The sequence below is a fragment of the Lontra canadensis genome, unplaced genomic scaffold (assembly GCF_010015895.1).
Source record: "Lontra canadensis isolate GAN:19392208 unplaced genomic scaffold, GSC_riverotter_1.0 scaffold29, whole genome shotgun sequence".
NCBI lineage: Eukaryota > Metazoa > Chordata > Mammalia > Carnivora > Mustelidae > Lontra > Lontra canadensis.
Window position 1 is genome coordinate 5,490,467 of NW_022631023.1, and position 69,147 is coordinate 5,559,613.

The window sequence follows — 69,147 nt, forward strand, 5'->3', positions numbered from 1 at the left end:
ACTCTCCACTACAGGAAAACAACAGCAAAATCTCCCAAGCACCCTCCCCAAAACATGAACTCATAAGCACACTCACAACCTTGCCACTTCGTAATGAGGCCAATAGCTCACTTTTCTAAACATTCATTTAACTGTTTTCTTGACTGACTCTACATTATTCAGCCTCTCTCCTAGTGGTGTCTTCTATATCTTAAGCTTTTAAGAAGGCAGAAATCACATCTTTATACTATGTAGTACCACATTCAGACAGACGTTAGTATTTTTATCTTGATGATGAAATAAAAAGTCAAGGGTATATTGGTGCTCCCCTAAAATATGGCCAACTGTAGCCATACAGTTGCGCTCCACCACAGTTAGCCATTGGTCTTGAAACCCAGAGTTTGCATTTTCCAGAGAACAGACCTAAATTTTGCATTTTGCACATTGCAAGTAATTGTACTTGCCCTTGTTTGCCCTGAAAAGATATATGAGTTTAAAGCATGTTGTTCTGGTTAAATTTTAAGTCTATTTGGTCCTATAGGTCTTTAAGAGAACCACTTGCATATCTGTGACAATGGAAGAATGCTCGTCAGTACCCCAATGGTTCTTCATTAATTTGTTTCCTTATAATTATCATGATCTAAGTGCAGCTGCAAATATTTCACACTTTCTTAGCAGTTTGCTGAAAAAGCAAGACTTAGACTGTTCAAGTCTTAATATCAGAAGCTTGAATCCTCCCTCTACCCTCTCCTGATCTTCCTTTGTTTGGTTGCAGGGTCAGATAGGAAAAGGAAGGGGGAGACAAAGCCACTGAGGCCAATGCTACTGGCACCCCAAGTCCCATCTCCCCAGCTCACTGTCACAGATGTGCTGAAGAGTTCCCAGTGTGCTCAGACTAACCCTGGACTCTTCAACATCCCACCTCAGGCAGCCCCTGAGCCTCCCCCATTTGTACTCCAGCATCTTGTCAGTAGTTGGGAGAAAGAGAGGAGGACAGTAATGTCCCCAGTCAGTGGGAATGAGCAGGTGAATAAACCTGCTGTCCTTCAGGTTTGCCTTTCTGGGGGCACCCATGCTTCTTCCAGGAGCAGCCCCAGCCCGAGCCCTCACTGTTACAGCTGCAAGTCCTGTTGGCTTATGCATATTAGAGATAACATCCATACCTGCTCTCTTCCTCCTCCCCACCTCACTTTCCTACTCCCTAACTCCTGCTTCCCGGAGTCACCTTCTTCAGAGTTGAACTAAAGCCTCCCCCAACCCCATCAATTTTGCTGTGTGTGTAAGTCAGGAAATTGAGCGAGGGGGTAACTGGATGGATGAGCCCATTTTAACATTAAGTGACAATCTGGAATCATCTGAAAATTTCCCTCAAAAAGTCCTGATCTATACATTGGCTGCAATATAAACAGTCTTTAAGGAAATGTAAAGCAGACAGACCTGAAAAGCAGAGATGACGTGTCTCTCTTTCAGATGATATAACTCATGTGAAAACCCAGGGCAGGTCCCCGGGGCACCACTGTGAGCAGCAGTCAGCTTTAGAATAGCACTTTGACAAAACCAATGACTCAAAATGTTCATACAGGCAATATCTTATTCTTTGCCTCCTAAGAAACCTTGAAAAATCAATAAATGTTCATTGACTGACTCCTTAGCTTCAATTGAAGACAGCAAAACAAAGGCTATGAAACAAAATTTGACCCTCCATCCACGGTGATACTCCCGTGGTCCCAGAGAACCCACATACCAGGGGGAACAAAATGTTTGGGTGATCAGAGAAGTCAGATCATCCAGTGATGGCCGATCTTTCCTTGACTATTCATTTTTAATTTTTACATGATCTCACTCCCAGTATTTGCTGACACACATGACAGAAGAGTGTTTCATCGAAGTTTTCCTGTGTCTTAAACTAACATAAATCATATTAAAGCAACATGTATTCAGATAATACTCTTGTGTATGAAGATACAAAAAATATATACTTTGGGAAAATGGCTATGATAAAATATCTATAAAGTTTATGCATGAATTTCTTTAACTCCAGGGGCTTTTCAGTTTGGGGGGTTTGGGACTTTATTGGGTTTGGTTTAGTTTTGGTCATTTGGTCATATGTATATTTCCCGGTACATGAAAGTGCTGATCTAAAAATAAATAAAGAAATGTTGGAATTAGTGTACTGCTTTGTTATTGATAAGCTTAAAGATACAAAATTCATGACTTTGAGTTGTGGGATATCAGTGCCTGGATCTGACATATATCTGCATAAATTATTTAAATGAGGAAATGCATTTGAATATCTTAAGGTTATAGAAGTCATTTAGAGGGGGTCACACAGAGAACTTTATGTAAATGGCCAGAAGAAAACGTAGATGACTTTACTGTGGGAAAGTAATGCATGTGTAACGTGTCAAAGAGGTTGTGGTAGTCTGATCTGTCTGTGTGCTCACATAGCCTTTCTTCTGTAGGCACACACTAGGAGTGAGGTGTGGGGAAGGGGCACTGGTGCCTCCTCCTCCTCTTACAGGGACACCAGTCTCATCAGATTAGGGACCCACTCTCATGATGTCATTTATCCTTTATTACCCCCCAAAGGCCCCACCTTTAAATACCATTATAATGGGAGCTGGGGCTCAATACATGAATTTGCAGGGGACACAATTCACCACATGAAGACAGTCATCCCCTTCCACACACTAATTTCTCTTTTTAGAATCTACCCTAACACACTATTCTGAACTATGGAAAATAGGTGCATAAATTTTTCCTTGAAAAAAAAAAAGGAACTAACCTAAAATGCACAACAGTAGGAAAGAACACAGGAATGACAAATCCACTGAAAGAAATATTATCTAGCCTTTAATCATGGCAACCATAGTGACTACAGCAATATGGAAACACTAATAATAGGATGACAAGTTATTTTTTTTTAAGTGTTGAGGCTTGAGTAAATTAGTTAGGATGGAACTGGGTTTGTGTTGTTTTAGTTATTAGTATCATTATGGATTGAGTTGTTTCCCCCCAAAGCCATATATGTTGAAGCCCTACCCCCAGTACTTCAGAATGTGACTGTCTTTGGCAATGGGGTCTTTACAGAAGTGATAAAGGCAATATAAGGTCATAAGGGGTGGACTCTAATCCAATCTGACTGGTGTCCTTATAAGAAGAGGAAGAGACCAAGAATGCATATGCATAGAGACACAACCATGTGAGGACACAGGGAGAAGGTGACTGACCACAACCCAACAAGGCTCTCTCCAGCCTCCCACCCTAGTCTTTCTGGAGAGTCCCTGATGGAAGTGCAAGGAACAGAGTCTGTGAGTGAGTGTGAACGCTTTTGTGTCTGCTGTTCCCAGGAACTCTCTGCTGGCATGCTACTCCACCCCAGCCTCAGAGCAATCACTTAAAATTTTAGCTGATTTCTTTGAAACACTTGTATAGTACAGGGGACTTCCTCCAATGTTCTGTCCCACTGCTAATGTCCTGCCTTTCCTAGGGGAAAGGCTCTGTCTCTTTGGATTTCAGGCTATTCTACTGCCCTGTGATCTTAGATCTCTGACTTCTATAGCTTCAGGAAAAGCCACAATTTTTTACTTTCTCCAGCATTTTCTCATTGAAGTCTGACTGACTGTTTTTTCCAGCTGTCTCTACCCTGAGCAAAATTAGAGTCCCTATCCAATGTTAAGCAGCCAGATTGCTGCATATAAATGCTGAATTCAGCACAAGAAGAAATGTATCCTGCAAACAGACAAATGTCAAGCATAGTACTAGAAAGCTCTCCGACGGGGCTCTGGTGTCACTGGTAATTCTCCATCACTCAAATATTTTCAAGGAATTACATGTAAATACATAGGTAGGGGGAACAATAGATTGAAAGAGAAGAAATCCATACCCAAACATGGTAACATGGAGGGTTCCTCTTCTTGCCCTTTGCCAAAGCTCCTCAGGAAGTCAAATGTGATGCTGTGGGGATGGGGGAGATGCAGTGATGCCATGAAGCTAGAAGGACATTGACAGGTAGTCTGAAGGCTCTTATCCTTTTGAATGTAACACCATTTTGAATAACAATGATTTTGTAGGGCACCTGGGTGGTTCAGTCAGTTAAGCATCTGCTTTCAGCTCAAGTCATGATTCCAGAGTCCTGGGATCCAGCCCTGCATCATGCTCCTGGGATCGAGCCCTGCATCATTCTCCCAGCTCAGTGGGGAGTCTGCTTCTCTCTCTCCTACTCTCTCAGCTTGTGCTCACTCTCTGTCAAATAAATAAAATCTTAAAAAAAAAACAACTATTTTGCAATGACTGTTCTACTATTCTGAAATTAAATTCATAGACAACATAACTTCCTTAGATGCCTAAGTTTCAAGATAAAAAAAAAAAAAAACCTCCAACATAATGCCCTGTATATGGTATAAAGGAGACTTAACAGGGAAGCTGTTGATAAGAGAGCAAAGGCAATGCTCCGTGGAACTCCATCCAGGACACAGGAAGCCATCCAGTCCCAGCCTCCACACTGAGAATCACCGGGAATGCCGCAGCTCTGATTCTGGCTCCATCCCTGTGTCTCCTGAGAGCAACTCAGAGACCACAGCTGGTGGTGCTGGTGGTGACACCACTTGACAAAAGGGCAAATCACCCTGGATAAAGCCCTTCCAAAACCAACTGCAATCTTTCCAAGCCACTGAATTCATGGAAAATTTGGTGCCCTCCATGCACAACAAACACATTTTATGTTTTTATTTACTGTGAAATATTTACAGTAAAACATAAGCTCATATAAACAGGTCTCTCACTATCCATCATTTGAGAGTTTTGCAGGCTTCCTCCAAGGAAACCTGCCCTCAACTGAAAGCCACTGGCACCTGTCAGTCATTAAGAACTTCAAGCACCCACCCATAGTCACACATTTTCCCAGTGCGATATGACTCACATGAGTCAGGTGACATCCCCAAGGTCACCTGGACAGCAAGCCCCATTGCTTCTCTACAGCTCTTTCCCCTGTATCATGCTGGTGGGGTCCTCCAGACCTCCAAGAGGGAAAATGCAACTCAACAAGGACCCCCTGACCAAAACACTCATGGTGATGACCTTAACGGTGTTGTCTTTTAACAGCAGGTGGGAGCTTGTGGCCCCTTCGTTTCTGGCACCAGGTGAGCCAATGAGTGGAAAGTGGCCACTAAAGGGCATTAGCCCATGGATCTTGACAGCCTAGAGGTGGCCGAAAACAATGTGAGCAATTGCCTGAAAACAAAATCAGTGTTCACATGCTCTCGGCATAAATCATTCATTGTACAAGTATGTACTGAGCACACCCCAAGCTACACATGGAACAAGGCATCCATGGAGATGCCCACCTTCACAGAATTGAAAGGGGAAGGAGGCATTCAGTAACTTGTCATACAAATAATCGTGTCTCTAGGTAGCACAATGTAGAAGTCTAAGGCGATATGTTAACATAGTCAAGGCATTAACCCAACAGGGAGTAGGTTTGTTACAGTTCCATCAGGGGAGCAGAAAGCACCCGGTGACATAAGGGGTAAGTAAGGGGTTCATTATAGCGACTCAGCCTCACACAATCATAGGAGATGCCAGGGAAATACAGGCCCAGAAGGGGGAGGTGAGAGGATCAGGGGAGTCTCTCACCAGGGACTGTGAAGGGAAGCCCATGAGAAGTCCACGGCGAGTTCCTGCCTCTACTTCCAGGATGGGCCTGTTGTCACTGCCATTAGCTAGACGAGCGGGACAGCAGGGATGCAAACTTGGACCTGGGAAGAAAAACTGGGACCCCTGGTTTTCTCCCAGCTCCCCTGACCCCCATGACATAGGCACCCTGCAGAAGGCAGCCCCCTGCCCCTTAGGGCCTGCACATACCCCTGCCCAGGACCCAGAGGAGCAGAAGGAGGTCAGGAGGTCCAGGGGGCTGAAGGGCCAACATGTGTTAGCTTCAAGGGCATCTGAGCATCATCCATAATCAGAAGAGCATGTAGTCACTGGGCCTTCATATTTACCTTCCACATCTTGGACACATTCCTCTGCTGCCAACTCCCACCCAGAAACATAGTGAGAAGAATAACAAGTGGACCCAGCACAAAGCCATGCAGATGGCTTCACCAAGGACAGGTGGAGGTAGACAAATAAAGAGGGAGGAAGTGAATATTCCAGGCATGTGCAAAGGCCCTGAGGTGGGCAGCACCATGGACCCCTGTGGAATCTCCTGCTCTAGAGTGTGACTTGGAGAGAGTGGCAAATGGCCAAGGAGAGTTGGAGTAGAGCCAGCTGGGCCTCAGGGCATGATAGGATTTTAGATTTTATCCTTAGAGTGCTAGAGATCCAGGGGAAGATGTCACCCAGCATGGAGAGAAGACAGAGAACCAGTTTTGGAATCAGAAAGACCTAGGAACAGAAGACAGGCATGTCACTCTGGGAACATATCATACGACTTCACTTTGCTCATTGGTACAATGGAGACAAAAGCACACCACAGGATTAAGTAAGGATTAAGTGAACTAACCCATGAAATTGCCCGTGTGCAGAAGACCACACTTTCTGCAAAGGGCCACACAGCCATTACTTCACACTCTGTGGGCCACACAGCCTCTGCTCCATGCCTCTGCCCCTGCAGCCTGCAAGGAGCCACAGACAATCTGTAAACACTGGCTGCATCCCAACAAAACTACTACAGACACTGAAATTTAGATTCCATATAATTTTCACACATAATGAAATATTATCCTTCTTTTGATTCTTTTCAACCATTTAAAAATTAAAAACCATTCTTAGTGTGTGGGCCATACAAATATAAGCAGCAGAGGGAATTTGACTCATGGGCTTTAGTCTGCCAGCTCCTGTAGTTCACACTGAACAATTACCTCTCGCCTGTCCTTGCTCCTTACACATACACATGCTTGCACACCACACATGCACATCACACAATGAACACCACACACAGGCATACACACACATACACAGAGACACAGGCACATGCATGTACACACATGCACATCACGCAATGAACACCACACACATGGGCACACACAGGCGTACACACATGCACATGCGTGCAAACACATACTACACAGAGACACAGGCACATGCATGCACACACATGCACATCACACAATGAACACGACACACATGCAAACACACACACAGATGCACACGTAAGCACATCACATAATGAATACCTTAATCATGCACACACACAGCCACACACCACATAACTCTAAAGATGCAGAAGGAACGGGCACTTTCTTCCATCCCCTGCTACTGCGAGGATACAACATTCAGGGTAACCACATTTCACCTAATCCCACACTATTTGCATTTTCTAAGGAAAAAACTAGACCAACTATAGTGTTTAAAATTAGTTTTTGATTTAGACAATAATTTGCTATTATTTGAACTACCTCAGACTTTATGAGCCATGAAATTGAGGCATAATATTACCAATTGTTCTCAAATTAAGTTATGCTGTAAAATAGCGTAGATTCTTAAGGTTTCCGAACAGAACAATCATCAGTATATTCTCCACCATATTTCCTCCACAGACTTTATTGGAATCCCTCATTATCTGCTCTGTCAGCCCAGTAGGATTACATGCTGGTCACGAATCTCTCAGTCCGAAGCCATTGGCAGGGCAGTAAGTCTCATAAATCTTCTCGTCAGTCTGTGGGTTCCAAATCGCTTTGTGTTGCAAGAAATAACATGCCTCTGCCAACAAAGGAGGGAAGGCAAATGGGTGGCTCGCAGTCCAAGACCCGGCCTGCCACCTCCAGCTCTGCATGTCACCCAGGTCCAGGGAGACATCAGAGCACCTGCTTCAGAAATGCTGGAGACTGTGTCTCACCCAAGGCCATAGCCCATGGCGTGATTTACAGGCTGAACTAGGTGAGAGTTAAATATTTACCATCTGCAGATGAGCACAGCTCCCTCCCCATGCAGCGGGGACCAGGGACATCTGCACACACTCAACCTGGGAGCAGTTTTGGTCCCAGCAGCTGGGCCGTGTCAGGTAAGGACGGGGCAGGGGTGTGTGTGTGTGTGTGTGTGTGTGTGTGTGTGTGTGTGTGTGTGTGAGAGAGAGAGAGAGAGAGAGAGAGCGCATCTCGACAAAGGCAAGTGCCAGAAGAGAATTTAGGGGCTCGCCATCCACACTTTGGTCTGCTGATGTGTCACCAAAGCCATAACCTACTCAAGTTCAGCGTAGCCAAATTCCTGTTTCCCCAATGGTGTCCTCTTTTGGTCAATGGATTCATCCCTAAGGAAAGGAAAGAGTGGAATGCTACTCAACCACACATCTTTCCCCATGAGCTTACAAACACATTCTCCATTCCTTGATTTCCGTTTCCCAAATGTTTCCAGATCCTCCAAGCTGAACACTTTCTGCCTGCCTGCTGTCCACATCCATTTTCTGCCCTTCTCTGCCCTGTATGGACAACATCAGAGGGCCCCACGGATCTCTGGTTCTGGTAGTGCTTGGCCAATGGGAGGCACGAGCAGGAGCGTGAGGAGAAGGGTCTAGGTACCTTCCTCCCCACTGCCAGGCATCCAGGACTTGGCAGTGTCCCTTCACCTAAGGGCCTCTCCATACCAGTCTAGCCTCCTCTCCCTGTCCCGTCAGCTCTGAGGATGATAACAGCTCCTCAGGCCTGCTCCACCCCCTGTCCTATTCTGCTGCCCTCCTAGCCCTTCTTTACTGTCCTCCCACATCCTTCTCATCTCTGCTGCAAGATCTCAGGTGCTCCATGGGAAGGACTGTCCTCCCTCTTCACTTGAGATGGAGCACTCTTCCCCAACGACATCGGGAGCACTCCCACAGCAAGGCTTGGTTGTTGACACAGTGTCTCCTATATGTTTGGCAGCACCCATTCATGCTTTTGGTCATCAAACTCCCAGGATCAGGCAAGACAACTTTAATGCCTCTAATGGTTTCCAAGGTCAGGGCCACATAGAACAAAGGAAACATTTCTATCTGAGGTCTCCAATTACCTTCCATGTGTTGATGTTACTACTTACGTCCTACTCCAAGTAAGCTGTGGAATGCCCCTGAGTTCAGGGGGCAGGCCTGGAATCTGACAGAGGAACCAAGCAAGGTCAAAGATGCCTGGAAGGATGGACAGGTGTGGTTCCCACGGTGAGGCTTTTATGACACACACCTGTGAGAGATACTGGTTTAAGGACACTTGCACCTCACAGCCACTCCTTAGCAGTAGTCCCGTCTGCCTTTCTGAGGAACACCCTTGGCCGTGACATTTTGCTATGACTGATCCCTCTCATTGCATCCCCCTGAGCCCGCTTCAGCTCTCTGCAATGCAGAAGGAAGAGATGAATTTACCAGACCAGCAAAATACCATTTTCAGTTGAGAGCTTCCTTGGGGGTTATAGGGTTCCTAAATAGAAACTGGCAAGTACACAGACATAAGACTGACAGAAAACACCGATTGACTGTGTGTGTAAAAAAGCCCATCCTTGACACATCAAGGTCATTTCCAAGTAGCTAACTCTAGGTCAACACGGTCCTGTAGAATTTTCTGCAGCAGCGAATTCTTCCATCTGCACTGCCCAGCTGGTGGCTGATAGCCATACGTGGCTCGTGGGATCCAGAAAATGGATCTTACATTTTATTTCCTTTCAAATAATTTAAATGCAAACAACCTCATGTGCAAAGGTATTGGACAACGCAGCTATGGATAGTTCTGTTCAAATAACTTGCCACATCTTGTGCGATAAAAACTGGCTGAGAAATCTTACTTCTGCAATAAACTACTGTAAGGAAGTCCTGAGTTGGAGACATTTCCATGAAATTCCTTTGGCCTTGTTCTGCAGAATTCAAAACTTAAAGTTCAATGACATTCTACATGCAACTCCTGCTGTCTCCTAGAATAACCACAGAAATACGATTCTTACAGCAGGCAGATGGCAAATATTCGTTACACTTCGATATACGGTCTTTCTCAATATTGACCTGTTTGATCTCAGTATTTACTGAATGCCTACAGAATGCTAGCTTCTGCAAAGGTTACAAAAGGCATAACTGACATGACATTTGCCTTGTTTCTGGATCAGGGAGCTGTGGTGGTTTAAGGAGAGCAAATCATGAAGTGAAGAGTATGGAGTTTGCTCATTGACCAGCTCTGCCCAAAGGGTCTCATGACACCCTTGTCTTTCTGCTTGACTTTACCCACTCAAGGATGGTGCTGGGAGACAGACCCATACTGGCACAGAGTAAAGAAGTTATGATAAGCGAGGGTCTTATGGTTAACCAGGTGAATTAGCAATGTTTTTGCTCATAAAAGTATCTTAGGAAAATAATACAGCAATAATCATGGGTTTTAAACATTTTGCATTTTAACTATGTTTATTCTTCCAATCCATGAGCATGGAATGGTCTTCCAACTTTTTGTGTCTTCTTCAATTTCTTTCATGAGTGTTCTTTAGTTCCTCGAGTACATATCCTTTTTGGTTAGGTTTATTCCCAGGTATCTTATGGTTCTTGGTGCTATAGTAAATGGAATCTGTTCTCTAATTCCCCTTTCTGTATTTTCATTGTTAATGTATAAGAAAGCAACTGATTTCTGTACATTGATTTTGTACCCTGCCACGTTGCTGAATTGCTGAATGAGTTCTAGTAGTTTGGGGGTGAAGTCTTTTGGGTTTTCCATGTAAAGTATCATTTCATCTTTGAAGAGAGAGAGTTTGATTTCTTCATTGCCAATTTGAATACCTTTTATTTCTCTTTGTTGTCTGATTGCTGTGGCTATGACTTTTAGTACCATGTTGAACAAGAGTGGTGAGAGTGGGCATCCTTGTCATGTTCCTGATCTCAAAGGGAAGGCTGTCAGCTTTTTCCCATTGAGGATGATATTTGCTGTGGGTTTTTCATAGATCGATTTAATGAAGTTTAGGAATGTTCCCTCTATCCCTAGACTTTGAAGTGTTTTAATCGGAATGGATGCTGGATTTTGTCAAATGCTTTTTCTACATCAATTGAGAGGACCAAGTGGTTCTTCTCTCTTCCCTTATTGATTTGTTCTATCACATTGATTGATTTGCAAATGTTGAACCACGCTTGCAACCCAGGGATAAATCCCACCTGGTCATGGTGGCTACTCTTTTTAATGTACTATTGGATCCTATTAGTTAGGATCTTGTTGAGAATCTTAGCATCCATATTTATCGGGGACATTGGTCTGAAATTCTCCTTTATGATGGGATCTTTGCCTGGTTTGGGGATCAGGGTAATGCTGGCTTCATAAAGAGTCTGGAAGTTTTCCTCCTGCTTCAATTTTTTGAAACAGCTTCAGAAGAATAGGTATTATTTCTTCTTTGAAAGTTTGGTAGAATTCCTCAGGGAATCTGTCAGGCCATGGGCTCTTGTTTTTTGTGAGGTTTTTGAAAACTGCTTCAATCTCATTACTAGATATCGGTCCATTCAGGTTGTCAATTTCTTCTGATTCAGTTTTGGATGTTTATAGTTTTCCAGGAAAGCATCCATTTCATCTAGGTTGCTTAACTTATTGGCATATAACTGTTCATAATAATTTCTGATGATTGTTTCTATTTCCTTGGTGTTAGTTGTAATCTCTCCCTTTTCATTCATAATGTTATTAATTTGGGTCTTCACTCTTTTCTTTTGGATTAGTGCCTAGAGCAATCTATACTTTCAATGCCATTCTGATCAAAATTCCACCAGCATTTTTCAAAGAGCTGGAACAAGCAATCCTAAAATTTGTATGGAATCAGAAGAGACCCCAAATTCCTAAGGAAATGTTAAAAAAGAAAAAACTGAGGGCATCACGTTACCTGATTTCAAGCTTTACTACAAAGCTGGATCACCAAGACAGCATGGTACTGGCATAAAAACAGATACATAGACCAGTGGAACAGAGTAGAGAGCCCAGATATGGACCCTCAACTCTATGGTCAAATAATCTTTGACAAAGCAGGAAAAAATATACAGTGGAAAAAAGACAGTCTCTTCAATAAATGGTGCTGGGAAAATTGGACACCTATGTGTAGAAGAATGAAATTCAACCATTATCTTACACCATATACAAAGATAAACTCAAAATGGATGAAATACCTCAATGTGAGGCAGGAATCCATCAGAATCCTAGAGGAGAACATAGGCAGTAATCTCTTCGATATCAGCCACAGCAACATCTTTCAAGATATGTTTCCAAAGGCGAAGGAAACAAAAGCAAAAATGAATTTTGGAGACTTCATCAAGATCAAAAACTTCTGCAGAGCAAAGGAAACAGTCAATAAAACAAAGAGGCAACCCACAGAATGAGAGAGGATATTCACAAATGACAATACAAAGGGCTGATATCCAGGATCTATAAAGAACTCCTCAAACTCGACACATACAAAACAGATAATTATGTCAAAAAAAAAAAAAATGGGCAGAAGACATGAACAGACACTTCTCCAATGAAGACATACAAATGGCTATCAGACACATGAAAAAATGATCATCATCACTAGTCATCAGGAAGATTAAAATAAAACCATTTTACACCAGTTAGAGTGACAAAAATTAACAAGACAGTAAACAACATGTATTGGAGAGAATGTGGAGAAAGGAGAACCTTCTTACGCTGTGGGTGGGAATGCAAGTTGGTGCAGCCACTTTGGAAAACAGTGTGAAGATTCCTTAAGAAATTAAAAATAGAGGGGTGCCTGGGTGGCTCAGTGGGTTAGGCCTCTGCCTTCGGCTCGGGTCATGATCTCAGGGTCCAGAGATCGAGTCCTGCATCGGGCTCTCTGCTCAGCGGGGAGCCTTCTTCCCTCTCTCTCTCTCTCTGCCTGCCTCTCTGCCTGCTTGTGATCTCTATCTGTCAAATAAATAAATAAAATAAAATAAAATAACAATCTGAGGGTTTTGGAGGGGCAGGGGTGGGGGGGCTTGGTGAGCCTGGTGGTGGGTATTGTGGAGGGCATATATTGCATTGAGCACTGGGTGTGGTGCATAAACAATGAATTCTGGAACACTGAAAAGAAATTTTAAAAATTAAATAAAAATTTAAAAAAAAAAAAACATTTTGCATTTTACCTCTACTTCAAAGGAAATGGGCAGCCAATTCCCTTCCGGTAGCAACACGGTCCTGGAAGAGATGACATTTTTTCAGGATCCTCTAAGCAGTGGTGATCCTCAAAATATTTGACAACCCATACAGCAAGAGAACCAGCCCCTCAGAACAGATAATGTATGAGCGCCAGTGAATCAGAACGGACACCTGACCCAGCCCAATGTGTGTGCCAGCAACCAGCCCTGGAATTAGTGGTTGATTCACACGAGGGGGCTCAGGGTAGAGGCAGAATGTGATTCAAGATCATAAAAATATTTTATTAATCATGGTGGTATGTAGGTCTGTCAACCACTGAGTGGATTCGCAAGCAGAGTGTTAAATGAGGAGAAACATCACCATGAGGAATTGACATCTTTTACTCTGAAGAATCACTAAGATCGTAACACATTTTAAGGAAACTTTGAGAAAGGTGACTTTTGAGGAAGAAGCAGACAGTGGTTTGAGGGACCTGGGGAGGTTGGGGTGCTAGGGCGCTCCCATTCTGCATGTCCCCACTCAAGCCCTATATGCGTTGTGAACAGTAACCAAGCTACACACTGACAGTTTGTGTACTTTTCTGGACTTACACTTCAAGAAGATATTTTTATTAAGCAAATGAAGTAAAATGTTGTAGGCAAGTATTTATTGACAGAAATAATCCTCAGAATAGTGTCAAGCGAGAAGAGAGAGCTATGAAATGGCCCAAATTCCACAAAATATTTATGTGTGTGTAACCACGTGAACATATGTGTGTGTAAGCAGATATATACTTACCTGGTAATACCTGCTTCTGAACAATAGAATTAGGGGTGATTTTAAAATCATTTCTTAACCCTGTATTTTTCATTTTTTAATAATAAACATGCATTGATTCTACAGGAAGAAATATGTCTATTATTTTACTGCAGAAGGAGCCTGAGAGCAGCTGGTGTTTGCACAACGGGGACAGTGCAGGGAAAGCTGGTGGGCTATGGGGGTCCCAGTGAGTCGTCCCATCTTTCCTCCCTGGGCTTAACATATGTTCGGCACTCAGCACACACTAGCGACTGTCATCGCTACTGCCTAATTCTAAGGCAGCACTAAAACCTTAACACATTTTAAAAGTCACATTCCATGTTAGCAGTACCAAGGTTGAGTATGTTGTTAATTACTGAGCAGTCGCTAATTACTAACCATCACAGAAATCTGTACCAACTGGCTCAGCTCTCTGCCAAATAACAGCCCTGCCTCTGGGGTGAACATGAAGAGACGGGTAGGCAGGAAATTCACTGACAACATTCACATGAAAAAAAAAATCTGGAAAAGGCAGCAATTTTATTCTTTATAGCAACATTCATATTAACTTCTGTGAGGCAAATGTACAATAATCAAAGACTAATATGAAAATGTGATTTTTTTTTAATAGACGTCTCCTAAATGTCATGATTCCTTAAGCCACCACCTGAATAGTTCAGAACTCAGAAAGGCAATAACATTCTTTGGTGTTTCCTCTTTTATTTATTAAAGAACATGTTACCCATTTCCAGCTTTTTCACAGCATTTGTGGCATGTAAGGTACGTCCCCCACAAATCATAATCCACATCTAACTCATCGGACGACATGAGAGCAGCCTGATAAGGAGCAGATAAAAGTGAATGCCTTCACGTAAATATCCAATAATGAGATATTTCATAGTATGCCCATTGGCTTTGAATTTAATCTTATTCTTAACCTATAAGTTCTGATTTTCCAGGAAATCTTAGATTTCTGATTGATCCTAATGCATATGCTCCTTTTTCACAGATAATATACATTAATGCCCCACGTGCTAAACACACATAAATATTGTCTTCATAGGACATAAGAGAACAAAAATATTTTTTAAAAGTCATGTAAGATGGAGGTTTATCCACCATTGATGGGATTAGCAAGAAGGAGTGTTGAGTGACAAGTAAATTAAGATGATGAATTTGCAGCTTTACTTAGAAACTTGGTGGAGTTCATGAAAATCTTGAAACATTTCAAAAGCCAAATTTTACCCTGGAAGGTGGGGAAATGGACTCTTTCTCCCCACATGAAGTGTCCATTCTGATCACTCCAGCCTCGCTCTGTCCCCGAAACGCTAGTGAAGTGGGAGCCCAGCTTCGGGACAGAGAGGAAGTCGAAACCATGTCGGCATGAGGCAGGTCATCATCCACGTGCAAAATGGAACTGGAGGGACATCTTGGCTAGACCAGAGTTGCATTCCTGACAGTCTTAGGACTGGCTGTGATGAAGAAAACCTGTGGACAACCTGCAGGTCCCGGTGACCAGTGGTCAGGTCCCTGGGGACAAAGGGAGGAGGGTGGGTTTTATCAGTAGAGAGAGACATAAAAGGCAAACTTGAGCCGATAGCTCCACTCATCAGATAAGAAGACGCATGAGGGCCCAGAGAGGAACCAAAGATGTTAACACACATCCTTCCTTTCTTGCATTATTTCGATAACCACACGCTCCAGAGGTGTCCAAGCTCAGGGCCTAACGAGTAATGCAGTTCAAAGAATCCAGAATTTGTTTGTATGAAGGCAAATGACAGGAAAGATGCACTCTTCCGGTTTGCTTTCTTTTTTTTTCTTTTTTTTTTTTTTTTTCAATCTTCCTAAGGAAATTCTAATCGGTACGAAAATATAAAATATTTGTAACCTTCTTTAAAAACAGACTTTCAGTCTAAAGGCGAGGAGCAGGTCAGCCTGCTCTCTCCTTGGGAGGCCATGCAGCCGCCTCCTCTCAAAAACGTGGTCTTTGCCATTCCCCTTGGGAAATGTGACTGCAGGCACTCCGCACACTCCTCCAGAAAGGCCAGTGCTTGCCCAGCAGTACTGCCCTATTGCAAAGCATGCGCTATGTTTTCCTGCCAGTTCTGAGACTGTCAGCTCAGATTCCAGGGCACTGCAGCTGCCTTGCACATCCTAAATAATGTAACTGGGCACCATGCATTATTTACGTCGCAATGGAATGTCATTAAGACTTGAGGATAGAATCACTCTGGCTCTGGGGCTTAACTTAGTGACTCCCAGTCATGCGGGAAGAACAGGAAGCTGGGGGAGCCACCCCACCACCCTGCTCTAAGAACTGGCCTTCTGCTGTGAATAGGCTTGACATTTTTGCATTTGTGGTTTGCCTTTTGTTTTCCCTGTTGGGCTATGCTAATGCGTTGCTGTTTTCTAAATTTATCAAGAGTGTATTTCTGTTTATCTCAGAAGGGTGGTGATTAGCGGGGAAGACTTGATCTGTGTTTCAAGACGTTCATGCGCTCACCGTTCAAAACTGACAGACTCCGGAGAGAAAGAAACAGAGTTGCCCAAAATAAACAGAAAAATTGACTGGCAGGGAGTTGAGCCCTGGAAACAGGAAAGGAAAAGGGGGACTCTTTGTGTTAACTATTCACCAAGATGGAAAACATTTGCAAAGCCCATGACTTCATATAAAACAAAGGGTGCTTGTCCTTCCCATTAGCTGTAATTGTTAGTGAGACTTTCTAATTTTATTTATTAATTTTTTCCTCACGTGTTTCATGGGCAGTTACACCTGAGTTTACTGCACTTCACCAACAAAAACTCCTTTCTAGAAACAAAGTCGGTATTACGTATTCTAAACGGTAAGTCCAGCCCGGATAGGAATCATCAGTGGAGAGAAGCATCACATTTTGGTATGCATCCGTTTGGAACATCACTCTCTTGTTTTCCTTTCTGACCCTTCCTACAACTTAATACATGCTCCAGGGTCTCTGCAGCCCAAAAGCTCCTCATTTCCATCTTGTTATAAGGTAGCCAATTACCCTTAGACCTAGTCACCTAGACAATCCCTCCGTGTTGTCTTAAAATTCAGACACACTCAGGCTGCACCCCAAGTCCACTGAGCCAGGGGTCCACAGGTGGGACCAAGAATCTGGGCATCTTAAAAGCTGTATCAATAATTCCCATATGTCTATGGACTCTGAAAAACAATCTGAGGGGTTTGAAGGGGCAGGGGGTGGGAGGTTGGGGAACCAGGTAGTAGGTATTGGAGAGGGCACAGATTGCATGGAGCACTGGGTGTGGTGCAAAAACAAGGAATACTGTTATGCTGAAAATAAATTAAAAAATTTTAAAAACATAATAATTCCCATATGTCGCCCCTGGCCCTTCAGGCTTTCCCTTTCTTGGATCATGTCTAAACAGGATACCCTTGGGAAAAAAAAAAAAAGTGCCCAAGACTACAAACGAGCAAAATGACAATCTGACATGGAATTATATACCTTTCCTCAATGACCCAAAACACAGCATTTTTATGTAGCGTATTCATCTATATCAGTCTAATAATACTGCTTGTCATGACTAGATTGTGATTCTCTGCAAAGGAACTGTATCTACTGCATGCACATGCCTTGTATCACCTGGCCTGTGACAGCAGAAGTCTAGGCACTGAGGACATTCTCCACTTTAACAAACAACTTTTTAATGAGTACCCGGGAATGCTGCACTAGACCGCGTGTGGTCCATGGCCACCCGTTAGTTAAGATCTGAAAGTGCTGAGCGAAAATAAGACCAGCAGGTTGAGCAGATGAGAAAGCCAGCATGAAGAGAGAACGGGAGCACAGACTTGACAGTGGCTGTGCTATTGGCAAAGCCAAGATCGCCCCACTGTGAGACCTATTAATACAAAACGGGAGCCTTGGTCGTTGATGTATGCACCTCGCTTCCACAGATTGGACGTTCATCTGCCTCCACCAGCTCCGAGGTGCTGGGTCCGGAAGAGCTTTGGCTGCAGGCTGCCTGCCAGCTGGAAATCTCTCAGCTGGAGCTACAGGCTTTGCAGGACCCGAGGCTAATGCAGATACTCCGCACAATCATGTAGTCTAGGTCAACAGTCCTAAACTCGCGCAAGCCAGCTTCTTGGGCAGGAGTCCCACTGGAGCCCATGTGCATGGAAGGACCCCGCAGCAGCCCTGGCAGCTCTGTCACAGGCTGGAGGCACACTGAGGCCCAAGAGGAAGAGGCTGGGATGAAAAACAGATGAAGGAGCTCTAAGAAGCTCTCAGCTGCCTCTCCTGGTCCATTAGGGGTCAAGGCTCCCTACAGAATGGAGAAAGGCTAAGAGAAAAGAAAACATTCTGAGGAAGGACGTCTTCTACCTGCACAGAGACAGCATGGCAGCCTGGACCAGGCACGGCTACAGGCCTGGACCCGGAGTGCCACAGCTCACCTTGACCTCTTCAGTAGGGGGTGGCTTGGCCACTTGGCAGCTCTCAAGTGGCCAGCTGCCCACATGCAGGACTATGTCTTCCCTGGGCCACAAGCTCCAAAGCCCAGCCACTTCCTCCACCATCCGTCTTGCTCCATCCCTTCCGTATGTGCTCACAAAAAGCATAGCCCACATCTCGGGTTCACGTTCTCCAAATGGACAACCTACAGACAGGGCCTAAGCCCATCCCTGAGAGGCACGATCAGAGAGGGGCCTCTTCAAAACTGTCCTTGCACTGAAGTGCCCCAACTCTACGCAGAAGAACGCAGCTATTTAAGCAGCCCCCACTGGGCTTTAGCCCAGGCAAAAACAGCTCATCTTCTTTGTCTTCTGTTGGTATCTTAAGGACCCTGATGCTCTGGGCCAAGATACACCCTTCCCTAGAAGCCTGACAGACTCTTCAAGAAACACAGGTGTGCGTGACCATTCCCCAGGGCCCAGCAACTCTGGGCCACTGTTCTTTTTCCACCAGTAGATTATTTAGCTGGTTACATGTTTAAGTAGCAGAAACTTCTTAAGTTTCTCTCGATGCGTATTTTCAAAACACTTCAAGCCTAAGAAGCATCTACTCCAAGCTCCAAAATGTCGTTCTCCATTCCTATATCCAAAAGCATCTGGAGTTCCCCCTTTGTCCTCATTTCTACTTCAGGGGGAGATCATCTGACATTACCTTTCTGACTCCCTCCCTGCTTACCCCATGCCCCCAGCCCCAGAAATAAGTACATCAGCTTCTCTGGTGGAAACACACATGACCGTAAGAGGTAAACATAGGAAAGCCACAGAAATAAAGGCTGGAGGAAATGTGTTCCTGGGTGACCATGCCTGGTACTAGGTGAAGAAAACCCTTCCATCAGCCACAGCTCCCACTCAGGTCCAGTTGTAGAGGTTTGACAGGAAACATCCTTCACAGCCTAGTGATAACTCCCTTTAGCCAGCCGCCCCTTACTCAAGAGGTGGCACCTCGGAAGAGAATCGGTTGCATCTCTATAGCCTTCCCTCCCAGGGCCAGACTGATGCATCAGAAGACATATGTGCCTGCTATGGTGAGTGCTGTGAAATGCGTAAGCCCAATGATTCACAGATCTGTACTCCTGGGGCAAATAATGCATTATATGTTTAAAAAAAGAAGAAGAAGAAGAAGACATATTTGTCAAAGACAACAGCCTTAATGTGAGGGAATTTTCCTCTCCATTTTCCTGACACCAGCCTAAGACATAGCCTGAACTTGTCCCCAACAATCTGTCACTTGGGCCAATGTTCTTTGGTGCCATAGATCCTCATATGTCTTTCCATCTGGCTACCACTGGTTTTCCAGTAGTGACATCACTTAGGTCCTCCCAATACACAGCTGAGCATCAATCAAAGCTCACCGCCCCCCACAAAGGCCTAGAAGGCACATGTCACTGGCAAGATATATGGATAAGATAAGCTGAATCCCAACTGCAGGGAGGAGTATTACGGCCTGGAGTGGCCCAGAAACCCAAGTCAATATCTAGCCCAAGAGAGAATGATGGATCTGAGAAGGCACTCCCAGCAGCAGCACTTCAGACCGATGGCGATTTGTAGGCAGAACACAGCCAAGACCTCGGGAACTCACTTGCTTCAGGAGCCCAATCTGCAAATCTGCCTTTTCTAAAAGCTAAAGAGGAGAATACCCATGCCTATGACGGGCAGCGTTGCAGAGTCACATCAAAGTGCTTCTCATTTGAAGGTGACTTTGTGCAGGTCAGAAAATGCGTATTTTGCCTAATATGACTGTGGATACGAAGAATTGTATTTTCTGTGTATGCACTCCAGTTCACTCATCTGTGGCAACCAACACTGACTCCGTGTCAGAAAAATAACGTACCATGTCCTCGCAGTTCCTGGGTGACTGTGTTCTTCATGTTCTTTGGAAAGAAGGGGCCCATCAGAGTTCATCTAACAACCAACAGTATCTACAACTAGCATTCCTCCCCTGGAGCTCCAGACCTGTACATCTAACCGCCCGCTCAGCATCTCTAGGTGGGCATGTAAGAGATACCCCAAGGTCTACAAGCCCCCACCTACACTTTTGTGCAAGAGATTTGTACGTCCTCCATGCTGACGGGTTAACCAGTGAGCACAGGCCAAGTTCCTCCATCATGCACATAAAACAAGCACCATTTTATAATCACCTACCACCAGGCAACGGTTTTTAAATGGCAAAAAAAAACAAAAAAAATCTCAAAATGGGGAAAATGATCTGAGTCACCTGATAAGGTTGTCTAGTTCCTTGTTGTTCCCAAACACTGGATTCAGAGGACTCTCGAGTGAGAGAAGCAAGTTCTGCAATGGAAGAGTGATTTTAGAGTGATAAGTAACAAAACCCAAATAATAGTCCAGCAATTCTGATTTACAAGAAAACACGTTTGCTTTTATACAGTAACCCAAGCATAAAGCAATCCTTAACCATAAACAGACTTGTTTTTAGAGTTTCCTTGAGGCTATATACTTTCAAATCTTACTCTTCTAATGAAATAAAAACATGGAAAACTCACAATCCAGTCCTTCCTTGACTCAGTCTCATCCAGAGACAAGGTGAAGCCGTGGCTTTAATGCTGATCAAGGAAAATAAACACACGACACAAGAGGACAAAAAGACAGAGAGGTTTGGTTTGGGCCTAGATTTTGGCCAAACTACTTGATTAATTGCTCAAAACACTAATAAATAAATATTCGCCCCCAGGAAATTTTGTAAGCTGTGATCAGAATATGAAAGGACACAGTCATGCTTCGTGGACTTTTTAAGAATCTGAAGTGAGCCATTTGGAATGGACGTGGGAGGCCGCCATGGTGAAGGGGGGAAACGGGCTGGGAGGGCGGCCCCAGTCTTACTGAAAACAATCTGCAGGAGGGGTGGGGGGGCTCTCAGCAAGAACTGATTAATGAAACATCTCTCCAAGGAATTTGTTCTGCCAGGCAACTTGTTAGGGTCTCCCTCTATGAACCATTCACGCTCATCCCCTCTCTCATCTACCTTCCAGGAGGATCTCAGATCAAACCAGATCCCTGCTGCCTCCCAGTGGCCAAGCCTTCCGAGATGTCCCTTCGAGGACTCTGTCCTCCAAAGGGAGCTACAAAGACTTTTTGAAATTGGGTTTTGTTCTTCAACAGTGCACACAGTCCAAAGCTCAGTCGGAACAGCTTTCTCGCTGAGTTTCGGTTTTATCTGACATTTTGGGAAAGAGATCCTCAATATATTAAAATCCCTCCTCAAACGCTTCTCTAAAGCTAGAAGGCTTTAATGAAAGAGAAAGCATTAAAAAAAAAAAAAAAAAACAGAAAATTTATTCTAAAGCCCTTAAATTTTCATCCCACTCTATTTTAAACTTTGGAGAAATAGGTAGATTTTTACTTTTTATAGAATATTTCTATATTCTAGAATACTTCCAGCCCTGAAATTTCTCCTTCTTCTGAAAATTACTCAAAAAATAATGACCAGCAAGGGCTGAGTCCCCTGCCTTGTGCAGCTGGCCCCTGGTCAGGGTCAGCAAGCCCCTCCCCCACACTCCCCTTCAGGTCTTCCCACAGCCCCACCCACCCACTCACTTGCCATCCTGGGCTCAACTAGGCTGTAGACACTGTTTTCACTCCCACTTTTTACATTTGTCTCCAAACTTTCTTTCTTTGTCTTCACACTTGAGGATTTTCTGGAATTAGACCATTTTATTTTATTACTTAATTTTATTTTAATTAATTTAAATTTTAATTTAATTAATTAATTTTACTTAATTTGTTACTTATTTTTAAAAAACCGAATGTTAACCAGCCATGGATGTTGGGTTCACTCTGGTCCACCCAGAGCACTCTTGCATGTTAAACCACAGCATCGGGATGGAAACTCATAGGCACCAGCACGACTGTGTAGGTGGTCTGCCTGCTCACGCTCCCATTGAGGTGGACAGAAATACGCCCATGGACTCCATTCCCCCATCCACAACCAACCCCCAGAAGCCAGTGACCAAATTAAGCAGGGTTGGCAAACTGCGACCCATAGGGCCAATCCACCTCCTCCTGTAAGTAAAGTTTCACTGGAACACAGCCACACCTGTCTGCTTCCATATTATTTATGGCTGTCTGCATGGTACCACACCAAAACTGAGTAACTGTGATAGAGAGCATGCGGCCTGCAAAAGCAAAATATTTACAATCTGGCCCTTTATAGAGAACATATGCCAATCTCTGAAATAAAGTAAAAATTTGGGCAACTTCCCAGGGGAAGAAAACTTGGCAGTGGAAATCCAAAGAGTTAAAGATATTCATGCTTGACCACTGAGGACGTCTTGGGAAATAACCAGGTATGAAAGAATATTCATTAATGAGCTATTGTAATAGCAAAAACTGCAAATGACACAGGTGCCCCACCATAGAGGACTAGTGAAATAAATGACAATACATCTCTAAAATGAAACTCCATGCCACCTGTAAAATTTATTACAGATGAGAGCTCTCACGCACTGTGGTGAAAGTATACACTGGCACACCCACTTTAGAAAACTGTGGGGTATTGATTCCACCTACCCAGCTCTCACTGGTACACCTGCACCCACCTGGGTACAACACAGAAAGGAGTACTAATGAGCAAGTCACCAAAGATCCATAACTGTTTAGTGCCACAGAATTCATAATAACTCCAAAAACTATCCAAATGCCCGCATAAAGGAAAAATAAATTGCATATATACCCACAGTCTGCTATTATATAATAGTAAATCATCTACCTCTTCACTGAACAATATGGACCAATCTCACAGTGTGATGCTTAAGAAAACCAAAATGAATGAGTATACACAATATGATTCCATTTACATAAAGTTCATATGAACCTAATCTCGGGGGATGTGGGCATAGAGGTCAGAAGACATAACCTTTGGGATGCCTGGATGTCTGACTCTTGATTTGCAATCAGGGTTGTGAGATCCAGCCCAGTGTTGGGCTCTGCACTGGGTGTGGAGTCTGCTTAAGGTTCTCTCTGTCCCTCCTTGGCCCCCTCTCTCTCACTCTCCCTCTCTTTAAAAAAAAAAAAAAAAAAGACATGACCTTTGAGGAAGGGTCAGACAATGATTTGAGGGGCATGGGGAGTTTGGAGTGTTGGCGGTACTCTAGTTCTGCGTGTCCCCACTCAAGGCCCATATGCTTTGTGAAAAGTAATCGAGCTACACACCTACAATTTGTATCCCTGAACTCATATTTCAGTAAGATATTTTTATTAAGCAGAAATTTATTTTTACCATTTATTAACAGAAATGTATTTATTACAGAAATTTATTAACAGAAATAATCTTCAGAATAGTGCCAAGTAAGACAAGCAAGTTAGGAAATTAGATTTATGCTGATCCAAATTTCACAAAACACATATGTGCGTGTACCTATGTGAGCACGTGTGTGTGAGAGCAGGTACATACTTATTTAACAATACCTGATTCCGAACAGTAGAATTAGAGGTGATTTCAAAATCATTTCTATATTTTTAAAGATTTATTCATTTATTTTATGGGGGGAGTTGCAGAGGGAGAGGGAGAGAAGGTCTCAAACAGACTCCGCGTTGGGCACGGAGCCCCATGAAGGGCTCAGTCTCACGTCCCTGAGATCACGACCCAGCAGAAATCAAGAGTTGGATGTTCAACTGACTGTACCCCCAGGGCCCCTCAAAATCACTTCCTAAAAGTAAATTTTTAATTTTTTCTATAATAAACATGCATTGGTTCTATAGGAAGGAATGTGTGCATTATTTTACTGCAGAAGGAGCCTGGGAGCAGCTGGAGTTTGCACAGTGCAGGGAAGCCAGGTGGGACATGGGGGTCCCAGTGAGTCACCCTGTCTCTCCTCCCTGGACCTAACATACGTTCAGCACTCAGCATATACTAGAGATTGTCATCCCCACTGTCGTATTATTGCTGCTGTTGTCATTATTCTCCTTATCCTCTATCCGTGACCCCAAATAGCTGTTGACCACTGTTCTATGTCTTGAAATCATCTAAGATCCCAGAGAATAGAGATAAAAAATACTACAAAGTCAATAATGGTGAAAGGAAGAATCCAGGCCGCCACCCTGCTAGAGACAGCCATCAAGAGAAATGCTGAATAATTACTGGAGTCCATTTTCCGTCCTCTCCTCTTGCCCCAAGTCAAGCTCCAGAGGAGGTGGTTTCAGACTGCTGCTTTGAGCGTCCTGAGAGAGACCCCAGCCAGCTCTCCCAGCACTACATCATCACCAGTAAGCAACTGGGGTCAAAGGGAGTATGGCTAGTGTCTGTTACACAATGACTATACACATCTTCATTCACCATGGATAACCGAAAGGTGTTTTAAAATCTCAGCATTTCAAAAACTAAAAGTATCTAATGAAATACTGAAAATTAGCCACGGTTTTATTATAACACCCCCAGCAAAATGAGCTCTGTCTAAAAATCCCTCCCCTTACTATGTTTATACTTGTGTAAATATTGAGACATTTAAACTGGTTATTGTATTATTGTAGGTCCTTGACACAGCTTCCTTAAAAGTACTTGCAGCCATTTCAGGATGGCCATGGGAATGCCAGGGGTTTTTCTGTCCCCTCCCACATTAGTTGCACAAGCAGCGAACACTACCTAATTTGTCTGCCTGTTCAGTTTCATGCGCCTGAAGACATCCAGCTGGCCTCACTGCTCTCCACGGTCCCAGAAATTCCAGCAGGGCCTCTGCCTTGTTCTTTACCCTTGAAATGGTCCTCAAGTCCCCTGCGTTGACTCAGAACAGGAGGGACAACAGTCTCGGTGCATAGTGTCCTCTTGTGGAAAGAGTTGCAAATGTCAGACACCAAGCAGAAAATCTGTTTTCCTAAGTGAGCTAGAGCAAGTCAGATGTAGGCAGTAGCTCCATCCCTTATTTTATTCTACAGTTAATTTTGCCATATGAGTTTGTGTTTGGCATACATGTTTTTCAGAATTGTCCATTTTTGGTATTTAATTTTGAGTAACATAATCCTGAAATCCCACAGTTGCATATGTTAGTGTTAGTAGGGTTGGTGTTGTTTGGTTATTTTTCAGTTGTTCGCTTTCGTTTTCAGAAAATTGATGTGATTTCAAACTTACCTTATTTCACTTTGATAACTAGACTCTGCAAAAAAGGGGAGGGGGACAGAAGTCACATTAGCAAAATCAGGATAGCTATTCTGAAAATAACTCCCTGACTTTAAATACATTGCTGAGTACTTGTGACCCATTAGAGTAAATTTGTGACCCATTAGAGTAAATAAAAGTAAATTCCCCAATGCCAAATTACCAAATGACTTTCAAACATAAGGAAAATAGAATTCACTATTAACTATCATATCATAACTACTGCACCTGAAGTATAGTGGGTACCTAATAAGTACTTAATGAATATTGAGTTGTTTAGGGAGATACAAAGACTCCATTCACTGGGAAGAGGCATTCTGCATTCCCAGTACCTACTGCCATTCGTTCAGTACTCACTCAGTACTCACTGTGTGCCAGCACTCTGAAAGAGATTATTTCATTTTTATCTTTACAACACAAGAGGTAGGTGTTAGCAAGGTCATATTTTTAACAAACTAGAAGCTATTATATTTTATTACCATACTATAACAAATAAGGAATTACATTGTATAAGCACCATACTTCCTTAATTCTAAGATACATTTTCAATCAGTATGTAGTAATGGTATTAATGCACGGAGTTGCATCCACCCCTAAAAGCTGTCATTAAATTACTAATGTTTTTAATCAATGGATTCTTGGACTGGAGGGGACATAAAACCTGGAAATAGGGAGTAAGATAACCACACACCAGTCCCCAATCATCTGTCTCAAAAGCCAATGTTCTTTGCAACTCTGCTTTCCTGTCTAGACCTTCTATTCATCAAGATTTACTGAAATCTAAAAAAGAATTCATTTTCCTCATTTTTAGGTATGTTCTCACTTACTTCCAGTTGAAATAACGTTTGCCAATTCACACCCCAAAATGGACCTAAGAAGCAATCTTATTTGAAATGAAAGAGAATGACAGTCTGAAATGTCACTAACATTCCCATAAGGAACGCGCTCCAGGAGATGGCTCTCGGTTTCTCTGCTCTATTAGCAGAAGCAATCCCAAGGCCTTCAGACCACACTGAGTGGGGGTCCTCACCCCTCCTCAGCCAGTCCCCAGTTAACCAGCCAGAGCACTGAGAATTCCCAGGCACTGGCAAAGCAATGTGCCAGAAAATACTTCTGAAGAAAACTGATGTTTGTTGTTTTCAAGAATAGAGATAATTATGGGGAAATCCAGACCTCCCTGATCCTTTACATTTATGTCAAGGGGAAGTGTAGTGTCCACTGTGAATTCTACCCAATGCAATGGACTTTGTAAGTAGGCTGCCTTAGGCGCTGTCCATAGCCCTTACCTAGACTTGTTATGAACAAGGGCAATAAAAACAGCTCACTCTTATATGAGCTTTTCATCTCAATGTTAAATAAGGGATAAAATCTAGGGTACAAACAGTTTCATACACCATTTTATTTTATCCTCACAACCAGTCTATAGGACGGTACTTATTCCCAGCTTGTAAATGAGGATGCTAAGAATCAGAGTCACCCTGGTGCACATCTTAACGTGGGCTACCAACCCTCACAACCGTCTTATGAGGCTGTTGTGGAACAGACAAAAAACAGCTGAAGAGAAGCAGAAGTCCAAACAACCAGAAAGTCCTCAACACCACAGCAGCTGATGTTGAAAATAATAAAGTGAAGGCACAGAATAATCCTAGTCACTTCCCAATTAAAATTTAAGTTATCCATAGTTTTCACTTAAAATCCAGTGTATTTTATTTGAGTAATCCATCTGTGGTGTATAGGGTAACTCCCAGGTAAAAGCAAATTCCATCAAATCTGGGCCAACAGAGGCTTACTACTTTGCATGCTCTGTTTCCTAGGGAATAAAGTCGTATGACAGAATTAATTCCCAATCCCAACCCAAATCCATGCATGGGTTCGGGCTAGACAATTAGCCTAGATACAGCGTAACTATGCACTTTACACAGAATATCTCAGTAACAGAGGCATTCCATGTAAGGTAATTAACACGGTGACTGACAGCCACAAAAAGTGCTCATCGAATGGCAATTAGCATTAATAAAATTTTTAATGCAATTGAACTGACACATAGTCTCATATCAGAAGTCTGATTTTAAGAAAAATACCTTAACTGTAGAAAATATTCAAATAGGCATATAGGTAAGCTTTTACGAGACAAAGAAAGGTAAGGCTGGACATACATTCAGCACTTGGAAAGTCCTAAGACATCCACATAAAAAGATCCTGTGGTTTCTGGAGTCACAGACAGCTGAATTCTACGACAAGCCCACCCCAACCTCGAATTCAAGCCTGACCCCCAAACAAGGTCACTGCTTTTGAGTACCACAAAAGACCTCATTCAGAAGAGATGCATAATTACCTTTGTTAATTTTATCTGTATTATTTTAACTTGACAGAAGACCTTCTTTTTCTTCCTACCGCTACAACATTTGCCTACAAAAGGCAATTTGGAATTACACAAAATAGGAAATAATCTTTTAATGTGCTCAGATAGGGAAAAAAGCATAGCACCTGAATGGCAGATTATAATGCCCTTACATCCTCGAAAATAAGCACAAAATTCAAGTAGTCGGTGTCTTTGCTCAGAAAGGTGCTGTCTCTTCACCTTCCCAAAAGTGTGAAGATCTAGGTCTTCCCCGGAGGGGTTACACCAGGCCCCTTTTCAGGAAGTCCTTTCATTCTCTGAAGCTCAAATGTCCACTTCCAAGTGAAGGACGCTCTCAAGGTCAATGCATCTTATGAAATTGCTGAGGAGCTAATGGATTTCAAGTGCTTGTACCAAAAGTTGAAAAATATACACAAATTTATATGAACAAAAAAATTACCTTTTTTCTCTTGTCTTGAGGAGACACAGCAACAGCAGAATATTATAATCAGAACAATTATCAGAATGAAAAGCAGTGACAGGGACACTGCAAGCAGAGCTATGGCCCAGGTAGGCAAGGGTGTCCCTGCTTTATCAATGCTGCCTATAAGGTTGAAAGGAGAGAAAAAAAATTAATTTACTGGTGCTTGCCACTGTCTAGAATACGTAACCACTCATTCTGCTACTCTGTAAGTCAGATTTTGTTTTCCAATAATATAACTATGTGGCCCACTACAGGTGGGTGTCATAGGCCAACTTCCCTTGAGCGTGCTCAGATACTCAGTTCTCTACAGGATCTTCCATTACATACTTAGTGCTGCCAATAAATACCACTGAGCACCACAGTCCCGTGTCCATTGGTTAGTGCCTCTACCAGTCCTTCAGGGAGGGTAGATGGCAAGGGGAGACAGCTCCCAGGTTGAAGCAGAAATTACCACACTCCAGTATCCTTTATTTAGCCATGGAATCCTTACTGAGCAGCTACTGCTGGACGAAGACTGCAAGACTTGTGTTTGGTTCTCCTTTCCGTGTCCCCACCCTTCAGGGATCCAGAGTCCAAAAGAAATGAGGACAAGCTGTAGAGGTGTCACATCTAAAGGAGTATCCTATAAGCCTTTCAGCCCCAGCCCACCTAGACCCCACATACAGAACGCTTCTCTCATCAGCTGATTGCTGTTTCCCATGGCTCTTCGGGAGCCACCTTCTTTAAGGTCCACTTTGCCCTCTTGCTGTGTGCAGTAGCCATGGAGTTGGAGAAAGAATGGACAGGCAGCTGCCAGCGGGGAGTGACAGGGAACGGGGCAGGAAGGAAGGGAGAAGAGAAAGCCATTTTGAGTAGGGCAGTCCTGTCTTAGCCAGAGCTGTCCAGCACGCTTCATGCAGTTATCTAAATTCGAATTAAATGAATCAAAATGATAAGCAATTAAATACTCAACTCCTCAGTCGCACTCGTCACATTTCAAGAAAGTGCCCGATTCCAACAGGTATAGAGCATTGCTCTCATCACAGAAAGTCCTGCTGGACAGCACCGCCCAGCACCGGGTTGTGAGAACTGCAAGGAGGTCCTAACCAGCATTGTGTTTCCCCTCCTGAAACACGCTGTGGTCAAGTCGCATCTAAGTCGATCTGTTCAAATGTGAAGTGCTACTCAGTAAAGTCTGTCACTCAGCTGAGTGCTTGGTTGGACTCTCACTGTGGATGAATGCTATTTATTAAATGCAAATCATCAGGAAATACTGAAACCACAGACTTCTTGTGAAGGAAGATACAGTCTGTAAATCAACAGCCTTTCCAGCTCGTTGGAACTAGCAGTTATAGGGGAAACCCATTTTGGGTGCTCTCCCTTAGAGTTTTCCATGAAAATTGACCTTGAAATCATAATTTGCTAATCCTGTGTCAAAGTGAAAAGCTCAGAGTACCTTGTGGTAATGGTTAGACATGATCACGAATGCTCTGGTTTCTGTGACCATCAACCGGCTGGATTGTGACTCATGGACAAGTAAGGATTCCACTACAAAGTAACACAAGGACTAATCTCCAAGCAAGTGCTAAAACTCAGAGAACTCTGTGCTTTGAAGAATTACATAATATAAAAATATACACATCTTCTGCTCTTGGTGCAAAGCTCCTCTGCATGACCTGTGATAGTTTTTTGTTTAATTTCCTTTTTTAAAAAAAAAATCTCCTTTTCATCTTCACCTTAAATGTTTGTGAAATTACTTGCTATCACTTCCAGCTCTCCTTACACATCTGCTACTCTCTAAATGAAAGTTAGTCCCCTCAAAGTCAAGGACTGCCTTATTTTCCTTATATCCCAAGCACCTGACACATATTGGGCACATTGGATGAATGTGGGGGGGGTGGGTCTCCACCTCACCCACCATTTTTCGGAGATGAGTTGGGACAGATAAAGATTGAAAAGAGTTCCCCACGAAAGGTGGAGGTGCTAGGGACAATATTCTGCCCTTCCCATATCACCCCTCCTCAGCTCCAGAACTCGAGCTTTAAGATTTTATTTTTATCTATTTATTTGAGAGAGAGAGAGAGAGAAAGAGCTGGAGAAGGAGCAAAGGGAGACGGACAGGCAACACTCTGCAATGAGCTCAGAGTCCAATGCAGGGCCTTATCTCACGACCCTGAGATCATGACCTGAGCCAAAATCAAGAGTCAGACACTTAACGAATGGAACCACCCAGGCGCCCCACAACTGGAGCTTCCAAACAAGCCAGCCTCTTCACTCGCAGAGAGTAATACAAGTTATCCACTTGCTACACAGAGAACAAAATTCCCAGGCATCACCAGGAATGCTTGTTACACAAGCAGATTCAGAGGCTGCCCGCTGTGGTGCCAAGTCAGGGGGTCTGGAATGTATGTGTTTGGTGGACTCACACATTGAGAATGCCAGAAATGGAAACGCTTCCCAAGCAAACTGCCACATTACAGGATGTTCCCATAATCTCCTTCTTGTGGATGTGATAAAAAAAAAAAGAAAGAAAAATTAAGTCCAAAACCACGTTTATGATAATCACAATCTGGAGTTAAAACTCAGATCACCGCACAGAAGCTTTGTGACTGACAAAGAGCTTTGGGCTCAGTGGATCCAGGGAAATTTCATGGCCACAGTTTCTGTGCTCCCTCTGGCCACTGGCTCACTCATCCGCAATAATTCCTGCCCCCACCCACCCCCCAGGCTGTTCAGAGACTCAGGCTGTGTGTGAAAGTGCTGAGAACACTGCAGGGTATGACACACACATTCAAGATGGCTGACATCATCCTAAATCAGTCTGATGAACTTGTAACAAGCTGAAGTTTGCAAATATTTAACGCTTCATAATAAGGGAGATAGCTGGTGTTAAGCATTAAGGTCTGGCTCAAGATTCAAGAAATGGGATTGAGATTCCTACTGGAAAAAGTCAACATACATTGTTGACTTACTGAAACATTCCCTATAAGGGCATTTTCCTCCCTTACTGGAGAAAACGTTCAGTGTGCCAAGCTTCTGTCAATCAAGTCTTGACGTGACAACCTTTCCTCTGATCTAGCACAGAAACAGCTGCTTATCATCAGGGAGGAGTTGTTTAAAGAGAGGGAAGGGTCATCTCACTGGATTTGGTAATCAAAGCAAGGAAGACAGCAGGTGATATTGTGACCTCATAACTCTCTTGTCTCTTAATTTAATTACCAAGTTTAGCAAAGTGATGCCTGCTCTAAAAGCCCAAACTCTCACCAAAACAGCAGTTTATCTCAGAAGCCACATGGCTCTTTCCTTCACTTCCAATATGCTGTGATGAGATTCTCCAATATGAGAATCAAATCTCCCCCAGAGTTTCATACCAAGAGAAGACTTACATTCTCTCTCTACTCCAGTGGAGCTCTCCCAAAGAAGCATGGCATATGAGCCATGAGGAGGTGCAATTTGGAACCAGAGCTGCATGGAAGAACCTTCCTTATTTTAATAATAATTTTTAATTTATCATATATGATATATACATGAATATACGCATGCATATATATTATAGATGATTCAACGTGATGCTAATTTTTAAATGAGTACATTTACAGTGCATTGAAAGAAAAATAAATAATGATCATATATTGATAAAAAGCAGGGCAGTGGACAGAAAGCACGGAATCTTGGAATGACCTTGGGTGCAATCCAACCCCTTTACTGTATGGATAAGATTCTTGGGACAAAGAGGCTCAGTAAACTGGACAAGGGCACTCAGAAGAAGGAAAAAACCCGGGGTTGTGACTCTTGTCTTCCTACTCATTTTGTGTGTCCAACTTAGAATATCTTCTGGAAAGATACAGCCCAGGTCTTATGGGAAATGGGGAGTCTGTGTGGGCACTGGTCCCTGACTTGTGCGCTAGAGAAGGGTGGGAACATAATGGCTCAAGGCGAATGCTTGAGTTGTTGGAAAGGATGTGCATGTGCACCTGACGACCAAGGAAGATGACCTCCACATTCAACACCACTTGCCTTCCTCCCTGTGTTCCCTTACCCATCTGTGCACGTCAGGACCACACGACTGAATTCGCTGTGCAACTTTTATCTTAGCATCAGGACTGCCCTTTTTCCATCTGTGCAGAAAAGGAAGAAGTACTTCCCAGACGCTCTCATAGAAATACTCAGAGTTTTAAAAGGCCACATGGAGGGGTGCCTGGGTGACTCAGTGGGTTAAAGCCTCTGCCTTTGGCTCAGGTCATGATCCCAGGGTCCTGGGATCAAGCCCCACATCGGGCTCTCTGCTCAGCAGGAAACCTGCTTCCTCCTCTCTCTCTACCTGCCTCTCTGCCTACTTGTGATCTTTCTGTCAAATAAATAAATAAAATCTTAAAAAAAAAAAAAAAAGGCCACACGGAATTTCTTGAAACCAACTGGATCAGTACAAAATGTCACCAGCGGCATGTGCAAAGTGTGCTCCTGTGCTCACTGTGGGGGGGGACACAGGAGGTCTCTGAATCAGTGAAACAAGGGACAGCAGCCATCCCCTCACCTGCCCTGTGGGCTCTGTGGCAGGGACTGTCCTGAGTGCCTCATACATGTTAACCCGCTTACTTCTCACACCAACAACAAGCCCGTAACGTAGATATTATTATTATTATTATCTCAGCTTTACAGATGAGAAAACTGAGGCACAGAGAGGTTAAGTAACTTGCCCAAAGCCACAAAGCAAGTAAGTAGGTGAGCTGGGATCAGAGTCCAGGCTGTCTGGTGTCCAAGCCTGTGAGGCGAGTAGCACCTGATGAGGCTGGGTCAGGAGGCTGTGTCAGGAGGCAAGGCCTTCTTCAGGATCTCCCTGCTCTGCAGCCCCCAGGCCTGACTGCCCAGTGATCAGGGAGTTTTCTTAAAAATGTCAATTTCCAGGGCTGCCTGGGTGGCTCAGCGGGTTAGGCCTCTGCCTTCGGCTCAGGTCATGGTCTCAGGGTCCTGGGATCGAGTCCCACATTGGGCTCTCTGCTAGGCAGGGAGCCTGCTTCCTCTCTCTCTCTCTCTCTCTCTCTCTCTCTCTCTCTCTGCTTGCCTCTCTGCCTACTTGTGATCTCTCTCTGTCAAGTAGATAAAATCTTTAGAGAAAAAAATAAAAAGTCAATTTCCAGGCTGCACACAAACCAATTGAGTCAGAACCTCCGGGGAGGAGCCTGAGCCCCATCCTGTGTGCTAAAGGTCCTGGAGACTAATGGGCAGCTGGGAGAGAGAGCTTCTGCCCTATTCTTCTCCCTCTCATTTTACAAGCAAGGAAACTGAGCCTCGGAGGTCAGCAACTTGCCCAGAGTCTCACAGCCAGACCCAGGCCTGTGACCCAGGACTGTGATGCCTCCACTCAGTCTGCCCTCAAAATTGCCACTCCTCACAAAACTAAGGTTATAACCAGGAACCGCTGTGCTCTACCAGGTGCTTCCCCGTCCCCAGAATGTTCTTTTGCTCTAATGATTCACAGCCTGTACACCTGAGCGAGAAAACAAAGCAAGGCAGCTGGGAGCACCAAGAGTGGACAGTGCTCGTCCCAATGGGGCAGGGGAGGGGGTCCCACCTTTCACTGGTACCTGTGTCTGCAGTGCTTGAAGTCGGTGTTGCTTCTGGAATCAAGAAAATCGGTCTTTTCAAAAACATTAGCAGTACCCTTTGCAGTATGCTTTTCTTTCAAGAATCAATGATTGTTTGGCTTGGACTAATTAGCCTTCCTAAACTGCTATTGTCCTCCCTGCAACGACTCACGGGGACTGTTCCAGAAATGAACACAACGGACACAGACTGCAATTTCAGGAGGAGATGGGTGGCAAGATGGATGCTTATCAATTCCTGGAGAAGCCTGCACAGCACAGGCGGCCTCGTTCTGGGCTCTCTGCACCCCCAGCTGTGCTCCTGGAAGCCTCCCAGACACGAGCAGCCGGGGCTGTAATGAGGTCTTCAGCTACTACAACTTGCATAAAATACACAACACGCAGCCAGCCACCAGCTGCTCTGGATCTTGATGAATAATTTAGAAACAAATTACCCTTTTCCAAATGGGTCCAATAAAGTAAGATTCATTGCAAGGCACCCAATGAGCTTCCCTTTGAGGCTGTGGAGACTCCAGCTGCCATAATTAAGGCTGCTAACTTCCCTAGTCCTAGCCGGCCAAGGAAGCACTCTGCTGAATGAAACCTGATCAGGGGAAATTAAGTGCCCCTTGCCCTTCCCTACAAAAGAAGAACTTTGCAGGCAAGTGAATCTCTAAAATCCATCTCTACAGGACATCATCAATCAGACCAGACCTCTTTGTTGCACTGTTACCTTGTTAAGATGTGTGGTTTAAACCATCGATTTCATTCCGTTTGGTGCTAATGGAACTTTTTTTTTAATCTTTCCTTTCAAAGCTTGGACCATACTTTAACATAATTTAATAGCTTCAAAGCCAGCTGGATTGGCTCCTTGGAGACATGGCTGATTCCGGGATAGAACAGGGAAAACACAAAGGGAGTTCATAACATCATATTGGGCCAAGTGCTTGAAAACTAATAGGGCCAGGTCAAAAGGACACCAGAGCCAGCTGGAAGGGATTCCCACTAGCCAAATCTGGAGCACTCTGAGCATCAAAATGAATAATGACAGGAGGAGTTCATAGTGTATTGAATAAAAAGAAAAAGGAAATGTGAGAGAAGTTTCTTCTTACAGAAGACTACCAACCAACAAATATGAAAATATGATGGAGCCAGAAAATCCTTCTTTCACAATCACCATAGAAACAACAGATTCAGACAATGACTTATTGATGAATACAAAAACCATTAGGGGAAAGACTGCTGGGAAATAAACTACTCATACAGTATTCAATGTATACATATTAATTATAATGGGGAAAAGGACCTTTACAATGGAGAAATCATTAACCAAATGATCAAACTTATTACCAATGATAGAGAAAATCGGCATCATGAGCCCACGTGACATTACCCATGACTTGCCTAGAATATTTACCCTCAAATCAAATTATGTTGGAAAACCTCAGACAAATCTGAATTGAAGGGCATCTTGCAAAAATGACCTGGACCCTTCAAAAATGTTTATGTCAGGAAAGACAGAAAAGGTAAGGGAAGCATTCAAGAGTAAAGGGAAGAGACTACACACCTGACAGCCAAGGGCAATACATGGTCCTTGACTGGACATTGTTTTAGAGAAGAAGATTGCTGTAAAGGATACTTAGTGACACTTTAATAGGGACTGTGTATTATATAACAGTCTTGTGTCAATGTCACATTTCCTGATTGTCAACTACACTGGGTGTGGTTAAATAGAATGCCTTTGATCTTATGATATACATGCTGAAAAATTTAGGGGTAAACTGTCATAAACTCTGAAATGGTTCAGAAAAAAAAAGCTGAGAGAAAGGCAAACATGACGAATATTAACATTAATTGTATCTAGGTCAAGGTACATGGGTATTCATTGTACTAGTCTTGCAACTTCGCTAAATGTTTTTTATATTGTTGTTAAAAATAATAAACTGGAGGGGCACCTGGGTGGCTCAGTCAGTTAAGCATCTGCCTTCAGCTCAGGACATGATCTCCAGGTCCTGGAATTGAGCCCTGCTTTGAGCTCGCTGCTCAGTGGGGAGTCTGCTTCTCCCTCTTCCCATGGCCATCCCCCTGCTTGTGTTCTCTCTCTCTTTCTCAAATAAAATCTTTTAAAAACATTTTTAAATATGCTAAAATAAGTTGATCTTGATTTAAAAGAAACACAGATTTCTGCATCCTTTAGCCTCAAAAGCATTGATGTTCACCAGATCCATGTCAAAGATCTGGCAGTCCTAGATCCCTTTTCCTGTTAGCAACAACAAGCTGGTACTGGTATGGCTGCTCCGTGTGGATGGAGCTTGATGGCTGTTTCCCAATGGGCCCCTGCACTCTGCCTTCTACCTAACACATGTATTCATTCATGCTTTCATTTCTGTTGACTGCCTGGTCTCTGGGGGCATCTGAGTCAGAGACAGGAGGCAAAGTCCTAACAACAGGGGAGCAAGCTTGTGCTCACTGCACTGAGGATCAATCCCTGTAGTACAAAGCACAGAATCCCTGGTACTGACCACAGGGTAGACTCTGAATGGCTTTTTAGAGGTTCATGGAGACATTATCATGGGTTGACTTGTGTCTCCCTAAAATTCATATGTTTAAGTACTAACCCCCAGTGCTCCCAGAATGTGAACTTACTTGGAAATAGAGTATTGCAGACGTAATTTAACTAAGATCAGTTTATACTGGATGGGATGGGTCCTCTAATCCAATATGACTAGAGTCCTTATTTTAAAAAAAAGAGAGAGAGAGAGAGAGAAATTTGGACACAGAGAAGCACACAGAGAAAACCGTATGAAAATGAAAACAGAGGTTAGGCTGATGCTTCTAGAAGGCAAGAAATACCAAAGACTGCTAGAAAATACCAGAAGCTAAGAAAGAGGACTAGAGATCATTCCCTTATAGTCTTCTAAAAGAACCAACCCTACCAACACCTTGATTCAAACATTTAGCTAGATGAGGATCCACTCATAGTTCTGTTGTACAGTTAATTTTGTTAACATCAGAGAAGCACTTAAAACAGAGCCTTTACTTGGCAAATGCTGTGAAGCACTGTTTCATCTTCTTCTTCCTCATCACCCTCTTCCTCACCTCCTTCCCCCCTCCTTCCCCCTCCCTTTCCTCTTCTTCTATTTCTCCTTCTTCTTCTTCTTCTCCTCCTCTTCCTTTGCCTCCTCCTCCTCCTCCTTCTTCTTCCTCTTCCTCCTCCTCCTCCTTCTTCTTCCTCTTCCTCCTCCTCCTCCTCCTACTTCTTCTTCCTCCTCCTCCTCCTCCTTTTCTTCTTCTTTTTCATTATCAGTCTTTCTCTGTCTGTAGCTTTGTTCTGAACTTTGAATAAAGTTGCTTTTGTAGTGGGAAAATCTTTGCACCAAGAGGGAACCCTTTCCTGGCTTCTGGCCCCTGTTCCACCCCAACCCAATGCATGACCTGGAATAGAGCACAGCACATCTCTGGGCCTCCCTTTCTACCCTCTTGCAAAATGAGGACTTCAAGTAAATCTCCAGCTCTGGGTCCCATGTTTTCTCATTAGCCTGGTCTGACCCCAAGCTCAAGCAGTCTCTGCAGCCCTTTAGGCTGTGTAATTAAAGGATTTTGTATGCTGAGGACCCTACAGTGGGTTCTCTTGGAGATCTAAACTTTAAATTCTTTTTATTTAAAATCAATTAATTAACATACAGTGTATTGTTAGTTTCAGAGGTAGAGTCTAGTGATCCATCAGTTGCATACAACACCCAGTGCTCATCACATGAAGTGCCCTCCTTAATACCCATCACTCAGTTACCCCATCCCCCCACCCAGCTCCTCTCCAGCAACCCTCAGTTTGTTTACCATAGTTGAGAGTCTCTTATGGTTTGTCTACCTCTCTGATTTCATCTCATTTATGTCACTTTGTTGGGTTTTAAGAAGTATAAGACTTGGTACTTTCAAATACACTGTGGATTTGCCAGTTTAAAAAAAAGTGAAACCATAATCTACTAAGATTGGAAGGAATCCAAGAGCACCTGTACACCCCCCTCAACTATTAGAAGAACTTGTCTCATACTGGCCCAGGGAATGAGATTAAACTGAAACAATGGTTAAAAGCTACAGAGAAACACTGACTTCAAGTATTTATCACTGAACTGAGGCTGTTTTATGATAAATAATTGTCAAAGTTCTTAATGGTTTTCATAGTGAGTAGAAAAGAAAGACACATTGAAGATGAAATTTAAAAGCAAGTGGAATCACAGGGTTATGAAGCCGATGCTGATTGTCTCCATTACCATCCCTACCGAAGTCAAGGTCACTCGACAGTTGTCCTAGGCATTGTTGATTAAGAGCACCACATATAAAGTATAAGCATGCAACAATAATTTTTTTTTTATATAAAGCAAAATGTCTTCACTTACCCCAAGAAGGCTGAACCACAGTAAGATTCACAGTTACAGACTTGTAGGCATTCAGGCCCTTCATGTTAGCCAGGCATGTCAGAGTCCCGTTGCCCTGTGGCGTGAGAGTCAGGACGCTCACTGCACTTTGGAGGTCGTTGGGCTCCAGACCAGAATAATAGCTTGAGTGGCTCAACGGAACGCCGATCTCCCAGGAAATATCCGGGAGAGGGATCCAGCCCAATGCATGACAAGTCACATTACAGGGTTTATCCTCAGTGACTATAAGGTCGCCTCTGGGAATGAGCAACTCCCCCATAACTAGAGAAAAAAAGAGAAATGTTCTGAAGGAGTGACCATGACTCTCTTGGTTCCAAGTTTTCTTTAATTTTTCCTTCAAATCACATATCACTAGCGTTATCTTCCCAAGTCCAAACTGGCTGTGTCTGTATCGAGAAATTTAACTCAGGTTTTATCTGTGTTATTGATAATTGATACCCACCAAGTTCATGAAAGAAGGTGAGGTTGCTCATCAGAAAACAAATAATTCCAGAGAAAATGAATAAATAAAAATCAGGATCCAGAGGAGTATAAATTATATGGAAAAGAGGGCAAATGTGCCTGCCCTAAGAGGCTACAGAACCACAACAAAGTGGGGTTGCCAAGTTGTCCTGGGAGCCAAAGCAAAAAGGGAAAAACCTTTACATTCTTTTCCACTGAAAGGAGATCACATCTCAAAGTCTTTTGGAAAAGCAAGTCTCTCCTGGCCTTTGGTCAGTCAGATTCATTTTATTTATTTTTTGGATCACACATTTTGAACATAGCTTCTTGTGACAGTTCCTTAAAGTATTTTTCCAATTACAAATTGAATCAAAATCAAATCTAACTGCAAAAACAGTTCCCCTAAATCACATATCAGAATAGAATACTCCGATAAAGTATTTTCAGGATTTTATTAAAGACCCACCTGCCCATGCCAGTGTGAACACCGTAGGCAAGCCATCTGGACGTAGTGCTTGTGCGTGCTACTATTAACCAAGTGACCTGAATATTGGCTCCGGTAAAGACACAGCCTTAGTGAAACACATAAATATTGGAACATCCAAATTAAAACAGCCTCCCTGTTGCGTAATATAATGGGAAGAACACTGGACTGAGGATCCAAAACTCTGTTCTCATTCCTGGATATCCCACATGATCGCCATCACCTGGAACAAGTCACTGACATTTTCAGGCTCCGTTTTTCACTAGACAAGTGAAATAATTTGATTAAATCAGAGGTTTTCCAATGTTTAGGTTTCAGTATCTTTTAAAACCTTAAAAATCATGAAGACTCCAAAGACTTTTTATGTGGATTCTTCCTACCAATATTTACCATACTTGAAATCAAAATTTTTAAATATTTATCTTATAATAACAATGATAACCCACATATATTTATGAAAACATACCTCTATTTTTAAACCAAAATAAATTATTTTGAAAAATCATTGTTTTATATTTATGCAAGTCTCTTTCATTTCTGGCTGGATTCTCATATCACCTTCTGCATTCAATCTTTTACAATATATTGCTTTAGTTGAAATATATTAAAAACATCTGACCCCCCACCATGGATATATAGGTGGAACAGTGAAAAGGCTTTTCAGATAATCAAGGATAGTCTTTGATACTGTACCAAAACTTCACAAGTAGTGGTTTCTTACAGGTTAGTCACACTGTGGAAACTGAACTTGTATAAAGGAATTTTCATTTCCTTTTACGTTAAAATCCACTGTTCTATCTGGCACTTAGATTGGTCTTTCACTCTCACATTCCTTTGTATCATTATCCCTTGATAATTTAGGAAATGGGGGTCCACAGAGTTATGCAGACCTTCCCAATGTACGTTGAGAGCCTCCCTGTGCACTAGTACAATGACAGCAGGAAAGGCAACTCATATCTTAGTATTATTATGGGGCAGTCATGACCTCACAGACCCTGAAAGGGTCTAGGGGATGCCCAAGGGTTCCCCAACTACATGGAACTGGGTCAGCTCTGAAAACTCTTCTTACTCTGAGACGTTACATTTCCAATTATGACTTTCCTCAGTAGTCTCTTGGAATAAGTAGAGCACCTTTGCTAATGCGAGGATTACTACAAATGCAACAATGAGAGGGAATAGATCTGTCCTTCAAACTGGATTTTGTCCTTATTACTTTTCCTCCATTCATTGTTTCATGAGATGGACAGGTTTAAGATGACAGAAACCGGAAGGAATGGTATTGCCTCAATTAATAATGGATGATCTTGAACTGAAGTCTAGTGGCCCTCAAAACACAAGAGGTCTGGGGAGCTTGGGTGGCTTGGTCGCTGGACATCTGCCTTCTGCTTGGTTCATAATCCCAGGGTCCTGGGATCAAGCCCCACATGAGGATCCCTGCTTAGCAGGAAGTCTGCTTCTCCTTCTCCCACTCCCCCTGCTTCCCTCTCTCACTGTTTCTCTCTCTGTGTGTCAGATAAATATATAAAATTTTAAAAAACAAAAACAAAAAAAAATACAAGAGGACTAGAATTTGGTGCATGGTTGATAGACTGGATGAGTGAAACAAGTGAAGCATTTCCTTTTTCTATATATATCTGTGATTCAGCTTTTCCCATTGGCTTTCACAGAACTTATCAAGCAGCACGATAAACACTTTATACAAAGGTGATGACTAGAACATTCACATAGATTTTGGATGACTCAACATGGAGTTATGTAAGCTGTCTTTATTTTTATTGCTGATACACGAGGAGGAAAAAATAAATCTTTGGATAATTCATTTTAAAAATAAAATGGATGCCTCCTCTTTTTTGAAGATTCTTTTCCCTTGAAAGAGATCCTGCTGCGTGGAGAACATTTTGTTCCTCTAGGAACAAAGTGCCACTCCGGACACTGCAACCTGGGTAATGCAACCACGTTTGGTCCCTGATGTAAGGTTTCTTCTGCATGACCTCGGGAAAGAATTTAATTTCCATAGAAGCTTTTTCTTCCATCTGTATTAAAGCCAAAAGCTACAGTAATTACCAACAAATAAAAATGCTTGTTTGGGTATATTCAGACAACTTTATAGATGCATGGCTTTGAGAAAGCTGCCTTAAAACCACATGGATTGATGAATTTGATGAATTTGATAGACTATAAGCATATTAAGAAGTCCTGCCTTTGACCCTGCTTCCTTGATCCAGGGCTGCTCTCCTCCTCTCTCACTTTTCCATTTTACCTATCATCCTCAGACCCCCAAGCACAAAAAGGCACCTCACTATGGAGTCATCCATGAAATCTTGGCTTATTCTCTCTTCCTCCTTCCCAATTCAGACCTAAGCTTGTCTCCCGCTCAGGGTCCTTGCCAGTCTCTCCAATGCACCAATGTTATTCATGCATTTGCTTTATCTACTCTTCATGTAAAGTCCTTAAGGGCAGGACTCTGCCTTATCCTACTCATCTCTGAGACCCCTTTCAGATGCCTCACACAAGGGCGTGCTTTTATTGGGTAGGCAATAAGTAATAGCAGTTAGCTATATAGAGACTGCTAGAACCCAGGAGCTATTTTAAAGGCTTTACATGAACCTACTCATGTTATCCCACAACTACCCTATAATGAAGAAACTAGGGCATGAGGTCATCAAATAACATGGCCAAGGTCACACAGTTAGTAAGTGATGAAGCTGGAATCTTAACTTAGCATTCAGGTCCCAGCGTGCATCATGAACCACCAGACCACTCTGGCTCCCAACTATGTGTGCAATGAGCTGAACCAGACAGGACTTTGGAGTCTTCAAACCATCCTCTGTCATTGTTTTATCAAATCCTCACAGTAAACCAGCAAGGTGGGCAGGGAAGCCTTATCCCCAATTTAGAGATGAAGAAGTGGAGCCTCCTCAGGGGTCACCAAGCTGTTAATTGATGAAAGCCAAACCAGAACTCAAGTCTTTGATTCCCTTTTTCCTGTGTTCATTCCCTTATACCACAAATTATTGTAGTAAGAATCTAGTCATGCAAACTAAGCCAATAATCTAGGTAGTCTCAGAAAAGCACTATTCAGAAAACATCATCAAACATCATAAAATTAAAGACACATAAACATAAAGAGACAAAAATTTGACTTACAATTGACAACAATCACTAAGAAAAAAAAAAGTAGAAATAGGTAGGCATGCATCTCTACCAAGTGTTATCAAACTGGATTTGATGCAACATTAACACAAATCCAACATTTGGAAATTTCTCCTAGATAAGCAAATAAATAGACATAAGAAAACTTTCAAACATATGATGTGGTTGGCTGTAAGAAATACTGCCACAGAAATCAGAAGCTCTACCAGCTCCAGTGCATCTAAAAATACCACTGAATTACAAAAAGAGTGCAAAGTGATTAAACTTTGATAAAGATGTTCTGAATTCTTGAAAAACATCCTTTTTTTTTTTTCCTTTTTTCACTATATGGCATGTTTTGGAGCATCTCACAATTGAGCATCTCACAATTCCCTCTAAGAATGAAAAATAAGTCATCCATTACGGTAAATTTCATTCACTCTTCTCTAAAACACTTGTATACTTAGTGAACACACATCTTCAACTATAAGAACTTCTGGGGGCAAGAGAGAACAGAAGATTGGCAGAGTTCAGCTGGAAAGAGGTAAAGGGTAAAGCATGATTCAAAGTGCATACAGGACGTAAGGCAAAAAGACAAAGTCAAGTGCATAAAAAAACTAGAGAAAAGGCAAGGACAGGCAGTCCTCCCTAAATCAAAGAGCAGTGACCACAACTGGCCTGGGGAGAATCCGGGGTAAATGTCACAAAAGCTATCAGCACTGATACAGTTCAGATGGAAAGTGGTAAGATCTGTGTTTAAGGATCTTAGTGAGAGAAACGGGAAAGGAGAAGAGAGACAAGAGAAACAGCAAGAAGGGAAGCAGAAAGAGAATCAGTGAGGGAGGGGGTGAGATCGATATTTGTTGGTTTGGAATCATTCCAAGTGTAAGTCCAGGTGACAGCAGACCCATCATCACACGTGACATGAACTCCGAAGGGTCCCTCCATTCCCCTGGTGTCTGGCCCAGCAGACGCCACCTGCTCCACTCAGGGGTCCCTGTGTACCCACCTTGGATGGAAAGGAAGGCAGAGGCATCCCGGTCACTGTTCTGGAGGCTGCATTTGATGCGCCCGGCGTCCCCGAGCTGCACGTCATGGATTATCATCTCAGAGATGGAGTTGCCGCCCTCTTCATAACTGGCAGAGGTAAAGCGCTTGTTGGTGATGATGGGTTCTGTGGGTGTGATGCTCAGCACCACCGTGTCATTCAGAGCCCACATGATGAGCTTCCAGCCCGGAGAGACGGTGCAGTTGAAGCGAGCCTCCGAGCCCTCCAGCACCGTTGCATTCTTGGGACCTTCTATGATTTGATAGCTGGATCCAGAAGCTGGAAGGCAGCCAGTTTTTCAAGGAGGTAAGTGAGCGGATCTATGTAAGTCAACCGTACGGTTTAACCCTTCTGTATTTACCAGCTGTGACCTCTGGATACCCAGTGGTCAGACTCCATGTCTTCCTGATCCCAACACCATGTCTCCCCAGTGGACAGGAAGCCACACATCCCTCCTTTCCAATCCCTCCCTTCACAGTTCTCAGCACTCCCACCAAACTGGAAGCAAAAAAAGATGCTTTCCTCAACCTCCAGAGATATGTTACCTTTAATACCTGATCCCAGCCTAGTCCCACGAGCACCCTGTAGCCCAGCTCTGCCAAGAAAAGTTTTTTCACCTTTACTATGAAATGAGAGTTATCTTCCCAGTAAAAGGGGAAGGATCTTTGATTCCCACCTCTGAGGAAATCCCAAGGCTTCTCTTCACAAAGAGAATGGGGAACACAGCATGCGGTGATCACAGCCCCATGTGTACCCTGCGCTCTTAGAGCCCCCAAGTGGGATGCTCGGGACAGTGTCTGGGCCAGAGAATAAACAAGGTCAAGAGAGAAGGAATCCAGTTGGAAAAAGACAACAGCTGCGTCCTGAGTACGCTGTCACGGAGTGATAGGTCCTTCAGTCACCAAGTATCAAGAGAACCGTACTATCATTGAGTCACACCTCTCTTCTTAAGGTCCAGAAGAGACCTCAGTGGGGAGATACAAAGAGAGGGAAGAGGGTAAATAGAAGGATGTGGGGGATAGGCTTTCCTATTGTAAACCACCAAGCGATGCATCCGGCAGCCTCATCCAAGTCTCACTACCCTGAGTGCTAGGTTTAAAACCCCAGCAGACAGTCAGGTGCTCATAAGCATAAGACCGCGGTCTCTCAGGTGAGACTCCTGGCTCAATGGACAAGCTATCTCAACTTCTCCATGCCCCACTCCCCTCAGCTGCAAACATAGTCACTAATACTACGGCAACTTGTTTCAAAAGCCAAATATGGTAATCCACGTGACGTCCTTCACAGGACCCCCAAGCCCTCAGCAAATGTTCATTCCTATGTGACACGCAACGAAGGATGTGTTGATTTGTAAGACGAGCCAAGGATGCCACAGATTGAAGTAAAATTTCTTCCTTCACCCTTTACACCACATTCAACCCTTAGCTCACCAGATGCCCCGTGACTCCAGTGAAATCTGGAGTGACAACTCCTGACTGGTATTCCACATGGGGTACGCCAATGGCTCTCCAGCTCACGTGACCTCAGCCATAACCACCTGAGATGGAAAGCTCTACGCCAGAAGAGCTCAGGATATCTTCTGGGCACTAGGACCAAAGTTCTAATCATCTTAGAGGAGCCAACCGGCAGTGAAAGTTTTCAAGACCTTCCCATGTTTGTAATAAAAATTCAAAGTAAAACTTGCACAGCAAAGGATAGTCTTCTAAATCTCTGAATGCTCATGTTTTTACCACCTATTGTTTAACGACGAAGAAGTAAAGAGCAGCAATACCCAGGACTTGGATCACAGCGGTGAGCTGAGACCCAAACTCGGACCTTCTCTCTTTCCTCCTTTCCCTTCTGATCCCACTCAGGGTTTACAGCAAAAAGGACCCCTGGCAGACCATGCCCGGTGGTTTCTTCTCAGCCCTACCTGCTTCATCAGTAAGACAACAATGTGTTCCTCTGACTTTCTGGAGCTTTATGATTCTGGTGGGACCACCAGGCAGCCAGCCATATACACTGATTGCCCCCAAATCACTGCAGCCCCCCGTCCTTCCAACTTCATAAGGTCAACTTATTTTACAGGTTCTAAAAGAATCTCATTACAGCCCTACAGCTTCCTGGGGAGACACCACACCCCGGACAGGCATTAACATGTTAACACATCACCTGAGCGCCCAGGATGCACTGGCTGCTGCACAGACAGTGTCCCAGAGGCAAGCAGGACCAGGGGGAGAGGCAGCCAGGGTCAAGGTCAAGGAAGGGATCCTGTGGAGTCCAAAGAGACAGAACCGAGGGCAAATCAGAATTAACTAAAACGGTTGCTGTGTTTGGGTAAGCATGATGGCTATTCATTTTTTTTTTCTTTTTTTGGGGGGAGGGGTCTCTGGGTGTGATAGGAAATGAGAGATGGTAATATTCTAAAAGCAGCCTCTACTGGGTATCCTCCCTTATCCCTGGACAAGTGCCTCTGATCCAAGGATCCCTTTGATCTGGGATTTTAGAACAAGAAAAAAGCTTGAGGAGGGAAATCAGAATTGATTCCCCAGGGAAGCCACAGCCGCTTTGCCAACTCAGCTCTTTCCGCAAGCACTGAGCTGCACCTTAAGAAGAAGGACAAAAGAAAAGAAAGAGCCAAGTCTACACCCTGAGGAAAGACACACGCTCTCTCCACCCCCACAGTGTGACAACAGTGCTCTTCCCCTGCTCCTGATGCAGGTCACAAGAACTAAGTGGACAGAACCCAGGTTCGGATGTGGACAGAGCCCGGACGACGGAGACCCAGGCTTCCCTGCCAGGAGCTCGGTCCAAGCAGTCCCACTGAATTCGGGGACCCGTTCAGAACCATGACTCCCTCACAGCCTGGTGGGGGGTTGACAGCTTATTTCACTCCAAGCCAGCAGACTGCTGCGTGTGACCAAGACAACACGCAGGCCACATACCTTACTTCACAGGTGGGAGGTGAGGCAGAGGAAGGCCAAATGGAAACGCCTTGAGTTTGAGCCTGCCCTCTATATTAAACAGGAGGCACCCAGTCTTAAGCACTCCATTGCCCTGACAGTGTCACCCACAGTCTTGACTTCCCACCATGGGTAAACCCATCGTTAGGCCTGCCTCGTGACTCAGAAGCTGTATCCCGATAATGCGAGGTCCTGGAGCCGCCCTCCTCTGAGTCCTATCAGCTGTGGTGTGTGTCACCCTGCCCTGCGCAGAACAAATACGAGAAAATTGTAAACAAGACCTTCATCAAACACAAAACCGCCCTTTCCTTCTCCTCCCCCTTTCATTCTGTAGAGCAAATAGGCAAATTGGGGCAGAGCCACGGCAAAGATCAGGGTCCCCCTCCCAGACACTCCCCTGGCTGCCAACTGTGGTGGTCGCCCAACTCAGGAGTCGACCCACTTCCAGGATCCTTACTCACACTCACACTCTAATTTCCATCTTAGCATCCCAACACCTTGCTTCCTCCCCTGCTGAGGATCCTACTCCACCAGGCATCTCCACGAATGACGGGCTGCAGCCCGGACTGAAGTGCATCTCTTTGAGTCACTGCATCTTCCCATCTGCAAAATGGGAATCACTCCAACAGTAGCTCCTCTGCCTGCTTCCGTGCCTCCCACCAGCCCTCCATCACTTGATCCTAAACATGGATGATACCAACCTTCTGCAAAGGCTGTCTCTCAGCTCCCTGTGGGAGCAGCTGGCCATCTCCCTGGCAGGAGGTTAGACCCTATTCTCCCACTCTCCTCCAGCAGGCTCCTCACTGTACCTGAGGACCCCTCACTTTCCCCCTTCTCTTACTCGGCACTGGAAAGGAACCAAAAAGAAGACAATGAAAAGCAGAAGGGTCAAAGGGAAATGAAATGGATTTAGCAGCAGAAAAATGATTTGGTGTGACAGCTCCGAGAAAGAAAACGGGAGTCGGAACACATCAGGGATTGGGACAGTCAGAAGGAAACTGAGAAGTGAGGGAGGGGTCCTGAAACACCTGCAGAGTCCCTGTAACCACTGCTGTGCCACCAGCACCCAGAACTGTTATCTACATGACAAACAACCAGTGGGATCTTCTCCGCAAACCAGTGTGATCACGGACCCCTCCTCCACCTCCCACCTACATACTCACACTTTGTTTAAATATTTTAAACACATCCACTTTAAATAAACACCAGATAATCCTTACCATTATCATATCTTAAGACCTTACTTAGTCTCACATTAACTTCCTTCTGCCCCAAATTCCACACTCTGGCCACCAGACTATCCTAAATATATCAAACTCACCAAGTCTCTCTGGCCCCAGGGCCTTTGCACAGGCAGTGATCAGCCTGGCATACCAGTCTTGCTTACGCCTCAGCTCCCAGTCTAGTTGTCTCCTCCCCAGGGAAGGTTTCCCAGAATTTTAGGTTGAATTATCCTATAACAGGCTTTCAAATCATAGAAGCAATTATCACAATGGTGATTTTATATTGATTTTTCACCTAATGCCTGATTCCTCTGCTAGACTGTAAGGTCTTTGTTAGCAGGGACTATGCCTGGTTTTGCTCATCACCACATCCCAGTGCCTGCAACTAAATGGCACCTAACAGGCCCTCAGGGAATACTCACTGAGTAAATAAGTAAAGGTGTTGGATTCTAAATAACCCATTACACTGGGGCAAGGTAGAGAGGAGAGAGCTGGCAGGAACCCGTTGGATGCACAGGGAGGCCGCTCTCAGCTATTCAAAGCCAACTCTATAAATGAAAGTGTCTCTACTCCAAGACTTTCCAAGATGAAACATCCAAGGGGCTCAGGCTTTTGTGATGGACCCCATCTCCCAGGGAGCGTAGGAATTAGCCCATAACCCTCTCCCCTCCTGGAACAACCATCTCCACGCCTCAACCAGAGCCATTCCTTTGTCCAAAATAGAGCGTCGGGGAAAAATACCTCAGAAAACGGTAGACCCCATGGCATATCAGTTTCCTGCTGAGCTGCTAGAAGAGATCTTTGCTGCTGTGGCTGAAATAGCCACGGTAGAGCCTTGTCCCTAAAATGGGTGCTGAGTGTGGTCTACTAGCCCCAAGACAAGTCCTTAAGCTCCACACGAGCGGGGACAGTGTTCCCTCTCCACTCTACAAACAAATGTTTATCCAGCAGCTACTAAACACCTCTCACTGTGCACTGTAAGCCAGGAGTTTGCAAACATCTTGGTGCCCAAAAACATGTTAACACCACAGCCTGGTCCCCTGGGCTTAATGTCTCCACACACCCCAACCAAAACTCACAAAACAGTCCCTACTGCCCATAACACACTCCAATAGTCCCTATACTGTTTTATGTCTTTTCCGTTTTTCAATAAATATTGAATATTGGAGGAGGGGATATCAGAGTGTCTGAAAGGGGGCATTCGTGGGAGGCGCTTGATGTCACTGTTGATACACGAAGGTGTTCAGTTTGTGAAAAGTCATCAGACGGCACCTCTATGACTTGTGCACTTTTCTCTATGTTTATTATGCTTAAGTACAATGCCTTAAAGTCACCACATAAGGAATACAGCACGGATACCTTTGCAGTTTAAAACCTAGTTGAGAAGACAAGACAAACACACCTGAAGCAAAGAAATCTAGACAAGACATAATGAGAGAAAGCTGGGGGAGCCAACTCCAGTCGCCCTAAGGACCCATCAGTCTGCTCGCTCCTTCTCCTGCGAAGTGAAGTCAGATCACGAGGCCCTGGCCAGGGATAGCCTGGAGTCCATTCCAGCTAACACCCTGAGAGAGATCCAGGATGAGAAGCTGATGGGAGAAATGTCAGGCCTCACAGGCATCCACACGCCCCTCCCCCCGCCGCCCCATCAATAAACAGGAGCTGGGATTATCACCCTGAACACTGCCAGGTCAGGAGGGCTTCAGGGAGGAGGTGATGCCTGAATGGGGCCTTCCTTGAAGGCCAACTATAAATGGAAGAAGAAAAAACCAGGAAGAGGATGGGACATTTCAGTAAAAGCAATGAGTATGGGAAGGTACGGAAGGCAAAGGCCCACACCAGCGACAACCCAATGAACAGGACTATTGGGCCAAATGCCCATGAAGGACTTCTCCCACAGCTCAGTCAGCAGAGCTGGGAAATGGACCCAACCGAAGGGACCTCACTGTGGGAAGGGCCCAAGGCAGAAGCTTCTGGCAGTCACCTGTCCAGACTGCCTCTTCTGGGTTCCCTTCTGCCCACTTCAGCAGATGCCCATGAAAGTTCCACCAAGCTCGCAAGAGCCCTACCTGCCAGCCCAGCCAGGACAACCAGTGTGGTCGGGATGCCTTTCCAGCTGCTCTCCATCCCCACACGTTTTCTTCACCCCTGGAGAAACAAAGCAGGCAGGTCACAGTCTACCACTGATGAACATCTGCCATTCAGAGAACACAGAACCCCTCCTAGCTCATGGGTCCGTGGATGGGTTAGAGCTTCTCAGCATGGTCACAGCACCAGCCTCCCCCTTCCACCTGCTGGATCAGAAGCTCCAGGGGCAAGCCCAGAGATCTGTCTAAGCAATGCAACAAGGAGCCAGTTCTGGCATGTGCTCAAGTTTGAGAATCACTGTATTAATTGATCTTACTCCCAAGCCCATGTATAAATTACAAAATGCAGATGGTATACCATTACCGCGGGAGCCCTCACCAAGATGCAGGGGTGCGGGCTTACTGCTCTTCATTTCAATCATGGTGTTTTAATCACTGGGAAAAAGAAATCCTGCCCATGACAAGTTCACATTATCAAAAAGAGGCAACAAAATGGGGAAAAAAAAAACAGAACATAAGCTTATTAGAAGGTGCCAAAGCTATGAAGAAAAATAGAAGAGGAGAGTGTGTACACGTGACTGTGTGCATGGGGTGGGCTGGCTATGACCACAACTAGGGAAATTGGAGAAAGGCTCCTGAGAAGCTGCCCTATGAACAGTGAAGGAGGCGAGGTTGACAGCCCCGTGGGCATCTTCAGAGGAGCTTTCCAGGCAGTGGAGCAGCAGGTCAAAGGCCCTGGGGTGGGATAGTGCCTGGCATGTTTGAAAGGGCTCCAGGGCTGGGGCAGAGTGAGGAGCGAGGGAGAGGGTGAGAGGTCAGAGCTAAGGGAGGCCAGGATAGACTGAGTAAGTCCTTACTGGACCCTTGACAGCACAGGGAGATCCTGTCATGTACACCTCTTGGCCCTTCCTTTGAGTCCCTTATTCTTGGATAACCCTCTGCTCACCCTACACTCCCACATGTTATCTTGTGATTTTCCCCTTCTCCCCTGCAACTAGCCTATGTGATGAAGTCACCCGCTCCGTGAGGTCCCACTGGAGCATTTAAAGTAAATCACCCACTGAACAGGCCGGGAGCTGTCCGCAAAAACGACAGACCCTTAGCCTCAGAAAAGGGTCTTTTTCTTTCAAACATTCTTCAACACCACCATGTGGTACACAGCACCCTAACCGGGGAATGGTTTTCTGTGGCTTTGGCATGGACAGGGATTTCACGGCCCCATCAGCCAGTCGGGGAGAACCCAGGGGAGTCCAACCAAACCCTCCAAAATGTGGGGCGCTGGGTTCCGGGAGAAACACCTCCCCAACTGTGGGATTTTGTCATGAGCTGACACCTGTCCAGGGCTTCAGTTCCCTTTCTTCTGGTACAGACCAAAAGAGACAGACCCCACAGCAACACACAAGCAGAAATACAAGCAGGGAGACAGGGCACAGACTAAAACCCGCCACACCTCAGTCTGCAGAGCACACAGCATACAGGTTGCAGAAGACAACTGAGAGGTGGTTTGAAGCATGGCAAAGACACCCAGCCCTGTAACCCGCTTTCCCTCCTAGCGAGATCCTGGGTATTCACAACTCAGGAGGAGGAACATAGGCTATCTACCCCCTTTGTTTCTCCGATGTGTTGGGAAAGCAAAACTGAGCATGTGTGCTCAACTATAACCACTCGTGGGCGTAAGGTAAAATTCAAAGAATGTGTGCCACGGCCCCAGCGGCGGTGGACCCCGCCCCCTGCCCGGCGGGCCCCACCCCAGCAGTAACCCAAAACAGGCTTAGAGACCCGCACAAACACGCCTCAGCAGCAAGGTGCACGGACACCCAAGTGAAATCACAGCCTTCCCAGACCGATTCCAGATCCCTAATCATGAAGCGCCAAATAAATCATTTACTAATTGTCAAAGTTCGATGCGCACAACGCAGCAGGCCAGGCACCGCACTCCACTGCGGGTGTAGCCCAGAGTGCTGCACCCCAGCAGCAGCTGGAGGCGAAGCTGAACCATCACGTCATAGAAGCTTACACATGTCACCGAAAGCAATAAATGCCAAGGGCGCAGCTTGCGCTATTGAAACTGCGGTGGTAGCGTAAGGTCTACCGGGGATGCTGATAACCGAGATGAGCCAGGCTCCAGACTGCGGCCAGAGGGCTGCGCTTGCGGCAGGCTCCGTTCTGCCGCCGTCCTCTCGGGCCCTGGCTTCTCCGTAGGACCGGCACTTGGTTTCCACAGAGCCCAGCGGAACCCACAGGGCGGGCGGGTCAGGAGCTCCCGAGAGCTGCAGGACCTGTAGCAGGATTACCGCAGACGCTGATGCGCGCCCAGCTCCCTGTGAAGGGTGCGGGCCGTCAGGAAGCCGATTTCAAGTTTTAACTGAACTCAGACGTTTCGCTTTCATTAAATTAGGACCTACGGCAAGTAATTTGCAAGTTAATATCTCTAGGGAGAAGTGGAACAGATCCCTGAGTTGATCTCATTCCTTTTGTGATGGAGGATTGGAAGTGCCCCCTTCCAGGTGAGAAGCTGCAAAGCCTGCTTAAGATCTCACGCCTTATTAAACTGTATGGCACAGGCAGGGCTGAACCACCGACCAGTCCCTTACTGCCCAGAGAAGGCAAAAACAGAAGGCGTGGGCTCAGGGAGGGCAGTGCTGGACTTCACCATCTCAGGACGCCCCACACATAAGCCCTTCTTTCTGGGGCCCAGGAAGTAGCTTGAGATGGTAAAATCTGAAGGCACCTGCCGACGTTCTGTTCCAGGCAGAGGTATGAAGCCGAGACCCGACAGGAAGGACAAGGGCCCCTCAGGGTGAGTGAGAGTCAGCTGCCGCAAAATCCGTGCAAGGGGCGGCCTGCAGCCGTCTGGGCGTTCGCGAGACTGGGCACCGGCACAGCGGGGCGTCCGCTGGCCCTCAGGGACTTCAGAGCCCCTCTCCTTCCTTCCCACAAACGGCATTTGCAGGTGCCTGCGATGAACAGCGGAGCCGCCAGGATTTCCCAGCGCTGGAATCCTGACCTCCCAGATCGCGGCGTCTGCGCTTTCCCTGCGCGCGGAGCGCATTGCGCTGTGACAGGGGCTGCCGCTCCATGAGAAAGCCTCCTGAATTCCGAAACCCCCAGGGCAGCCCCCTCTTTTAATGTTTAACTCTGTGTCCCTTGGGCAACAACGAGTGTGTGTTTGCAGGCGGGACACTTTTCCTGGGACAGCAGCTAGAGGCCTGTGGCCGGGCGACCCGCCCCTCAGCCGAGACAGGTGCCAGGGGACCAGCCCGCTGGACAGACAGACGCCCGGCCGCTGGCTGGAGCTGCCTTACCTCGGGCAGGAAGGCCTCCTTCCTCTTCCGGGCTTCAGAAGAGGTTCTCCAATCCCCGGGGCACCTAGCCACGGTTCTGTCTCAGTCCACACAGACGCAGGAACACACCTGTGCGGCCTCCGGAGAATCCCGACCCACTTCACCTGTTAACAGGAAGTTCCCGGCGAAATGCTCTCCCACGTCACAGGCCAGGCTATAAACACAGAGGTGGCCTCTGCCTGCCACCCGCCTCTCGCTCCCGGAAGGTGAGCGCGCCCCAGAGTTGACATTTTTCCTGCTAATCATTAGCCAGCCCCAAACAGCAGCCTGGGCAGTGCGGTGGGACTGGACACGCCACGGCCGCCTCGCGGTCATGGCCGCGGGCCCTGGGCCTCCGACCCGCCTCCTCCTCTGGGCCGCTCTCGGTCCTGGTCCCGCAGCCCTGCCTGCGCCCTGTGGGCCTGGCCGGTGGTCACTCTTGCCCAGGCTGGGGGTCCTTCCCGCCCCAGGACACGGGCCTGGACAACCTTGCCGCCCTGTGGCGTCAGTGCAGGCCCGGGGCTGGCTGAGCCGGTTCCTTCTCTGGGCCTGTCACCTCCACCTCCGCAAGAACTGGTTCTTGGCTGAAAGGAAAGAAGCCCTGAGGGGGGAGCCTTCTGGAATGTGGCCACCCTGCCCCCTGCGGGAACAAAGGAACTTGGCTTCTCCGAGCACTGTGGAAACTTCTGGAAAAGACCACCACCTGGAATCCGCTGCATAGCCCAGTCCTGAACTGTTTGCTCTCTGCGGTTCTCTCTGAGCGTCTGGCTTGTCTCCCTCAATGCGTTTTCATATTGTCAGGGGACTCAGGGTCAAGGGCCTCTGAACAGAATAGACACCAACATGGGGGTCATGTACTCAGCGGAAGACACCGACACAAATAAGTCCAGGTGGGGAGGGGATGTTTCTCCCCAGTTGAACAGGATCAGAATACATTCCAAAAGATGCACGTTTGGCATGAAGATTATTTTAAGCTGAAAATATTTGACATTTAACCAACTTTTTTGAAAAGCCTTCTCAGAGCTTCCCTTTGCTGACTGAAAGCAGCCACTACTGGGAAATAAGGCTGCCATAAATTCCTCTTCAGGGTGGATCTACTCCCAGAAGGGAGAACACAAATAAAGCCTATTCCAGACCCCTTCTCCACAGGGAGCTTGTGACCCAGAATAAGATTGAAAGACCACTCTTACCTGTATAGATAAACATTATCACAAATTTTCCCATCTCCTGTCTCTTCTCCTGAAAATCTATTTGTCCTTCCAAAAAAAAATAATAATAATAAAAAGTGTGTAGGAGAGGGGGAAAAAATGTTCTTATATTCTCCTTGGTTTCGTGGCATGGGTTCTGAAAATTAAACTGACAAAAGACAGATTAACAAGAGAAAAACAAAAGAATAGTGAGAGTTTATTGATATAGACAGCCTGCATACAGACAGGGGAAACTCAGTGCTGAGTAACCCAAAGGAGTCTTCACAAGACAATACATCTGAAAAGAACTGACAGGACAAAGGAGAAGAAATGTAGGCTTCTACACATGGCAAACCATGGAAAGGTGAATGCCTGGGAGAGACTAAAAGGAAGAGGAGGTTGTGTAAGGTTTGTTTTGTAGATCCTGGTAAGAGTGTCCCATGGTTAAGATCACAGCTTTGCCCTTCTTCATACAGGAGAGGGGAGGGCACACTTTGTTTGGGGTCTCCTGTTCCTCAGTTATTTTCAGCTTACAATAATTCCAGTATATTCCAGCCCCCTGCAAGTGCCACAATTACATGCATACACAACGACAGTAACCCCCACTGAGAAGCATCACAACAGGCCGTCTTCCCCCCATCACCCCTCACCCCCCCCACCCCCTGCGCTGCTAACCCTGGGTACAGCCACCCAGAGTGGAAACCCAGTTTATAGGTCACTGGAAACACAGCTCTGAGGCGGTACAGCTCCAAGGGACTTGTTTTTTTTTGGGGGGGGGGTACTTTGGGAGGTTTGCATTATTTCTAAGTTTAAGCATAAAGACAGATTTACTAATATTTTTAGCCTATGCTATTTGAAAATCAAAAAATTCAAATTCACATAAAACATATTCACAAACTTGGGGTAAAGGCTCTAAAGAAAGCTTTGACAGGGGTTCCTGGGTGGCTCAGTCGGTTTAGCATCTGCCTTCTGCTTGGGTCATGATCCCAGGATCCTGGGATCGAGCCCGCATTGGGCTCCTTGCTCGGAGGAGAGCCTGCTTCTCCCTCTATCACTCCCCCTGCTCCTGTTCCTTCACTCACTGTGTCTCTCTCTGTCAAATAAGTAAATAAAATCTCAAAAAAAAAAAAAAGAAGAAGAAGAAGAAAAGCTTTGATAAAGGTGCTGGGGCTGGGAAGGGGTTTCCCTGGAGAAACAGAGTTTGAACTCAGGTGGCGGTGGGCACATTGGATCACTGGGTAGGAAGGCAGAGTTGGGGAGGACTGCCTCCTGGAGCAGAGGGAAGGGTGGCTTCCCTGCGACGGGTGGCCAGAGGCCCACAAGCCAAGCCAGAAGAAGTTGGAGAGCCTAAAGGGGCCTGAATGCAAAAGGGTGAGAGTTGGTGGGGGAAGAGGTCCTTCCTTGAGCCCAGAGGAGAAGCAGGGTCCAAACCAAAAGCTACAGTCAAGAATTGGGTTTTCATCTTCACATATAAAAAGGAATGTCATAAAAAGTGGTTAAAAAAAAAAAACCAAAAACTTTGAAATAAGCAAAGATCGTACTATGAAGGTGCACACTAGGGGTGTCTTTTCCAACACCAGCTTTATTTATTCTTCCAGGTTAACATGCTGATGAGGCAGTGTCGGGATTCCACACTCAGTGACATCTCCCCACGTGTTGACCTCGGCTTCTTACAGGTCACACAGAGCACAGCACGAGACGGGCCACACAACACATTGGGTAGACCAGGACGTAGAAGCCAACAATCCCCACACAACATCAGTCTGTGGTTGAGACAAGGTCTCGGTCCTGTTCAGGTCAGCTCCGGAGCTTACTGCTGCTTCTGTCCCAGGAGGGCAGGGTCTTGGTTCCTCTGGGAGATCAGTCAGGCAGAGCCCCGAACAGCAGCTGCCCTTTGAAGTGGTCAGGGTCTGAGGAGTCTGATGGTTTGCTGCAAGAGTCCTCCCTTTGTAAAGGGCTGTCAGTCCTGGGCTCTGCAGACCTCCCCTGCTTCTACTGGTTGTCGGTTCTGGGGCGTGGTCGGCCAGTGCTGCTCTAGGTAATATCTGGTCTTCCCTGCATGCCCTTGGCTCCTTATGTCATGTCTGACATGAGTGACTGCTTAACATAAGTGACTCCATCTTGCTGTCGACATGTGGTGACCTGGTGTAACAGGACCTGAGCTGTCTTTGAGCTAATGAAGACTTTAAATGTGAGACAGTTTGTGCAAAGTGGCCCACGAGGTGCCCAGAGAGCTGGTTAGACATTATGGCTGGGTGTGTCTGTGACGGGGTCTCTGTAAGATGTTAGCATTTGAATCAGGACACTGAATAAAGCAGATATCCCTCCCCAGTGTGAGTGGACTTCATCTCATCCACGAGGGCCTGAATAGTACAAAAGGGTGAAGACGGGTAAAATTTCTCTCCCTGCTTATTAGCTGGGACATCCATCTTCTCCTGCCCTTGGACCTTGGAGTGAGGGCTTCAGACTTGGACAGGAACCACAGCACCAGGTCTCCTCCAAAACTAGCATGAGTTAGTTTCTCATAATCCATACGTACCGTGCAGCAGCTCCCCAGCAGACTCTAAGCCCAGGGCAAGTGACAGTCCCACAAGACCAGAGAGTTGACTTGGAGACAGGAATCAAGATACAGGTTTCTTGGAGGAGCTTACATATAAGGAGTCCAGGAGCAGCTGAAGGGACAAAGCTTCTGCTGTTTTCATAAGTACCAAGTAGCCAGCAACTTCCTGTCATCTCTCCCTTCCTTGTATGGCCACCGTTCCAAAGACATCAAGGCCTACCATCCGGACACCCTTATTACAAAGGTGGTCATTCCATGTTGGTTGCCCCCAAAGTGCCTGACCTCGAACACTGAACAACACATCTCTCTTTCTTCCTTTCTTTCTTTCTTTCTTTCTTTCTCTTTCTTTCTTTCTCTCTTTCTTTCAAGATTTTATGTATTTGAGAGAGAGCGAGAGAGCACAAGCCAGGGGAGGTAAGGGGAGAGGGAGAAGCAGGCTCCCACTGAGCAGAGATCCCCAGGAGAGGTTCAATCCCAGGACCCTGGGATCATGATCTGAGCTGAAGGCAGAGACTTAACCGAGTAAGCCACCCAGGCGCCCCTTGAACAACATATTTTTCTACATTTCCTGCTTGATGGGAATCCAGTGGGAGGACAGGATCTGTATACTCTCAAGACAGTGATTAACAGGGATGTTTGGGGTGGGTTTGCACAAAGCAGGCACCAGCACATACCACACAACACACCTACTGGGTCTATTTCTAAAGAACCTGACTGATACAAAGCTGTAAGAAAGTGATAGTAATACCCATCTAGTACGCAGATACGCTAGTGAATTTGGTGAAGATGCAGCTGACCCTCGCTCTTTGGACATGGACCAGTTTTGCATCTATTCATAAATTTTCAACATTACAACAGCATGTGTGTGTGTGTTCTTTAAATTTCCTTTGAACCTGTTTCAATATCTTGCTGGTTGGTTCCCTCGTCAATTAGAGAGTTAAATAAAATCTCGGACACGTCTTCCTTTTAGATATGTATGAGAGCCACAGTCTTAAATCCCGTTAATAGGAGACCTTCGAGGAACTTAGGTGAACAAGTGGCATAATCCCTACAGAACTTTCTTAAAATACTAAAAGTAGTAGCTTGAATGATAGAAAAGTGCCTACATGTAGCCATTATTTTTCTTACAGAAAACAGTTTCATATGAGGCTCAAGCTAATATAAAGAATAAAATAAAGACCATCTATACTCCCAATATCACCGATGGGTGAGTATTATCCATTTTTAATGAATGGCTCCTATTAGTTCCCCTACTTAAAAAGTGAGACATATTCACTCTCAAAAAGAGTTAGAAAATGCAGGTAAACCAAAAGGAGAAAAATTAAAAACACCTTGCTTTTGTGTGTGTGTGTGTGTGTGTGTGTGTGTGTTAGTCACCATACAGTACACCATTAGTTTTTGACACAGTGTCCCAAGATTCTTGTTTATGCCCCACACCCGGGGCTCCATGCAATCGTGCCTCCTTTATACCCACCACCAGGCCAGCACGTCCCCCCACCCCCTCTCCTCTTGCTTTTAAGCGCACCACGCAGACAAGCACTGTCAACAGCACAGCGAGTATCTGCTAAAAAATGTTCATATGGATCCACTGTTTAATAGCCAGTTTTTATTTACTTAATATATAATAAACCTCTGTTCCCAGTCAGAAAATACAGGGTTTTGAGTGACTAAGCATAATGGCATCAGCGGAAGGCAGCATTGCTTACCAAAGCCAAGCCTATCCGGTTTTGCACGGTATGTGGGTGGTGAACCCCATTGCAGCTGGACCGGGGGTCTACCCCTAAAGATTTCCCTATGATCCATTCTGAACGATGCAACTGCTATTATGGAAACAGTAAAAAGGTCTATGGTTGCTGGGGAGGTGGGTGAATAAATAAGCAGAGAAAAGAGGATTTTTAGGACAGTGGAAGTACTCTGCCTGGTGCCATACCGGTGGGTGGATGTCATTACACATTTGGCAAAACCTGTATCATGTGCAACACCGAGAGTGAACGCTAAGGCCGACTGTGTACTTCGTGTGATTATGACGTGTTGCTACAGATGCATCAGTTGCAAAGAATGTACCACTCTGGCCTGGGACGCATCGGTGGAACAGACTATACATGTGTGGAGAGGACTCTTGGTACTGTCTGTTCAATTTTGCTGTGACCCCAAAACAGCCCTAAAAAAGAAAAGTCTATTTTTTAATGCATCTCTGCAAAAAAAGACATGCACATTGCAAGAAGTCTGAAATACTCTGGATTAGCAAAATCTCCCAAGATAGTTACAGTGGGGCGCCTGGGTGGCTCAGTGGGTTAGGCCGCTACCTTCAGCTCGGGTCATGATCTCAGGGTCCTGGGATCGAGTCCGCATCGGGCTCTCTGCTCAGCGGGGAGCCTGCTTCCCTCTCTCTCTCTCTCTGCCTGCCTCTTTGTCTACTTGTGATCTCTCTCTGTCAAATCAATAAATAAAATCTTAAAAAAAAAGATAGTTACAGTGGCCCCCAGCAGCTAATGTCCAATGCAATCAACACGGTCAGTTATTTTAATTTTTGACAACTTGGCAAATTTTGTTTAATTTGGTATTGTCTTCATTACAAAAGGACTGTGTTGTCAATGTAGAAAATGTGGAAAATTCAGGAAAAATAATAACAGTTCATTAAAGCAGAACCCAAAACCTTGCCTTCCAGAGAGACCCACTATGGAGTACTTGTTATAAAGCCTTCCAGTCTTGAATGTGTGTGTACGTGCGTCTGTATGTCTATGACTGTGTCTACGTGTGTACGACAAGTATAACTTATAACTTTTTATTGAAGTATTATATATCATCTTATATACAAAATCTGTTGTTTGTTTTTTACCTAACCCACTAAACTGGACTGAATAGTGTCTCCCCAAAATTCCTATCTGCCTAGAACTTCAGAATGTGTTCTTATTTGAAAATAGGGTCTGAGCAGATATAACTGGTTACATTAGGTGAGATCATATTGCATTACAGAGAGCCCTAATCCAATATGACTGGTGTCCTTATGAGAGGAGAGAAAGGTGGACCCAGACACACATACAGAAGAACGTTTGCGTGATGACACACAGAGGAGTGTACCACGTGACAACAGAGGTGGAGATGGGTGTGTTGTACCTACCAGAAATACCAAGGACTGTTGGTGACCCCCAGAAGCTATGAGAGACAAGGAAGGCATCTCCCCTAGAGCCATCAGAGGGAGTATGGCCAAGCCAGCACCTCCTTGTCAGACCTCCAGCCTCCAAAACAGAATAAATGTGTCTTATTTTGCGGTACTTTGTGACAGTAGCCCTAGGCAACTCATAAAAGCACTTAGCCAAATGGCCTAAGTGTCTTTCCATAAATGTGTGCCCTTACAAAACAATTTTAGGTGCCTAAAAAGTCTTGTCTGTGGATGTACCATCAGTTATTTAAAGAATTCTTTATTATTAAACATTAAGTTGCATCTACATTTCATCTACTAGAAATCTTTTACCTGAAGAATCACATTTTACTTTCATGTATTATATAGTAGAACGTGATTTTATAGCTTCTTAATTTAACGCTACATCATCAGCATTGTTCCCTATCATTAAAAACCATTCATGAGCACCATCTTAATGGTTTCATAATAACATTCTCTATTATGATACAGAATACAGCATCATTATAAGTGTATCGTAATGACAATAAGAATACCCATGTGGTTAGACCTCATGTGGCTTCCATCTTTTTAGTGTTGCAGATAACACCAGCATGCATGTATTTATATACAGAGTGGGGTTGGGGGAATACATTTGGTACCCTATCAACATTAGACTCTTTTCATTTAGGATCATGTGAAAACATTAGTCACTTTAAAATGACTGATAAAGTTATGAGAGTTTCCAGAACCATGCCAACTGAGGATCCCACATGCAGTTTCGAAGATGACTTGTTTCACCACACCCTCCACATCATGGGATGTGGTCATATTTGTGAGTGTGGTTAATTGAATAATAATAAACCTCTCTTGGTTCATTGGAATGCAAAGTTAATAAACCCCTCTTGTGACTAGGTATTTGCAAAATGCTGTCTGTCCCTTGCAGTCCTTGATTCATAAAATCCAGGAGGAAAGTTGGTAGAATAATGTGCCCTTCAAGTTGCAGGGCTGTTTTCTCTCCCTCGATGTAGAAATGTGCTAGTGTCTTTACCTTCTTTTTAATGTCATTCATACCATGGGAAAAACAATTAGCAATCGTGGCCCAGGGCCAAGAGCAGAAAATTCACCCTGTATTTGTAACACCCCAAAAGTTAGTGGCTGGAAACAAGGACAGTCATTGATTTTGTGATCTGGGCAGGACTCAGTGGAGGTGACTTGTCTGCTTGCAGCTGGGACGGATCAGCTGCGGCTGCAGGACTCCCACCCCCGCCGCTCCCCTGACAAAGCGGCTGGTTCCCAGGCTGGGGAGTGGTGAGAGCAGGGCTGTGGTTACAAAGAGGGTCTTCGTTCTTCATTCTTCTCCAGGTGGGCATCTCCTCCTCTCCTCGGAGCTTGCTCACAGCACAGCTGCTGGGGTCCAAGAGCCTTTGGTCCATTATACAAAAAAAAACGGAAGTGGCTGGTCTTTCAAAGCCTGGACCAGGAAATTCGCACACTGTCGCTGGATTAGTTTTCTGTGACACACTACCACAAACTTGGTGGCTTAAAAGAGCACCTATTTCCTATTTATTTCCTTTCCTTTCTTTTCTTTTCTTTTTTTTTTTTCCGAGTGCCTATTTATTTCTGTAGGTCAGAAGTCTGGCCAGGCTCCCTGCTCAGTGGGAAGGCTGCTTCTCCCTCTTACTCTGCCCCCTGCCGCCCCGTTCATGCTTTCTCTCTTTCTTGCTCTCTCTCACAAATAAATAAATGAAATCCTAAAAAAAAAAAAAGAAAGAAAGAAAGAAAGAAAGAAAGGAAAGAAAGAAAAGAAAAGAAAAAAGAAAAGAAAAGAAAAGAAGAAGATGTCCATAGGTAGGTAATCCTGAACCAGTTCCAAGAGTCCTTCTTTCTTCTCTCTGTCCTCAGCATGAAGCTCTCATTCCCAACATCCTCTCACTGCCCAGCTGGTGCCTGGAGCGGCAAGGAAGAAAGCTGAAGAGGACATGCAGGCAGGCTGAGCCACCCAGCTGCAAGGCACCTCCTGGGAGCCCCACATAACACCATGGCCAGACTTCAGTCAGATGTCCACGCCGCCCACAGAGGATGAGAAATGCACTCTTTCGCATCTTTCAGCTGGACACATTATTGGCCCAAATAAAAAGACAAAAAGGTGTGAACAGAAATAGGTCCACTGGCTTCTGTGACCCGTGTAGAGATACAAACTTATTACATTTCCTGAAGACACAAAGTACTTTTAAGTTTAAAAGAAATTTGTTTCATCATTTCAGACCATTAAAAGCTGATTTTTTTCTTAAAGTAGGTCTAAATTTTCTATTTCATATTTTAAAAAAAGAAAAAAGAGGATGCGTATTAGTCAGAGTCCTGATTCTGACCCTCGTGGGAACAACGTGAATATTTGTATCATGCTTCAGGGCATACAGTCTTTTTGATCCATAATCACCAATAGTTCTTTTTTTTTTTTTTTAAGACAGAGCATACAGGAGCAGGGGGTAAGGGGCCAAAGAGAGAGGGAGAGAGAATCTCAGGCAGGCTCCATTCTCAGCACAGAGCCCAACCACAGGCTCGATCCCACAACCCTGAGATCATGACCTGAGCCAAAATGAAGAGTCAGACTCTTAAAATTTTTTTTGTAAGATTTTATTTATTTATTTGACAGAGAGAGCTCACAAGTAGGCAGAGAGGCAGGCAGAGAGAGAGGAGGAAGCAGGCTCCCTGCCGAGCAGGGAGCCCGATGTGGGGCTTGATCCCAGGACTCTGAGATCATGACCCGAGCCGAAGGCAGAGGCTTTAACCCACTGAGCCACCCAGGCGCCCCGAAGAGTCAGACTCTTAATCAACTGAGGTACCCAGGTGCCCCTCACCTTTAGTTCTGCTACCATCTCAGTAAGGTAAGTTCTGGGGAGCAAGGTCTTTACCAATGTACCTGCCACATGGCCTTGGGCAGGTGACTTCTCCTCTCTGATCTCCCAGATGGCTCCAATGGCCCTGCATCCTGGTATTCATGCCTTTGTGTACGTTCCTCCCGTTGGGTATGAGTGGGATTTCTGAGTAGCTTCTAACCCACAAACCACAGCAAAAGTGATGGGACATCCCCTCCATAATCATGTAAGATTGTAACGTCCATCTTGCCAGCAGAAGCTCACTGCTGCCTTCTCTGCCAGCACCCTTGATGGAGCATACAGTCAGGTTGGGGAGGTCCAAGGGCAAAGGACTGTGACTGAGGCCAGACTCCAGTAGTCAGCAACCAGCTAGGACCAAGGCCCTCGGTTCAACAGCTTACAAGGAACCGCATCCTGCCAGCGGCCATGTGAGCTGGGAAGAGGACCCTTCCCCAGGCATGCCTTCAGATGAGACGTCAGTCCTAACTGACTTCTTGACTGCAGTCGTGCAAGGACCCTGAACAGAGACCCAGCAAGCTGCGTCTGGATTCCTGACCCACAGCAACTAAGAGAATAATAAATGTGTGCTGTTTAAAGCTGCTGTGGTGGTCATTTGTTACACAGAAATAGCTAACAAATATATTACCTGTACATAAAATGAGAAAAATTCACCTATAAGGAAAAAGAAGCATAACAATACTCAACCTCACCAGCTTTGTGAGGACTGACTGAGATACTGACTATAAACTCCTTATGCAACACCCGGCACTTGTGCTTCTTTATATTGTTGATGATCTCGATGACGTTGGTTAATTCACATAATGCATACGTACTATGCTTTGACAGTGATGAATAGAAATCTCCCCTTTGGAGAAGCTCATATGCTTGAGGGGGAAACCACCAATAAATGAACAGATAAGTGTATGTTGGATTGTGGTATATGTTATGAAGACAAGGGAGGGTACAAAAGACAGACAGTAATGGGATACTCTTTCAGCTAAGGGTGTGGTTGATGTTAGGTGTAGCAGTCAGGGTGGGCTAGGCTCTGTATACATGAATGAATGACCCCGAATCTTGGTGGCCTCACATTGCCCAAGTCTACATCTCGCCCACATAACATAGTTTGGTCACAGCATCTGCCCTTCACCTGTGAATCTGATGCTATCCAGGCAGATAAGTCAGAAATGAATCAAATCAGAAGACACCCAGCTGGTGTCACAGAATTGTTGGTGTCAGGGAGAAACACCTCACAGTAGTGTTCAAGGTGAATATTGAGTAGAGGAGAAACAAGGAGAGTTTGTCATAGATAGATATGAGAGAGAGAATGGAAGCAAACTAGCAAAGCAGAAATTGCTTAAATGTAGTATAGTGATCATTTAACTAAATAAATAAAGAATGGGAAATTCTTTAATGGAACTTTATAAAGTTGATAAGAACCAAGTTGCAGAACCATGTCATGAGATGAGATAGACTCTAAACTAAGGAATCATTGAACACTACATCAAAAACTAATGATGTACTATATGCTGGCTAACTGAATATAATGAAAAAAAATTTTTAAAGAAAAGGAAAAAATAGAGGAAAATTGTGTAACATAATTGCAATTTTTAAAAATGTATGTATATGGATGTTTATGGGGGTGGGGAGTGAGAAAGAGAGACTGTCAGAGAGAGAGAGGGAAGGAGAGGGAGAGGGAGACTGTCTTAGTCTGCTCAAGCTGCCATTACAAAATTCTAAATACTGGGTGGCTTAAACAAATGACAACTATTTCTCACAGTTCTGGAGGCTGAGTTTCTAAGACCAAGGTGCTGGCAGGGATGGTGTCCGATGAAAGCTCTCCCTTTCTCACCCAGATTTACAGTTGGCCATCTTCTGGCTCTGTCTTCATATGGAAGAAAGTGAAAGGAAGTTGTCTCTTCCACTTCTAAGGACATGGACACCATCCTGGGGACTCCACCTCACTTATCCTGATCACCTCCCAATGTCCCCACCTCCTAAGAGCATCACAGGGATGTTATGGCTTCTATACATGTGACTTCTATACAGGATACAAACATTCAGTCCATAACAGAAACTAAAAACATATACACCAAAACACTGACAATGGTGATCTCTAGACAGTAAAATTAGATTTTTCTAAAACATTGGTTCCTTGTCCTTATTTGCATATTCCAAGGTTGCAACAATGAACACACTACCTTTGCAATCTGAGAACTCAAGGCTGAAAACCTTGTATTCGGAAACTATCCTGAAAGCCCTGTATACATATATATGGCTCTACCCAGCTCCTTTCAAGTCTTCCTCACAGCAGATCTACTCAGCCCCCACAGACATCCTCAGCATGCTTCTGAATATCAAAAGCATCATCTCACCCAAAACCCAAACAATGGAAGCTCTTTTTTAATTTGAATTTAATTAATATATACTGTATTACTAGTTTCAGCGGCAAAATTTAATGAATCATCAGTTGCATAGAACACCCAGTGCTCATGACATCATGTGCCCTCCTTAATGCCCATCCCCCGGTTACCCCATCCCCCCACCCGCCTCCCTTCCAGCCACCCTCAGTTTGTTTCCTAGAGTTCAGAGTCTCTTATGGTTTGCCTCCTTCTCTGATATCCTCTGATTTTATTCATGGAAGCTCTTTTAAAACCACTGTGGCTGGCTGGCTAGCTGGCTGTTTGTTTGTTTTACCACATCATTCTGATTCCCTTTTTGTCCTTAGAACACTTTCTGCGACATTCCTAAAGTAAATGTCCCTGCTCCCCACTGGTGAGTATGTCATCTGGTTTGGCAGTAGGGGAGAAGCACATTATTTATATTTAATGCTGCCTCATTAGATCCAGGATCTGACACTGTCAAGAGAGGGATGTGATCCATATGGGGAAGGACACCACGTGTTTTAAGCACCGGGTTATTTTAACTTTAAATTAAGACCCCATAGATTTAGATTTCTTTAATTCAGAATTCAGGATAATATCAAATTTTAATTATTTGAAACTATTCTGAATCAAATGAACATTGCAAATAATACCCTGGTGTTTAATTTTCAGAGGATTTAATTTAATCAATTATATCTCCATGCAAATCTCAATTACCTACAATAGGCAAGAAAATTTCAGATTCGGTGTTCCTGCTTTAGATAGTATACGCACTTGAATTAAAACTAACCTCCTGAGGGTGCCTGGGGGGCTCAGTCGGTTAAGTGGCTGCTTTCAGCTCAGGCCATGATCCCAGGGTCCTGGGATCAAGCCCCACATTGAACTCCCTGCTCAGTGGAGAGCCTGCTTTCCCTCTCCCTCTGTCTGCCTCTCTGCCTGCTTGTGCTCTCTCTCTGTCAAATAAATAAATAAAATCTAAAAAAATTTAAAAATAAAAAAATAAAACTAACTTCCTGGAACCACAGACCTGTACCCCTGAAACAAATAATACATTATATGTTAATCAAAAATAACCTAACTTCCTGAACTAAATACATTCTATAAACAGTTTCCACTTTCAAATAAAGCTTCACTGTGATTCGTGTCCATTTGCAGACATGGTGGAAGGTGAAGGGACTTCTTCCCCTGTGCCAGGCACTGTGAAGGGCTTGTTTCTACAGTCTCATTAATCAACTCAACAGTCATGAGAGGTGAGCATTATTATACGCATTTTACAGAGACTAAAACAGAGGTTCTCAACATTGCATTATGTTCTCAAGAGCCATGCTGTCCAGAAGCCAGCTTTGCATCTGAATTTGACCCCAAAGATACCCCATAGTCTTCCCATGCCATTGCACTGTTTTTCCATTAGGATATTCAAGAAAAATTTGTAAGATGCCTCCCTAACCTAACCTCCCATTTGGAAAACTGTCCTAACAATGAAAGATGTGATTTCAAACATCCAATCCTGGAGATTAAATTATCGCCTCCTGCAGTTCAACTCATCAGCACCTTTATATCACTTTTCTGTTAAACGTGATGGTAGCTTGTTTTGTACTGTCTGGATTTTTTAAATGGAGATAAAATTGACATAAAATATTATATAGGTTTCAAGTGTACAATATATTTGTTTGTATTGCTGGATGACTGACAAGTCTAGTTAACCTCCCTCACCTCCTATGGTTACAGAACTTTGTTTCTTCCAGTGAGAACTTTTAAGATCTACTCTTCTTAGCAATTTCCAAATATTTCAAATATACAGAACAACACTGTTAACTATAGTCACCATACTGTGCATCACATCCCTGGGACTTACTTATTTTATAACCAGAAGTTTGTACCTTTTGATCACCTTCAGCTGCCTCCTGCCTCTACCAACCACCAATCTCTTTCTTATCTATGATCTCAGGGGGGTTTTTGTCTTTGTATTTTTTAGATTTCACATAGGTATTTTTGTTAAGTAAACTTCCTATTTTAGAGTAGTTTTAGATTTAAGAAAAATGCAGTGATAGACACAGAGTTTCCAGGTTCCCCTATTATTAATCTTCCATGAGTATGGTACACTTGTCACAGTTCATGGTTCATACTGATACCTTCTTAAGAATCGAAGTCTGTAATTTACTTAGATTTCCTGTTTTCCCCTAATATCCTTTTTCCTTTCCTGGATTCTGTCCAGAAAATCATATGTGTGATATTTAGTCACCTTGTCTCCTTAGACTTCTGAAATTTTCTTTGGTTTTGATGACCTTGACGGTTTTGAGGACCAGGTAGATATTTTGTAGAATCCCTCAATTGGGATTTGTTTCACGTTTTTCATGTACAATACAAGTGTAAGATGTTAATTATAGGAGACTATAGACGCTCACTGTACTATATCCACAATTTTGCTATAAAGATAAACCATTCCAAGATAAAAAGTTTGTTTAAAAAAGCCTAAGGGGAGGGAGGAGTCAAGATGGTGGAGAAGTAGCAGCTGAGACTACTTCAGGTTGCGGGAGATCAGCTAGATAGCTTATCTAAAGATTGCAAACACCTACAAATCCAACGGGAGATCGAAGAGAAGAAAAACAGCAATTCTAGAAACAGAAAATCAACCACTTTCTGAAAGGTAGGACTGGCGGAGAAGTGAATCCAAAGCGATAGGAAGATAGATCGCGGGGGGAGGGGCCGGCTCCCGGCAAGCGGCGGAGCAACGGAGCACAAAATCAGGACTTTTAAAAGTCTGTTCCGCTGAGGGACATCGCTCCAGAGGCTTAACCGGGGTGAAGTCCACGTGGGGTCAGTGTGGCCTCAGGTCCCGCAGGGTCACAGAAGGATCGGGGGTGTCTAAGTGTTGCAGAGCTTGCAGGTATTAGAATGGGGAAGCCAGCTACAGAGACAGAGGCGAGGAGTGACTCAGCTCGGGGTTACCTTGAACCGGTCGCAGGCTCGGTCAGCTCGGAGCACGGCCGGAGGCCACAATGACAGGAGTAATTGGGCGCTATTCTCTGAGGGCGCACTGAGGAGTGGGGCCCCGGGCTCTCGGCTCCTCCGGGCCAGAGACAGGGAGGCCGCCATCTTCATTCCCGTCCTCCAGACTCTACGGAAAGCGCTCAGGGAACAAAAGCTCCCGAAAGCAAACCCGAGCGGATTACTCAGCCCGGCCCCTGGTAAGGGCGGTGCAACTCCGCCTGGGGCAAAGACACTTGGGAATCACTACAACAGGCCCCTCCCCCAGAAGATCAACAAGAAACCCAGACAGGACCAAGTTCACCTACCAAGGAGTGCAGTTTCAATACCAAAGAGAGCAGCGGAATTCCAGAGGAGGAGAAAGCAAAGCACGGAACTCATGGCTTTCTCCCCATGATTCTTTAGCCTTGCAGTTAATTTAATTTTTTTTTCTTTTTCAATTTTTTTCTCTTCTTCTGCTAAATTTTTTTAACTTTTACCCTTTTCTTTTTTAACGTTTTTTAACTAGTTTATCTAATATATATATATTTTTTTCCTTTTTATATTTTTTCATTATTGGTTTTCTTTTTTTATTTGTTTCTTTTTTCTTTTCTTTTTTTTTTTTCTTTCTGAACCTCTTTTTATCCCCTTCCCCACCCCTCACGATGTGGGATCTCTTCTGATTTGGCTAAAGCATATTTTCCTGGGGTTGTTGCCACCCTTTTAGTATTTTACTTGTTCCTTCGAATACTCTTATCTGGACAAAATGACAAGGCGGAAAAATTCACCACAAAAAAAAAGAACAAGAGGCAGTACCAAAGGCTAGGGACCTAATGAATACAGACATTGGTAATATGTCAGATCTAGAGTTCAGAATGATGATTCTCAAGGTTCTAGCTGTGCTCGAAAAAGGCATGGAAGATATTAGAGAAACCCTCTCAGGAGATATAAAAGCCCTTCCTGGAGAAATAAAAGAACTAAAATCTAATCCAGTTGAAATCAAAAAAGCTATTAATGAGGTGCAATCAAAAATGGAGGCTCTCTCAGGGAGGAGGAGTCAAGATGGCGGAGAAGTAGCAGCTGAGACTACTTCAGGTTGCGGGAGATCAGCTCGATAGCTTATCTAAAGATTGCAAACACCTACA

The 69,147-nt window shown here is 44.6% G+C and overlaps 1 protein-coding gene across 1 annotated transcript; it reads right to left on the minus strand.

The window, feature by feature from the left end:
• Positions 1 to 24,505: 24,505 nt before the first annotated feature.
• Positions 24,506 to 52,952, minus strand: IGSF5 (immunoglobulin superfamily member 5). The gene is made up of 7 exons (XM_032865518.1): positions 52,890 to 52,952; positions 49,567 to 49,645; positions 43,294 to 43,611; positions 38,189 to 38,488; positions 28,207 to 28,350; positions 25,379 to 25,403; positions 24,506 to 24,527 (listed from the first exon to the last, which is right to left on the minus strand). Exons 2-7 carry the CDS (start codon positions 49,622 to 49,624, stop codon positions 24,506 to 24,508), a joined length of 867 nt encoding a protein of 288 aa, XP_032721409.1. The 5' UTR covers positions 49,625 to 49,645; positions 52,890 to 52,952.
• Between the last annotated feature and the right edge of the window lie 16,195 nt (positions 52,953 to 69,147).

Coding starts and splice junctions, on each gene's coding strand:
- IGSF5 (XM_032865518.1), bottom strand. CDS start 49,624: ATGGAGAGCAGCTGGAAAGGCATCCCGACCACACTGGTTGTCCTGGCT. Junction 43,612..49,566: donor TGTCCTGGCTGGGCTGGCAG/GTAGGGCTCTTG, acceptor GCTGCCTTCCAG/CTTCTGGATCCAGCTATCAA. Junction 24,528..25,378: donor AGTTATCAAAGTGAAATAAG/GTAAGTTTGAAA, acceptor CTTTGACCCCAG/TTGCTTACTGGTGATGATGT.